At 38.8% G+C, this 72,089-nt stretch overlaps 1 protein-coding gene across 1 annotated transcript; it reads left to right on the forward strand.

Annotated features, from left to right (window-relative positions):
* Positions 1–7,321: 7,321 nt before the first annotated feature.
* TPRG1 (tumor protein p63 regulated 1) lies at positions 7,322–35,037 on the forward strand. The gene is made up of 5 exons (XM_053459526.1): positions 7,322–7,516; positions 9,727–9,818; positions 14,099–14,275; positions 32,910–33,063; positions 34,149–35,037. The coding sequence occupies exons 1-5, from the start codon at positions 7,331–7,333 to the stop codon at positions 34,341–34,343; spliced, it is 804 nt and encodes a 267-aa protein (XP_053315501.1). The 5' UTR covers positions 7,322–7,330; the 3' UTR covers positions 34,344–35,037.
* The last annotated feature ends 37,052 nt before the right edge of the window (positions 35,038–72,089 follow it).

Consider the following 72,089-nt stretch of genomic DNA (forward strand, 5'->3'; position numbering starts at 1 on the left):
ATTCTCATCCCCCGCACACAAAATAGGATTGTGAATACGCCTCCTGCGTGACAGATCTAACGAAAAAAAACAGTTGATCTAACCGGATCTAAGGAATATCTACCAAAATCCATAAAAAAAAATCCAAATTTCAGTTGAGGGGGACCAGCCCATATGTATACCCACCCACGGCACACAAAATAGGATTGTGAATACCGCCTCCTGCGTGATAGATTGAATGAAAAAAACAGTTGATCTAACCGGATCTAACGAATATCTATCAAAATCCATAAAAAAAAAAAAAAATCAAAATTTCAGTTGAGGGGGGCCAACTCGTTTGTATACCCATCCCCCGCACACAAAATAGGATCGTGAATACCGCCTCCTGCGTGATAGATCTAACGAAAAAAACAGTTGATCTAACCGGATCTAACGAATATCTACCAAAATCCCCCCCCAAAAAACCCCTTATATGCCACTCTGCCCCCCAGAAATGCATTATACCCCCTATATGCCACTCTGCCGTCAGATATGGCTTATACCACTTATATGCCACTCTGCCCCCGGATATTCCTTTTAACCCCCTGTATGCCACTCTGCCCCCAGATATGCCCTTTAACCCCCTGTATGCCACTCTGCCCCAGATATTAACTTTTAACCCTGTATATGCCACTCTGCCCCCCAAGATATTAACTTTTAACCTCCTATATGCCTCCCTGATATTAACTTTCAACCCCCTATATGCCACTGTGCCTCTCTGAAAAACTTTCCACCCCCCATATGCCACTGTCTCCCTGATATTCTTTTTAACCCCTGTGATCCTGCACCCACACAGGGTATCAGGTCTTTGCAAACAGCACAGACCTCTAGGGTATTAAAAGGCACAGTCTTTGTGAATTAATGGTAAACCACTGTTTATTGTGTAATCCACCAGTAACAGAAGCATAAATTCCAAAATTCCTACAAACAAAAACCTAGCTCATCTGAGCTCTTACTAACATAGACATCCATTACTACTCAGGGTCTAAACTAAACAAAAGCAGGCCTTGCCAACCTTTTAGAAGTTGCTTTGTTGCATAGCAATCCTTGCTGCTTCCAGCTCTCAAACAAAACTAAAACTTCTGTCCATCAGGCAAGGTTTTATTGTAGTCACTGCAGCTAACTACTTGCAGCTGACCAGCACTTTGGAGTCTGCCTGAACTCCTGGTCTGGATTCTGTTTCACGCCAGGTGTATCTAAACTGTGGGGTGCAGCACAACACATACAACTCCTGGGGCTACATATTATACCACTCTCTGCAAAACCCAGGGGGGATGTACACACCATTAGCAATAACACCCTGCACCTTATCACACCCCATATATGCCACTCTGCCTCCCTGATATTCCTTTTAACCCCTTATATGCCACTCTGCCTCCCTGGTATTCCTTTTAACCCCCTATATGCCACTGTGCCTCCCTAATATTAACATTTAACCCCCTATATGCCACTCTGCCTCCATTATATTCCTTTTAACCCCCTATATGCCACTCTGCCTCCCTGATATTTCTTTAAACCCCCGTATATGCCACTCTGCCTCCCTGATATTCCTTTTAATAATAATATTCCTCAGTCATAGAAGCCCCAGAGGAAGTGCCGGTAGCAGTCTGATAAGAAGATGACCTCGAATATAAGACGATGGTTATTTTTTTAGAGTATTTGCTCTGAAAAAACCTTGTCTTATAATCGAGCAAATATGGTAATATCGCTTTTCAATTATATGTGCTACAAGTCATTTTAGGTAAAACATGTGTCCAGGTTGCATCCACAGGACTTGCTCAGTACCCAGATTACACACATAGGTCTTGTCTCAGCACCTACATTGCATTCACAGGACTTGCAAGCAACCAGATTGCAAACATTGGATTTGCCCCAGCACCCAGATTGCACCCCCCTTTCGCCTATCTCCCCCCTTTCTTATTCACTTACCTTGCTGAAGTCCTGTGGTGGGAGCAAGAGGTCTCTGTCTCACTGCTCCATCACGGTGCCCACTGTTTCACAGCTGAGAACCGAGATATGACATCATATTCAGACACCCAGCATCAAAAACCTGCACCACAACCAAGACAGAGGTCTCGCACTCACCACCACCGCAGTCAGGGGTGCACTGAGGAAGGTGGTGGCTGGGAGCAGAGGGGAGAGAGATAGGGGGCGCTGAGTGGTTGCTAAAACCTTTTTCAGGAACAAGCCACTCTCTCTCCTCCGCTCCCTGCCACCTGGGCGCTGTGCACCCGCCTCGGGGCGACCCTGCAGTGGGATACCCCACTGGTAACATGGCCTTCCTCTGAATATACAACATTGAATACAGCCCTCTGTTCTCTGGCACTCAGCCACTCCCTAATCCATGAAATCACGGTTGACCAAACATATTGGGGAGGAAAATGCGCCAGTATTTAGTGAAAAAAAAATACCTTTGCCATCAAGGGGTTAAATTGCCAACAAAACACTGATTCCTTTTTTAACATATAATTAGACATGCGTTTGTAACAAAAGTTTTCTTTCAAGCATTTTATTTTTGTTTAGATCATGCGCCTGTCTCCTGAGTGCCTCCAGTGTTTGTAAAAGTCCATTTTGCTTTGGAAACAAACAAACCGAAACTACCGGAAGAAAAACTAACCCGTCCACTTTAACTACAGCCTGAATGATGTGATCCCCAGTCACTTCCTATTTGCAGTCTGCAACAAGTGATCACAAGGTCCGGGGTGTTGTTCGAGCAGCCGTGAGAGAGGCAGGGGATCTGGATACATTCTTCACGCGGAAATAAAGGGGCAGGTAAGCTTGTTTATTAACTGCTGCCTTACGTTTAATGAAGACATGTTTCCGTATTCCAGGAAACAATCGATCACAATCAGCATATGATAAAAACAAAGCAGGAAGTGCATTGAAGCAGAGCTCACAGAAAGGAAGAAAGAGCCTCCTCCTAAATCTGAAAACTTCTCGATGTGAATGCCAGGTTTTTAACCTTGTTTTTTCTTACATTTAGTTTAGCTGTACTCCGGTGCTCAGCAATTGTAAGCTCGTTTGAGCAGGATCCGGTTGTTTCTGTAAGTAAAATTGTTATGTTATATACTACTTGTTATGTCTTGTTTACCCATTGCGCAGTGCTGCAGGATATGACGGCATGAAAATGGTTAATATACACAGATGTAGAGCTTCAGACCATAATCAGTCTTTGGGCTTGTCAGAGTCAGGATAGCTTTATGCCTATCCCATGCATATTTAAAGTCCATCGCTGCATTAGCCTCTACCACTTCTGATGTGAGGCTGTTCGATTTATCTGCCACCCTTTCATAAAGTAAAAACCTTTTGAATTGTTACATGAGAATTTACAATGTAGAATTTTTTTAGGCCCCACCCTTGTCCTAAACCTGTGACATTTGTTTCTTTATTTCATCTACAAATATCGTCTTACTGAATACCGTATTTGCTCGATTATAAGACGAGTTTTTTTTCAGAGCAAATGCTTATAATCAGACCTCAATTAGGTCTGACTATGAGACGACTAAGATCCAGATCCCCCGCAGACCTTCCCTGGCTATCAGAGGCACCGGCACCGGTGCGGGGAATTCTCTCTGACAGTCAGGGAAGGTCTGCGCGATGGACGCAGACAACCCCCGCTGATAGCCACACCTCCTTCCGGCTGCAACGTAAGTTGTCTATGCGAATTGCGTACACATCTACACGCTGCCCCGGCTGCATGACAGGGGAGTCAGAAGCACTGGTAAGTTTGGGGTGGGGGGGCAGTGTTAAATGGGGGGCATAAGGCATTTCTGGAGGCAGAGTGTTCTATGAAATGCCTTTTAACCCCCTTAATGCCACTCTGCCTCCAGAAATGCCTTAAACCTCCCTAAATGCCACTCTGCCCCATAATATGCCTTTTAACCCCCTTAATGCCAGAGTGACATATAGGGGTATAAGGCATTTCTGGAGGCAGAGTGGCACATAGGGGGGTCAAAAGGCATATCATGGGGCACAGTGGCATATAGGGGGTATAAGGCATTTCTGGGGCAGATGTGCATAACTTGGGGGGCAGGTTGGAAAATAGAAGGAAATAAAACCAAAATATTTTTCTCAATCATAGCTTTTATTAAAAAAAATAGTTTACATGAATTAACATTTACTGGTAAAACTTTTTTCCTATAGGGTCATCTTATATTCAGGCTTTTTCTTTTTTTCCTAAATTAATATTCAGATTTGGGGGGTCGTCTTATAATCAGGGTCATCTTATAATTGAACAAATACGGTAGTTTTTTTTATTGCAAACCATGCCACACATTCTTCTAGGGACGCTTCTGCAAAATACCATATTGGCTCAGATATAGGCCGCCCCCGTATACAGGCCGCACCCTAAAAGTTTGGTGCTTTTTTAAAGAAAATGTTTTTTTCTTTAAAAAAGCACCAAAAAAACATGCTGCCACTCTGTCTCCCCCCCGAGATATGCTGCCACTGCCCCCCCCAAGATATGCTGCCACTCTGCCCCCCCCCGACTTACCAGAGCAGACTCCCGGGTGTCTTGCGGGGCCGGCGGGGGGACATCTACCCAATATGCGTATACAACTTCCGGTGCCGGGACTCAGCGGATGTGCCGGCACCGGAAGTTGTATACGCGTATTGCGTAGATGTCCCCCGCCGGGCCCGCAAGACACCCGGGAGTCTGCTCTGGTAAGTCTTGGGGGCAGAGGTAAAACACATCGTGCGTACGGTCAACGGCTGCGGCGATGCGGGTAAACAACCTCCGCTGCCAGAAGCTGTTTACCCGCATCGCCACAGCCGGTGACCGTCCGCACGATGCGCTTAGACAACCTCCCGTGCCGGCACCCCCCCCGTGGAAAGTGCTGGCAGGGGAGGCTGTCAGAGTATCAGAGAGTAGGATGCAGGTCCCCTGCACCGCTGCGGGGGATCTGTATCCTAAACCTGCTGCCTGCCTGGCGCCCGGGACTGCATGTCCCGGGCGTCGGGCGCTAGACCCCAAATATAGGCCACACCCCCACTTTAAAGACTTAAAGTGGGGGAAAAAAGTGCGGTCTATATTCGAGCCAATACGGTATATACAGGGTGCCCTATGCATTCTTACTCTTAACCCCTTCAGTCCCCTTAGGACATACCTGTACGTCCTTAATTAAAACCTGCATCAAGAAGCCCATCACGATGTATGGGTAGGTCCTGGCTTTGTTGTATCAACAACCTGGAATCTCCCCTGTTAGCAGAAGCCAGCATTGCCGGCTTTGAACCCACTGATCACGTATACACTTCATTCAAGGAATACCCGATCATGCGATCAGGCGTTCCCTTCTGGTAGGTGTATACTGGTTATTCAGCTGTTGTTTTTCCTTGAAAAGTACCTAATGCATTTTTAATACTGTACTACTTGTTAGTATCTTAAGCTGGTACTTTCCTTTGCATTTTTTAGTGTTTGATGAAATATGTTGAGTGCTGACTAAAAGCAAATACTAAAGTTGAAAAAAAGACCTAAGTGTTTCATATTTGATAACTTCACTGAGTTTGTATATTTATTGTACAGATTTCTTATGGCATCTATGATGGTCTTGGGAGGGAGCATCAACAGAGCCTTAATTTCATTATATGAACTTGACTACTTGTCAACATGCTACGTATTTTCAGGGGTAGCTTTTTCATCCCTAACAAAGCAGCTGTAAATTCAGAAAGATTTGAAACATTGAAGATTGTGTATGTTTTTTCTTTTTTTTTTTTTCTTTTACAAAGTTTGAAACATTTTCTTATCTCTATGGCAACTAATAGAACATCCCTGCTATAGGTGGTCCATTGGCTGCTATAACGATGAGCCCTAACTTCAAACACTGTGGCAGAATCATTTTTAATCATACTGATTTTTCTTCTATTTATAAACAACATGATCGGCGCGACTGGAATTTGACTTCCAGAAGTCTTTATAAGCACAAGCACATTTTGGGGAACGTCTGTACTTTAAATCTCAAACATACGTGTTGCTCTCTCTGTGCTGTTCCTGGCCCTTTATTCTCAAAAACCCAGACTCAGAACAGGACCTTTATACAAAGGGAACACCTTCTGCACACAGGTTATATTTCATGTCGTTATTTTAACGTCTGTCAAACACAGGTGTGGAACGTAGCTGCCCAACCCTTGCCTTGCACTGACTTTTATTTAATATGCATGTTATGGTTCTGGAAGTTGTGATAATACAAGCGCTAGATTTTATTGCTGGATTCAATTTTCATTTTATCTCAGAAGTGGTAATTTGACTGCGGTAGGGGATGTTTTTTTTAGAAACTGTTGAAGACTAGTGATCCTACCATTGTAGAGAAATTTGTTGAGTAACCTAGCAGGCTTTTTATCATCTTTATCTTGCACAGCTACAGTGAAAAGATAGCCTTAAGTGTGCATATTGGCTAATGGCAATAATTGGAATTAGGGTAAATCATCCATCTGTCTCTCCATGAAAAGTCTTTATGTAGAGCAGGGCATGCTTGAAGCACAAGTACATGGTGGTTTTTCGTTAGGATGAGCGGGCAACTGTGTAATTTATCTTTTCATCATATAGTTCAGGTTGACAGGTGCTGTGCACACAATATGTTTGGCTTCCTTTTGTACTTAATGCATCACTGCAACTAAACAAATAATAAAAAACTAAGTTCAGTGTGAGCCCTAGTGGAGCAGGCATGACAGTCTGAAGACATATTAATGTTGATAGTAAGTGGGGATGTTTCCCCACAATTTCAGCTTTCCACAGTAGCTTTTGTGGTATCGTTCTCTTTTACAAAGCTAGATTGCTCAGCAACATGAACTGACTAGCAGTTCTGGACAGTGGTGTACTTTAGTACAGGCATACCCTACTGTAGGTCTACACCCAGGTAGGTGCCCTGACTGCCCCTCCACTTACCTCCATGACTATGGACAATAGTGCTGAGCACTAGGACATGACATCATATACTTATATAGTTTGCCTTAGATGTGGGACGGTTAGAAGGAAGATTTTTGATCTCTCCAACCAGCGCATTAACCTACAGGGCACTCTTCTTTTGTGGCCAAGCGGCTGCCCCAGACCTTCTGGCACCAAAGTACCTCTGTCATATCTCGGGTGTTGCATTTTAATGACTTTTGGCACAAGTGAGTTTGCTCTGGATGCTGTGCTAGCTAGGCACAGTCCTGCATGGTGTAAATGGGATGGTTATAAGGGAGATCTGTCCCTGGTTGTGGTGCAGAGGAGCTGCCTGCCCCCTGGAACCACCCTTTGGCTAAGCATAGTTGGCTAAGGCCAGAATATGCCACCAATTTGAAATGTGCGTTTATTATTTTCTTCCAGATTTGAACTATGGCCCAGACTGTTAAGGGTGAGGATCTTCGTCCTGTGGAGTTGGGAGACCAAGATCTTTCTACAACGGAGGTTAAACTAGACCCACAGAGCACACAAGAGCCGATGGAAAAGGGACAGCTCCAGAACGCTGAATCTGTTTCTTCAAACCAGAATTTCCTGCTAAGAAAGTTCTTTGTTGCCAGGGTAAAGATTATTATCCAGAATGTTATGTCATATAAATGTGTTTGAATATTTATTCACTTCCCCATATGTGGTGGGGAACAAAAATGATATATGCAGTTATAATCAAAACTAATTGGTGATTGCATAATTTATACATTTTCTAAAAGTGGTAGATACAAGAAAAAAATATTTATGGACGTTAGTAGGAACTGTTATAGAAAACACGCATGCAGTTTCACTAGAGATGCATTAAATATTTCATAATAAGTGACAGACTTTTGGCATACTGCAAAACTTGCCTTCTAGACATGTTTGAGATGGGCATTGTCTCAGGTTATTTTTTTTAAAATATCACTTTAACTAACTCAACTAGCCCATCTACTCTAACTAACTTCTACCTGTTCTCTAAGAGCCCCCTTGTGGCTGCCCACTCTGCTTCTCTAGCCACTTGAACTCATTCATCTTTTTTTTTACCCGATTTTCTTTGTATCCCAATCGAATCCCCATCCAACCTTTTTCGATGCTCACACCCTTACCCTAAGGAGGGAAAAACATTCTTAAGACTCTGCTATGGTTACCTGTTTTTCTTCAAAAGTTGGGTCTCATCTCTGGTAGTGTAGATGCTAAGAGGTTCATCCAGGTACAGACTTGTATATCACTGCTTACTTGTGATCCTTGACTAAGTTGGCCATGCGTAAAGCACATTAAAGTAGATGAGAATACATTCAACAAATCACCAGTGTAACCATGCATTATGTTAATGTTTCAGATGACCACCAGGGACATGATAACCCAGAGGTTTTTACTCTTAATTAATGGCTTGTCTAAAGATTTTGGGGGAGCAATGTTACAGATGTCTGTGCCACAACAGCCACTCAGGTGATGTGCCAATCTGTGCAATGCATTTTGGAATCATAAATGAAGCACAAGCTTTGTCTTTCTTTAATTCTTAGTTTCTGTAATAGGATTTAATATAAAATCATCATTCTAATTTTAATTCTGCTAAAAATGTTGGCACTGTAACACATACAGTATTTGTTTTTTTACTTGTTTTAGGACAGAGTTTAATAATGCATGAAAGTAATGAATTTAGAAATCAAAACTTTGGCAGTAAACATCATGACACATTACAAGTAATGCTCAGCCATAAGGTTAAAAGTTAGTAGAATAGAAAATCATTACAGTTTAATTTCAACACAAAGGTGAATGTTGCCCCAACCGTTATGATTCAATATCTTAATCATTGTGGAATATTTTGTGGCTATTTTTTTAAAGCCTAAAGTGCAGTGGTTCTGGTGAAATGTTGTGGTCAGAATGTCCTTAGTACTCTTGAGTAAGAACCAAAGTAGACCTCTAAGTCCCGAGTCTTCGTCCTCTGGGGTGGTATGACCCCAACCCCTTTTCTTTAACTCCCTGGCCAAAAGGAGTAACAGATCTCTTTGACACCTGTCCCCAAGGAGCCACTGACATTTTTAAGCGGATGGAGACCAAAAGAACAGCCCATCCCAGCAAAATAAACAGGTTCAGTGGATCATTGCAACATATGATGGTTTGAAATAAACATTAAATAAAAACTGTGCATGAAATCACACGTGCACATGTAAAAGGTGCCATAATTGAGGATGTAAAAACTGGGGAAAATGGCATTATTTGAATAAACCCTTGGCTGGTATTATAAAAATGAATCATCCACCTGCCACTTAAAAGGCCATGGCTGAATAAAATATATACTGTATGTATATATGTATATATATTGTATGTGTGTGTATGTGTATATATATATATATATATATATATATATATATATAATTATATATAAACATGGTGTACACCTCACCACATAGAAAATGCGGAGCACACCGAAGTTGGGCCTCCTTGGGGTCTTAGAAGCACCTACCTGAGCTTTAAGACCAGAAGATTTTCCCCTTATCACAGGTACTTGCTCTCAGCCAAAAGGCAAAAGTGAATAGTTTTTAGCTAATGCTTAAAGAGGAAGAGGCTAACATTAAAATAGTCTACTTTGTGTGTTGGCAATTTTGTTATGTTATTATATGTGATCAGTCAAAGTTGTGAGGGTTTTTGTTTGGGAAAAAGAGCCTATTGTTGTTTTTAGTTATGTTATATTTTATCTCCTCATTTGTGAAGCATTGTGTTAAGTCAAGAAAAACTTTTTTAAATTGAATTTATGAGAGGGGTGAAAAATACTTTAATTTTGCATGTTATCTTCACAGCCAGGAGCTTTTGACCAAGCTACTGAAGATCTGAAAAACCAAGTGGTGACAAAGGAGAAGGAAACTGTAAACAGCGCCTGGCTTTTAGTTGAGTGAGTATGCTTTTCTCCGCTGTGGTTAAATGAAGCAGTATCACTGCTTATAACATCAGAGATGTTGTTGCAGACTTCAGCGATCATTTCCTTGTCTACACGTGATAGAGACTGGTAAATGCTCTAGCACAATTAGCGTTTTGTGCCAACTCTGCATTGGCACTGGAATCATTTGTTTATAGGTAAATACATCCCCAGTAGGTAGCTGTTGAAGAAACATAATGACAAAAACAGTGAAGCGCCATTGATGACACCTTAATCGGGAATAGAGATACATTCTGTAATTAAGGCACTGAGCAGGTGGCAGGGAACAGCTTGCAGAGGGATATATTGTACACACTATATCTGAGCATGCTTTCCTTTGTTAAAGAGACAGACACATTTAAGAATTCAAAATGAGTTTATGTATTATGGAGGAAATTTCACTCCATACGAGTAATGAAAAGTTTCTGTTATGTTAAGTTTCTGTTATGTCTTAAGCATAATGTACCTTTAGATTTGTATATGTCTCTTGGGGTCACCTACCACTTCTAGTCCATGGACCATCACTCTACATGTCTGGGAATGTATGAATGCTTGGGGACTGAAAGGTTTGGAGGTCTAGGGTAGTAGTCTACTACAGATATCTGCTTGTTTGTGCATGTGGGACCCAAGGTACCAGGTTATCACTTATTTTGGTACTCTAAGATTCTTGCAATGTGTGAATCAGTGGTAAGCAGCCCTGCTAGATCTCCAGAATGGATATCTGGGATCAACACCTAGTTATGTTTGTACTTCCCGAAACCCCACTGTTATATAATCAATATAGTGAGAGTATAGGTTTCCAGTGGTGAGGGATGGCTTAGGGGTCTGCAAGTTAGATGTCACTGGGGTTTAGGAAAGGCCAATGTCATTGAGCTACTCTTGCTAGAAGGCAGTTGGTACCTCATAAAGCATTGGTACTGTGGGAAATCCCTGATAAATGAATTAACAGTCCCTCTTATTAGAGAACTGCACTAGGGTTGGCCTTTCATAATGCATCAAATGAATGGTCCCATGGATTAGGAAATGTAACAAAAAAAGTGAGTAGGATAAAGCAGCAATTAAAAGAACTTCCGTGGAGGTGGGCTGCCTCTCCAAGTACCTTCTCTGTGTATTTTCGACATACAATAGGGGGTGCACAGTTAAAGAGGGAGATAAAATAAAACATAATAGTACAGATAGCAATATGCGACCTTCCAGCCACAGTAGTGTTCAAGGGTGTGTCACAATCTAATAGGTCCACTGGTATATTAAAAAGGAGAAAGACTATCGTCAAATATAGTCAAATTTAATACAGCAAAGGATTAAAATTGCGCAGGATGAAAAGCATAAAAAAGCTGAACACAAAACACCAGGAACACTACCTGCTGAGGAGCATCTGCAAGACACAAAGCACCACCTTGAAGCCAGTGAAATCGATCACCAGGCCTCTGAAACGTAAAATAGACGTCTACTATCTGCACTTTTGGGTTTTATCTCCCTCAGTAACTGTGCCAGGAAATTAAGTAGTTAAGTAGCAGACAGGCTCTGTGTCCAACTGACCAGACCACTTCTCTGCTGCCTATTTGTCGCCATCTGGTGACCAAGGATTAAATATACAGTATACTCACAGTTACATTCTCTGGAACATTTTATAATGTGAATCACAGTGATTTTCAGTATGGCCTAGCTCCCATGACTAGAATAAATATCTTCGGTTGTTTTCTTCAATGGATAAGATTACTTCATCGCTCCAAGGTCCTTCATGAGATTGGGATTATTCATTACAGAGGGAGTTTGCAAGAGAGTCGTGTTTTAAAGGCCAGGCCTGTCAAATCTCTCATGCCATAAGGGGTGAAGTAGCCTATATGGATAATGTATAGTTCAATCATGAAAGGGACAGTTAATTGTCCCTCATACCCCAGAAAAGAAGAACACATGTTAAAGTACTATGTGAGTGCGTTAACAAATAAAGTATTTACCTGACCTAGAAGTTGCAGTCCTGCTGCAGCAGCTGCCCTCCTGCTCTATGGTCCAACAATTCTTGCCACTGATTGGCTGCTTGAAGCACTCAATCACTGACAGGAAGATGCTCCCATTAAAATCATTGGGTTGACTTTTCACACATGTGCACAGGGGTATCAACAGAACTTCACCCACAGGATTCGCCAAGCCAGTGCTGTGGCAGCTGACTGGAGGTGAGTATATCACATGCTACATTCAATTTGGCATTTAGCTACAGGGTGGGGAATGGCGCAAATGTATAAATAGGGATTCTGCAGAATTCCGGATGCATTTGCAAAACGGACAACACAAAAAAATGAAAGGGGCCACAAGGCTATCTTATGCATTAATGTGCATATGATGGCTTTTCTCTCCCTTTAAGGTCACTTTCAGAAAATAACACTGATTTACCTATACATTTATTCTGGAACAACAGATCTCATACAGAACGAACTAGCAAGGAGTTGTCCATCATAATGCATGACATGGTCAAGTAAGTCGAAACTGCATCTCTCCTACAAACTCCACTTTACGTTAAACACACAGTAACATTCAAGAAGCCTTTACCCCAAATAAATGGTAAACAGATAAGTATAACAAAGATGGGAAATAGTGATTTGTAAAGAATACTTTAATTACGATTGCCCGAGAACCTGCTTTGTAGACTATATACTTAGATTCCCCATGAATATTTTAATTGTAATTTTACATGCTATGAATATACAATTCTTTGCTCATTTCAGTTCATCCATTATTCCCTAATTACAAGGGGTGGTGTGTTAGATCCTTTGATTTTGCTGAAAAACTGCCTATTTTTTTCTTGTTTTCATGTTCTCAAGCTCTGTCAGAATCTTTCTAAATGAAGCCCTATAGTCACTAAAACCTGTGAGGTTTTACAGTTTTATTCATAATCCAGATGGGAGATATTTTTTAAACAAATTTTCAGAATGAGTAATCAGTATCACCATAACGTCAGAATAAAAAGCTGTCACAAAATTAGTTTGGTTATATTTGCGAGTTTAGGATTTTGCTGCCATCTTGAGGACGTAGACAGACTCAACATTGCATAATCAGTATATACTAGTATAGTGAAACAACCAGATGGCTTGCTCAATGTTGTTATTGTGAATTTAGCAGAAAAGTAGCCCCCTCTCTGTTTTTTCCTAACCTGACAAGTTTCAACCCAAGTGAAAGCCCAGCGACATGGACCAGTTATATAACAATGGAAAGCACAATGGCTACATAACATGCAGTGCATATGATCTATTCTTGTCCAATACATGCTCATTAATGAGACTCAATTATGGTGGAAAGGTCCTTTTTAATTCTAGACAACCTAGTGGAAATAGTTGGAACTGCATTTACAACATACAAAGCTTTGTGGCTTAGAGTCCTTTAGCCGCAAGCAGCTCCAGTCTAAGGATCACCATCAGACCTAGTGTTACAAAAAGGGGTGACCAAAAGCTCTGGCCATTGAAAATGTGTAGAAGCCGGAGCGAGTTTATACATTTCCCAAGCAAAGTTATTATAGATTTATATGAATAAGCAAGGACCAAAATGGTAAAGTAGAGAAAGAGGAGTCAGGTCTGTTATGATTTGCACTCCTCCATTCCTAATGAGGGGGACTGAACCAGATGTTCACAACTATGAGAAATACGTGTGAAAAACTATATGCAATGTAATGATTTATTTTCTCTTATGTTTAATGTAGCTAAATAAGAGAAGAAAAAACAAACAAAAACTTGGCATTAATCAACAGAGCATAAAACCTGCCTGAAATACCATATGGCAGATTTTGAAATTTCATACTACTGGTTGTAAACCAGTTTTGGTCATTTATTTAAACCACCTGTTGTTTTCCACAATATGCAGCATGCTACAGAACTTTCAGAAACCTTTTAAATTAACAACCCATCTGAAAATGCCTGATGAGTGGGTGGAGGTATCATTTAAGCAGGTTAAATGGCCTAAGAGGTCCCCTCAGAACATGTAGGAGAGGTCAGGCACACATTCCTCTTCAACTTGTATGATTTTAATGCACCTTGTTTATTAATAAACTTGTGATAAAGTATTGTGTTTCTTTGTTTATGTGTAATTATCAATTTTCATAAATTGTACTTAAGATGTCGCACCTCTACATTTCTTTTAAGCTTAGGCCCCTAAAAAGCTACAACCACCCCTTCCTCAGACGCATGTTCATCTCAACAGAAGCGACATCAAATGCAAGTTGTTTATGGAAACTGTACATTATATATAGTTATTCTTTCTCTATTTAGGGTTGATCACTGGAATAATGAGAAGGAGCGGGTTGTTCTCTTAACTGAGAAAAGCCTTTTTATCTGCAAATATGACTTCATCATGCTTTGCTGCCAGCAGATACAGAAGGTCCCTCTGAACTTCATAGACCGGATATGTACAGGACCGTTCTCATTCCCTCCTAAATCTCTTGATAAGTAAGTATTACATTTATTTATAAAGCACCGGCAGATTCCGCAGCGCTGTTAGAGTCAGTAGAACAATTTAGAAACACATACAATAACAAACTGGTGCAAAGGAGAGGAGGGCCCAGCTCTTGCGAGCTTACAATCTAGTCGGGAGGAGTGAGACAATAGGAGAGGACTGTTTGGATGGGGATGAGTTGATCTGGTTCCGATGATGTGTTGAAGCTGTTGATTGTTCAGATGGCTTGATTAAGATGATGGTTGGGAGTACTGGAAAGGAATGTTGTACGCTTCCCTGAACAGGTGGGTTTTCAGAGAGGTTTTGAAAGTTGCGTACGAGGCAGAAAGTCTGACGGAACGGGGAAGGGAATTCCACAGGAGGGGAGCGGCGCGGGTGAAATCCTGAACAAGGGAGTAGGAAGAGGTAACAACAGTAGAAGATAGCCGCAGGTTGTGAGAGGAGCAAAGGGGGCAGGTAGGTAGTATGGAATATTTATGTGGCCTGATAGTCTAGTATTTTGGATGCCTGATCATTGTACAGCATTTTAATGATGCTGTTCTACTTAGACCTGTGAATTAAAGACAAGACTTCTAAGATCCTAATTACTTATGTAAACACAACACATAAACCTTTAACCTGTTATCATTGTAGACCAGTAGAGGTCTCTGGAGTCGCATGAAATGAGCAGATATATTGATGCTATATTCCACTATAACCAAAGACTTACAGAAAGCTGTAGCATTGGTACAAGATCAAATCTACGCACTGAATTTATTCCTCTTTAGCCTTCTACATGCCCCTAGGATGCCAATCCCTAGATATCTGATAAGGCTGACACTTGTAGGGTTTCTTAGTTAAAGGGTATATTTTTTTATTATTTGTATCAGATTAAATGTATTTTTATTCTTATTTTATTTATTTTTCAAAACGGTTCTAGTTTTTGCATTGTATAGTGTTTTTAGACAGCTGCATATTAGCCAATTGGGTGCGTTCTAGCTCTTTTATCATAGCCTTATCTACTAGATAAACTCCTTATCACACTGCCTTGTGTGTGGGGGGCAGATTGACAGAGTGTACAAGCAGGATTTAGCATTAGTGTTGCCATAAAGCATCGGCTCAGTGTGATGTTTGAGCAGAGAATGTCACCCAAAATATCACTGACAACGACGAGAGCCTCCAATTCTGGAAATACACAATGTTTATAGAGCAACTTAACTAAAACCAAGTTTTAATGCTCGGTTTTAATGCTCAGCTGAATTACCGTATACAGCACTTTATTTCATACACAAAGTCCTCCCAAAAGACGTATAGAGTCTTGATCCTGGAAATGATTACTGTTGATTATAATGGATCCACAGGCAGAGAGTCCTTGAGGCTTCACCAGTGGTGGGCTTCAGATTGAATGTAGACAGGTTGGGGTGATCAAGAAATTAATAATCTTTTACCCCTGAGCTATGGTGGAAGAGGTAAAGTCAACCGTAGGCAAAGAGCTAATCTCAAATTAAACAGACATTTGACTTTTCTAGGTTACTGCAATCAATAGCCAAACCGTGACAACTGTGGATACTGTGGGTTCTGTTTTTCTTACTTGGGCGTGGGGGACACACTTTTATCTATTCATTATTATGTATTCCTATACTGTACCACTGGTTTAGTACAGAAACCCCTCCCTGAGCAAGATAATTACACGGAAGATTGTGAATGGATACACGCAGGTATGCCAGTTACCGAGTCCCAGCAAGCCCCTGCCTGTCCCACATTCCTGGCATTGGAAAAAAGTTTTGCTTTTTTTTTTTATTCATGATCCCAGTAATTTCATAGCATAATAGCATAATATATTATTAGAATTGAGAGGATGATACTGTTTCTTTTCTCAGTGTGTTCCCTACAGCACTTTTTTCCCCACTAGTTTACCATACATTTCAATTGTATGTTTTATCAGTGCTCGGTATTATCATTGTACAGCGCTTTGGCATATGATGGCACTATGTAAAAAAATAAGAATAACCATATGATCCTGCTGGTTGTCTTATTTGTTAAAAGACAGTCTGAGCATCTACTCCCTTACACTTGTTTTTATTTATTTATTTATTTATGTTATGTGGCTATGTATACATTTAGATGAAATTTGCCCAAATTATACAGTACTTGGCTGTAACTTAGCAAACAAAACTGCATAGGGCAACATAATCAGATTGTTCCAGGTCCCTGACACCTAGAGCCCCTTCCTCTCTAGACCACTTACCGACTTTGGAAAGGTGGTCCGTTCTTCCGCTACTCCTTCGTTACTTGGCTCAGCCTAGAAGTAAAGAGGGTGGCAGGACATGCAAACCCATTCTCTAGTCTGGAGGGCCAGCAGTGCAAAACAGCACGAGAGAAATAAGAGCATTTACACATGAAGTCATGAAGAGATTAAGATATGGCAGAGGTTTGCTTTTTGTGGGTACTCCATTCGGCGGTATTCAAAACTAGGGTAATTCTAGCGCAGTATGCACGTGAGCTGCCCTATTATGGTTTGTCGTGCCAGTAGATGTACTTGACTTAAAATGAGCATCACAATGTATGAGATGAATAAGTATGAAAGCACAACCATGTTTGTTCTATCTGACTTAGAATTTATAAATATAAACAGATTAGCTGATTTATATGTGATGTTCTGAAGCATAGACTTGCCAGAGGGTAATGGGTGGGTACACTCTGCTGAGGTAGTATAGTGAACATAAAGGAAATCTTTAAAGCAATGTTGTCTGTAAGCATTGTCTTCTTTAATAAAAATATAAAAATAATAACAAAATCAAATGACTTTATGAAGGTATAATTAACACTGCAACTGGAAATACAATATAGACATGTGGATACATGCTGAATGGATGTCAATATGATCAGTATTGTTAACAATATTTGGCCAATGTGATGACATTTTGCTGAACTATGATCCAGTCGGCTGTAGAGCTATTCTGCAGCAGATTCCTGTTTTGCAATAAACAGGTTTTAAGCATTATATTTTTGGATTTTTCTAGATGCACACAGTGATTTAAGATCACTGCTGATGTGTTTGTTTCTTATTATTGGCTTACAATAACAGGACATTATATGCATGGGACTGTTATTACTAGTACACACTTGCTTCTATATGGACATTTATTGTACAGAGGGTGTGTCATTTATTTTTGCACTTAGCTTTTTTCTTTATAACATGGAGACAGATGAAGGTAGTTGTATTTTGTTTTCCCTCTTTGTCCTATATGGAAGTTGGCTTTATAATGTTTAAGTCAATTTGGAGGCAATTGGTGAATTTATTTTTGTTTGTTTTAAAGGTTTAGTGATTTTTGTTTATTTGTTGATTTTCACCTCTGCATATTAAGGTGGTCCAACATAATGTGCACGCAATTATCTCCTGTGCCAATTACCTAAAGTAGCCAAACTCTGTTTCTGATTGTTAGAATAACTGAGGATGATGGGAAATGCAGTCCAACAATAGCTGCAAACGCACAGAATTGCTACTTTATCAATTCTTTACATGGTGATAGGCTTAGTGCTCAAATGAAATGTAGCCGATGTAGAATGGCCTGGTAAGGCATGATGCACCTTGACCTGGTATTTGTATTTAGGGTCTAAGGAGTGGTCAACACCAGTTCACAAGCAAATCTGTGTTCAGGCTTCATTGACCTGTTGCTCATCTTGCTAGCACTGCCAGCTGTCAATGGCAAAATAATAATAATAATAATAAAATTATTGCTGGCATCCCACACTGCCACAGTCCCTGGGGAGAGGTGCTGACCACTATTGGCAATCCAGCACAAGTGCTCACTTTGCCAAGTTTTCCAAGTGATTTATTGATTCTTAATTTTGTCACATTTAACTCTAATTATTGATAGCAAACTTCCTAGTCTTTTGGTTGAAAACCTACATATTGTGTACATACAATGTAACCATCCATGAGAACTAAGTGAAGCAAATATATAGTATGTGGGCATTACAATGTGCTCTTTATTTTTTGGGCGTAAACTATTTATCTTTGTTTCTTTAAGTTGTTTAGCAACAAGCCATCTTTTTTTATCCTGTACTATCTGCTGTTGGGTTTTAATACTGAGAAAATATTATTATGAAATTGTTTTCTTTTTGCAACTTGCCATTTAATTTGGTGGAACATGCTTGTTTGCTTTTTTGAGTTCTATGGTCTGGGTGGCTCACATAATGACTGTTTTGTATGTGCAGTATGTGTAACATGCTTTTCTTATTACAATATTATTTTGTGGTCTGTTTGTATTCCATGTGCCCTGCCTTGGGATTTATTTACACCTTATTAGAGCTGCAGTTTTGTAATCTCCTTAACCAGGATACAAAAAAGTGAAGCGCATATTGATCTGTCAACAGTTCAGGATTGATAGCAACTATTTAGATAAAATTGTTGTCCAGTGTATTGTAAGTAATTCAGAGATACATTGTTTACACCGTGGATCAACAGTTGACGAATATAAAAGTTAGGGGACTTAAAAATGGACCCAGCTTTAGGAGTGAAGAAGCAATACATCCATAAAGATGAATGTACCAAAGCACAAAAGTATGGTGTCAATGGTGAACATGTAGGAGCCATGCCTGTCCTTAGGACCTACCATGGTTTATCTGCAATATAACATGTAATGCTCAGGAAGGGTCTTAAACATGTATTATACCTTACATGACAATACAGCACAGGATTCCCATGTAATGGCCATTAAAAGCATATAATTTAAGACTCTCTGAAATTATGACAACCAAAGCCCAGACAGGATTAATCTTAAGTAGTTCTTAAAAGTTAATTTAAGCAATTTTGAAAGTTCCATCTTGATGTTTATGAGTTCAATAGGTGTATTCACTAACCCATCAGTTTGCATGAGAATTGAACATTTCAAATCGCCAATTTCATTGTGCATTGTAGTGAGATAAATCGGTGAGATCACTTTGGTTGGCATTTAATGGTGCATAGTAAGTCCAGGGGGTTGAAATGTTCCCCGATTGGTGAGTATACTCCAAAGTGCTCACATCTGCATCCCATTTCACTTGGTAATTTTGTTTTCTCTCATGAATATGAGACTAGTCATGTACTGAGGAATCTGCACTTGCAAACTGACATTAAGAATTCTATGCGTTATCTAAAATATGTGGGCGAAAAATAATTCCAGCCCTTGGATATAAATACCGGTAAGTCTATAATGCAAGTAGCATCAAGCTGCGTTTTCAAGTCTCTTAATATAGAGGTGCTATATGTCAAGGTTAGGACCAATTAAAACGACTTGGCAAGTGGTAATTTACACAGCATTTTGTTGTGCCTGCATTATTAAAATGCAGAATAACCAACTGTTTTCTAAAATGACAACTGTACTTAAATAGTAAAGCGAATAAAGGCAATATAGCCCACAGTAAGTGATATTCATGGAAACCTTAAGTCTATACAGGGACCAGAAGAAGTGAGACCATACATCGAAAAAGATGCTAGGCACTCAGTACTGTAACTTACACAGTACTGTCTATTAATGGTATATTGATTTTGGCTTTCTAATATTAATATTCTTTAAGCACAACATACATACAGAAGTATGGTATTTCATAGTGAATTGATCTGTTAGTTATATACAGTAGGATTGTACCCTGTCACATCATACATAATTGTCACATAAATTGAGCTACACATTATAGAGGATGAATCCTAGCACAATAGATATGATACTGTTGAAATATAGCAGCTGCCTTTCCTGGAATAGCTTTTCCATTCATCAAAAACAATAAAAAAAAAATAAAAAAAAATTAAGCATCTCTTTCATATGTCAAAAGACATATATTCTCAGCGATAAAATAAATTTGATTTCAATTCCATATGCAGTAGTGTTTCATAAATTATCTTTATTACATAATGTATGGGTAATTTTAGTAGAATAATAGTGTAATTCTGTAATAGAATTGAGATGAAAGTTGACTTATATTAGTCATTTATGACATTTTATACCAATAGTTAATTCCTGAATGTAAAAGAAAACAACAATATTAATGACAACACTATATGAATAATATTGCATGTAATAAAACAATGTCAGAATAGTGTAATATACTTACCACCTTGGTGACCATAGCCTTAGTAGTAAATTTATTAATACAGGAGTGAGCAGAAATACCAGGAATCCCCTGTCATCAGAAACAATAAGGGAATAATCATTAAGGGCACATAAGGTGCACAAACTAATCACGTTAACTAATATCAAACTAGCTGTGTCCACCATTTTAATATGGAGGGTTAGATAAGTGACAAAGTATATTTAAGTCTTTGATAGTTTTCCAGTTTTCAAAATCCCTGAAGGCTGTCTTTTGAACGACTGTGCCCTATATAATGAGATCAGATTAGGCCAGAGGGCCATAGAAGATATATATAGTTGATATGAAGGCCTTCCATTCCAAGACATTTAAGTATACAAACTTGTAACATAAAGGATTTACGAGATTGACATGTCTTAACCCAATAATCAACTCAGCGTGGGGGGGTAGAAATCAGATTTCGTAAATCAGACATCCAGTAGAAGTTTTGCCACAGTCTGACTATATCATTAACAAAACAACAATGTTGCATTTGCATACCGTGAATATGGCGGGTCGGTATGCATCCTCATATATTTAGAAAACATGGATGGTTTCTCATACATCTCTGTAGAATACATTTTCCATAAGGCACCCTGGGTGCAGAGCTACAGGCTGTAGGCCAGTAATCAATAAACTGATGACAGGTAAGTGTATACGGTGTATGATGCATGCTGTGTACCCTGACTTAGGGATGCAGTTTATGTATTTAATGGTAGTTAAGAGGGATGTGAATGTGAGTGTCACATGAGATCATGTTCCGAATGCCGCTGCTGGGATTTCAAGTACCAAATTCCTTGGATTGTTTAATTGACCATGCCTCGGTGGCAAGGCTCCAAGAATGGCCCATGTTTCGTCGGGGTGTGGCAGGTCGAGTAATGCCCAGTGTGGTCTGATGATAGGGCCATCAAGAACAGGATTGCTAAGCATGTACTAACATTCCACACAGAGCAGCAGAAATACCTTTAGTGTTTGTATCTTTCTACTTGTCATGGTTTCGATCTTTAAGCAGTAGTAGTTATTTTAATGTCTAATAAACTTTCTAACTTTCTTAGAAATCCCATTATAAATATACCATAGATGGATGCATCTTTGTTTCCTATCCTCTTCATATGCATAATAATTTCTCTCTATAAGGGGGTATCTGCTCTATCTATAAAGGGTTAGAATACACTGTATCACCTTTAGCCACAATTTCCAGCTTCACAGATGTAAAATCGCCTTTTTTTTCATATCCCCAAGACTATTATAGTGATTAAAATTACACAGAGAGTGGTAGATAAGTGGAACGGCCTCTCTGCAGAAGTTGTAAAGGTTAATACAGTAAACATGTATGATATATGGCTATCCTGAATATGAGAGAAGACCATGGACCAATTAAGGCTTGCGTCTTATACAGCAGTAAAAAAAGGGGCAAACTAGAAGGGCCCAATGGTTCCTACCTGATGTCAAATTCTATGTTTTAAAAAGCAAAAGTCATGATCTGTCAGTGGCTGAATAAATACATTTAGTTATGCTAAAAACTGTGACGGAGATTGCCCCCCCCCCTTAGCACTCACACACAATTACCCTTATCAATGTGCAGTCATTTCATTTTACAATACGATAGATATAACCAGTTACCATTTTAAAAATAAATAAATACATCTGCGATATCTGAGCCAATGTATATGTACGGTTCATACAGCTCCTGCAGATGTCCATTACGTGAAATGTAATTGCCAGACTATATTGCTTTCTTAGCAGGGGTTAGTTGTATGGCGGTAGTGGTTTGGCAGGCGATTAGAGGAAATAGCAGGGTCCTGGGATATGTCTACTGTGATCCTCAATGTGCCGCTTATCCTAAGTGAGTCTGTTGCCTGCTTGGCAGGTATTTGAAGCACGCGGATACCTGAACGGGAGAAGCAGTGTGCTGAATCATCATTCTTACTGCAGCACGTGTGGTGCAAATGTTTAACTCTATGGGCAACAGTGAGAAACCCTCATAAACATGAAATGCAGCTGAGCCGTCAATCATGTGCATTTTAGGATGACTGTACTTGAATAGATAGTTATTTATACAGTGTTTATAACCTACACTATGACCAATAGTGAATACGATATTCCGTATCCATATACATCATACAGTAAATCTGTATTACGGCTAGGTTAGTGCCTGGACTGTCTCTATCTACTGTACGAACACCATCGAGGAGCATCATTAAAATTCCACTTATTTTTAGTTTTAGATAGTTTTATTGGCCATTTATTTCGCCAAAGGCTGGAAGACACCAGATGCCCTCTTTTAAAACTCCACAGCGGGTGGTGATTTTAATTGATATTGGTATCACCAGCACAATAGCACTGAGGATTATACTGTGCCATGGAGGAGTTGTTGGCTCTGATGTTATCGGGTAATGAAATTCATTATTCAAAATATGTTAAATAGGAGGATATATGTAACTTAGAAACGCCAACGGAACCTGGTTGATTTAAGCATATTTGAGAGAAAAGCTCTCCTATGCACTATAACTCATGTGTGGCTAGCTGTTGGTTCGAAAGTGCTACTGATATAAAGTGCAAGCATTCTATGACAAGCCATTTGCGACATTCAAAAGTGCCTGGAAAAACATTTTTTATTTGAGATAAACTTCTGTGATGTAGTTTCCCTTAAAGTAATAGTGCAACTTTTTATAATCTATTGGGTATATCTGTTGTCCGTATTTGATTAGTTGTACAATCCACTTCTGTTAGGTGCGGAGTAGTAAGTGTGGTTTGTGGTAGGACCATTCTAGCTATTATTACAAGTTTAAGCGCTAATGGTTTTTAAGCCTTAAGTTAGGTTTCAAAAGAAACAAATGCAAAATAATAAATATAATGAACTCCTAGCAAGAAGATATGAGTGAGGCTGGTAGCATTATAAAGATCTGGTACCTCTGAGGGTTTATACCTGATCATTGTGTCTCTACCTGAATAATCATATTAATTCTAATTTTCATGTAATGTAACCACAGTTGTAGAGATTTCCCTTATAATCTACACTGATTTCATCATCCGGTTTGGGCTTTAATTAACATTATACCCTAGCCATGTTCTGTATGGAGTTCCAGGTGGCTCAGATCCTAACAGAATCTCCGAGACAGGCAGTGAAAAGGTTTAATATTGTGAGGGTCCTCAGGGTCAACTCATTTAGAAAGTTCAGACATGGTGATAAATGTTTAACAAATCCATGTGTTTTCAGCAAGAAAAAAAGGGAGGTGTGTAGTCCTCAAAAAGCAATTGCTTAGCAACAAGCTTAGTTAATAATATCCAATGTAGCGATAAATGTGTCTGATATTGCAGATTTAACGTCATAAAGAATTTTGAAAGAACCTGAAGTAAGACTGCCCGCTGTGTAACATGTTGGGACTGGTTGAAGAATGACATATTCCCTTTGGAATTATGCGGGGTTCTTTATTAAAAGAAAAAAAATGGAAGCTACGGTATTTACACACCCCGGTTAAAACCAATACCGCACTTTACTTAAAATCCACACAGACTTAATAGTTCATAAAGCAAACAAACGCTCTTTAACATTTTCCCTTCTCTCTTGTTTTACTTTGGCAGTTGTTGGACTAGTAAAAGAGGTACATTTTAGTCAGGAAGAAATTATTTGACAACTAGCTCCATATTGCAATGCAGGGCCAATCTTTAATATTGATTGGACCTTGGGCAAGCATTTGCTTTGGTCCTCCGCTCCAACACCAAAAAACAAGGACACATGAAAACATAGCTTTTTCAGGTATAGATTAAATGAAAAAGACTTACAAGCCCTGTATTTGCAGGTATTACTAAATGAGACATGAAACTTGGCATTGAGGGTGTAGGTGAAATAATGCATGGAAACCCTAAATTTAAGACATAGATCACAGGTCTAAAACCCCAAAGGCCAGCCCTGGCACCCAGATAGCACATATAGGACTTGTCCCAGTACCGGATTGCCTCCACAGAACCTGTTCGGCATCCGGGTTGGATGCACAGGACTTGACATCTTTGCCCCAATCAGCCTCCCTGTTCCATCTTTGCCCCAAACAGCCTGCCTGCGCCATATTTGCCCCCTCACTTACATATCCATTCTATCACACATACTAATTTATTCACACATGCTTATTCCTACAACCCCCCCACCCATACTTGCATACTTCCACACAGGCCCACAGCATACCTCTACGTTGCTTGCATACTCTTGCAAAGAACTTCTCTTTTACCACACAGGGGAAGCAAGAACGAAGCAAAGTCATGTGACATAACGTCCCTTTGGCGGTGCAAGAGAGTTTGCTCGCAACGCAGAAGCAGCTGGCTCGTACGGAAGGGATTGCCGAGGCCCTGCGACCAGGCCGTAGAGTAGCGGGTCCAGTAACAGTTAAAGTGTCAGAGTCAACTTTTATTTCCAGTTCTGTGCTCTTCATAGTGCAGTCCAGAGAGTGAACGGGAGATCTCTGCTAGATGAGCACAGATCTCCTTTGTGGGCAAACATACCCATCCACGTGTTGCTCTTTAGGATGGAAAGTGCCTGTATTTTCCTCTTTTCTAAGAGCTCAGAATGCTTGGTGGGTATGAGTGTTCTTTAGCCCTAAAAGTCACAAAAATTGGTTCATATTGTTCTAAATACTACCATACTCAATTATTTAAAACCTGCCCTTTCTCTAATGATGCATAGACCAAGTGGTGTGTCGCCCTAACATTAAAATATTGAATATTAAATGCTTTATTTCTGTCATGCTAAATGCTTCTATCTCAGCCAGATTGTGGGGTTAACATCTGATTTTCTTTTATCACATACCCATATACTGTATATATACAGTACAGTTCAAAGGTTTGGGGTAACAATGTCTAGCAGTAACATAACAGCAAAATGTTTTTCTAATAATCAATTAGCCTTCTAAACTTGGACTAGCTAACACAATGTGACATTAGAACACAGGAGTGGTGATTGCTGATAAATATCCTCTGTACGCCTATGAAGATCTAAAAAATTGGGCGTTATCAGCTGCAATAGTCATTTAAAACATTTAAAGTTACTTTAATAGAAAAATGTGTGTTTCTTTCATTTCTAAGCGACCTCAAACTTTTGAATAGTGTATATGTGTAAAGTGAAAATTAAGCATTTACCACCAATTAAAGCCAACCATGCATTTCAGAGTTACACCACTAGAGGTCTTAGTGTCTTGAGAAAATGCAGCACGATTCCATCTAATTATACATAGTTGTCAACAGGTAGTCTCAAACGACATTTTAAAAAGATATTAGAATTTCTAAAAAGATTTCATTTTCATAAAACAATGATATATCATCAAATTCCTCAATTAGAACAGTTGCTGATATAGGTAAAACATGTACACATGGCTTTATAATGATAGCACATTGAAATCAATGTGTGCTTTTCCTGTAATGAAAAGCAGCCTTGGGAAATAGTGATTTTCTGAATGGTGCAAAGGTTGCTGTGAAGTTGACCTTTTCACCAGTTTGATCACAATTATATGAATATTGCTTCATTAGAAACCTACAGGTGTATTATAGACATGGGTGCCAAAAAAACCAACATTTTATTTGCAATTCAAGATATCTCATAATTCTTTGAAATATTTGAGAACGTGGCCTTCCTAGAACCATAGGGCAAGTGTCTGAGCCTTTAAATAATAAGACATATGAGTGAAATATTAGAGGAAGCACTGATTTATAGGATTACAAGTGTGTTACAAGCTTCTGTGATCTCCTATGGCGTTCTTCATCCTGTCAGTGATAGCCAATCTAGAGGATTATACCCTGGTCAAGCGCCAGTTTTAAACCAGGCTTTCAAACACTATGTACTGTTCCTGGAGAATGAACAGTGTGTCCATAGCCTCATATTTCTAGAGAAATAGGCAGCCAAGAGTATGTTTACTGTATATTGCGGAATCTGTTCACATACTTGGAGGCCTAGCGTAAAACACTGAGGCATTGCTGAGAGCTGGGTTGAGGGGACCCTGCCATTATTCACATATATGATTATATTATGGGGCAAAAATCACCAAAATAAGGTACCCTACACATGCCCAGCAATAAACAGTGGATAGATATTGAAATATTATGGTATATACAGGATACATAAGAGGAAAAAAATTAGCCACACAGAATATCCAAAGGAGTATAGCGAGATTGGGTTCGTTGTGTTTTGATCACAAGTATTATGTGCAGTGAGAGAATGAGGCGAGTGGAAAATGTCCCTTTAGCTTCCAGAGGTTTTTTGAGAAAAAAAAACGAACTATACAGACTCGTATACAGGTACAAACTTCAGATTCCATTTATCCAATGTGATGAAAAAAATATGAGGTTATGTGATTTCTTCATATGTTACCAGCTATGCTCGTTGTTTTACACATCTGCACAGACAAATGTTTCCTATTAAACATGGAATTAGCTGTACCATATACATTGTTACTCTAAGACTTGTAGACCAATTTTTGTAAGACAGACTTGATATGAGAAAAAATTTGTCCACAGGGTGGTTATCAGTATGGGTTTTAGGGACCACAAAACACAAACGTGGCAAAACCTTTTTTTTTTTTTTTTTAATGGACATTAATGTCCTAAATAACAGACCAGGCTGAATTCCTTCATGAATTTACAAGTGGGGAAATATAATTTAAAAGGGACATTTGGTTATCATATGCATTGTAGTGTTCCATTTATTTGTAGATTTGTGCGGAGGACTGAACCCATGTACTGATTTACTGATGTACGGTATTAAAATATGTATACAGGCGATATGGCAGATTTTGATTAAATGGTGCAATAACCATGGCAGCGGAGGTTGTTAAATATTCTGGAATTTAAGAAAAGGAAAATTGAGAAGTAGCAATTTTACCTGCTACCTCAATAGGGAACATTAAGGCCAGTGATTTCACCATCGACCCATCTACCAGTGTTTAAAGTGGCTTGCCTGTGTAATTGTCATTTTGTCCAAATAGAGCATGGTTTAACTCTGACATATTTGCATAGGACAAAGCTGATAGCTAGAAATTTCAGTCTTTTTTTCCACACTTGAGTCTTTTCAATGTAAAGCAGTTTGCTAAAAGGCATTCTGACGTTCCATATTTTCAAATGAATCTATCAACCTTTAGGCAGGTCCTTCGATTTAGTAATTCCAGCCATGCTGGTTAAAGCTAACAAACAGTTAAGGGGAAGTAGGTTAAGGCTCAAAAACATGCTGGTGAAAAGCCAGGTGAGCAAAGATCACATAAAGGAGCACCTGCCTACAGGTTTGTAAGAGCCTTGGGGGCATGGATAGACTCGAGACACTGTGCAATGTCTGACACAGTGCCAGCGTTTTTTCCCTCTTGTCATGGAAAACATTTCATTTGAGGTCATTCAGCCAACAAAATACCACTTAATACCCTCTGTGATGCCAGCTCTGTCACTTTCTTTGTTTTCTCAAAGTAAACAAAGGAGTCACATTTCTAGAGGTGAGATGGGGGGCCTTCTCTTATAACAATGAAGGAGGCTTTCAGGAGATCGCTAAGTAAAGGCAGGCCGCGTACCTCCCTTTTTCTGCGTGCATACCTTCCCTACACACCCAACATTTACTGCAAGAGACTCTCCTTGTAAATCTCTCCTCTCCTTGGGGCTATGCTTTTATTTTGTGTAATTCTGTGAAAAGACTCCATAAAGGTGCAGCTATAATTAGGTTAAATATATGTGTGCATACACAGTACATGTAAGTAATTTTTTTCTTTAAGCAAGCAGCCCATGAAGTGTGATTGAAGGTACCAGAATAGGAAAGACGTAGGAAAGACGTAGTACTCCCCTTTAAAAGAGAGGGAGAAAAAAAATCGATTAGAGTATTAAGTTGGTGTCCCCTGGATCTTACCTGAATTACTCCCAGTATATGTGAAGTGTATTTCAATCATTGTGATAGTCGTCCAAAAAGATTATATGGTATTCTAGAATTGCATGCCTAATCACTAATAGTAATGACATTGGAATGGAATTTATTCTTGTATCCCACAAGACAGCCTCCTAGTCCCACCTTGCTCACAGCACTGTTGTGTGTATTCACCAAGGGGAGAGTTGACAAGTATTATTTTGCAGCTTCTTGACTGCACTATATATTACAAAGATCCAAGCCCTGTGAGCTGTATGAAAATATTGTTTGGCCCTGTGTAATCCACAGTAAGATTTCTTCAAAGTATCCTTGCCAATTAAATCATACATTATGCAGGACCAGCTGGAGAAACTTGCCAGTTTTTGGCCCTTGGTGAGAAATAGTGCTAACCTTCCTGCCAACTCTTCCTTTGTGGAACAAACCATTTTATTCCTAGTTAAATGCCCAAACCTTTGGCAGAAACTATTCTTTTATCAAGTAAAATTTTGCTCCATTTATATTTTTGCCACAGGCTCAGTAGAAATTGAAAACACTTCTTGTGATTAAAGATTCAGAGGAAAGAATTAAAGTAAGTGCTAAAGAGTCTTTAGCACTTACACTCTTACCGAAATTATACAAAAACATCTGTAGCCATGTGTGCTTATGACTGATGTGGCAGTTATGGGCTTAGATCAATGACCTGTTCCTGCAATGAGGCCTCAGCTTGTAAACTACACCAGGACCTCTCAGCTTCAACACGGCCACCCACTCTAGCCAGACAAGCACCTAGTCAACATCAATAAAAAATGACCTTCCAGATAAACTGAGCCCCTGAACATGAAGAAATAAATGCAGCAACTTACTGACAGTGGAAACCATTCCCAAATGCACATTAATAGGATTTTATCAGCTGTTTTCAAGCAGTAATTGAAAAATGCTAATAAGTAAAGGACCTGTAGGTATTCTCTACTATTGTCTAAGCACTAGCTCCAGATTGTGTGACCCTGAAAATCAGACCCCTCATCCTAACAATGGAATAAATTAAAAGTAAAATAAAAATAATCTCTTCTACCAAGTATGAAAATGTTAAGCCTAATTATTTCAGTGATGATTTCCATCTGGTATTGAAGGGGTTGCAAAAAATGCATACCTTTTTATTTAAGGACAGATGGGCAAACACTGAATAGTTTGAACATAAGTAAATTTGTATAAAAGAGCACTTGTACACAAAGCTGTTAACAGTCCATTGTGCCTTATGTTTAGTGGACTAGGGCCAAGCAGTTCCATTAAACACACATACCGACGTTTCACTGAACTGGGTTTGTGTTTCCAGATACAAAGAAAACCCCCAAATACTGAAATAAAACTGTTCTCTTATAAAAGCGTGCACTGAAATCTGTGTGTGTATGCGTGTGTGTTTTTTCTCCTCCATCAAGATATATAATCTTTTAAAGAGGATTACATACAAAAATTATTAGGTTTCAACTTTCATTTATAAATGCAAATTTTTCCTTTTGGTACAATAGTTAATTTGTGCCAAGTGTCTTAAAATCCAGTATAGAGTGTCTGGGTAGATGAGGTAAGGGAAGAATGTGATATTTGGTACTATTAATAAAACCACAAAATAGAGTTTAAGTTGGTCAGAAACCTAGCATAATTGTCAACTACTGGACATAATGAGAATTCCCTGAGAGGGTCTTACTTGTATAAAGAATGTTCTAACAAAGACTTTACAGGATATCTGAAAATGTGTGTTTATGTGTTCCAGGCATATAACTCTTAAATGATTTAAACCAGGGGCGTAACTAGAAGCCTCAGGGCCCGGGTGCGAGAATCTGTTATGGGCCCCCCCCACCCCCCAAAAAACATGATTTTTACACAACAATTTTTTTTCCAACAAATTACATATTGAATCATATTTGTCAAATTTTTCAACTTTTTACAATAACAGAATACCACATTACAATCCCAGGAACCAAAAGTGTTAAAAGGCCAAAATAAGTAGCAGGGAATGGACAGAATATTAACTCCTCACCATCCATGTATGCTAGATAAAGATTACATCAGAGCTCGGCAGATGTATGAGATAGAATCTTTTGTGATGGGATTGGAAGTACATCGATACACTAAAAAAGTCATGTCACATCTGAAGCCACAATTTAGTGCCACTAATAATTTTTAATAAAATATGCAGATTGAATATTTTGTCCACTGAAGTGACTACAAATTCAGAAAGGGCGTTTTATCTCTGGGTAAAAAAAATTGCCTAACATTAGGGTGCAGTCTTTCCTCCTTCTGACCCTGACCATGGTACTCTCCCCCTTAATCATCCCCAGAGTCCCCTTGTCCCTCATTCACTAAACCATACCTCTTACTCCCTGTAGTTCGTGTATAGATCAACTGAATAAGACATAAAAACCCTGTATTTACAGGTATACATAAATAAGGCTTAAAAACAAATATAGATCACCCTATCACGTGATATGTGTTCAAATTAAAAAGTGAAAATTAAAAATAATAAACAAGACTCCCCTAGCAATGCACTGCAGCAACCCGACAAAACACTCCTCAGGATGTTCAAGACCAGACGTAATCAAAGAAAAAGGGACGCATATACATAGGGCATAATCAAAGAAAAAGGAGCGCATGTACATAGGGCATAATCAAAGAAAAAGGGGCGCATGTACATAGGGTGTAATCAAAGAAAAAGGGGCGCATGTACATAGGGTGTAATCAAAGAAAAAGGGGCGCATGTACATAGGGCCCCTTTTGTACATGCGCCTCTTTTTCTTTGAATACATAAATAATGTATGGAAGCATAGCATAGCGGATATAGATCAACAGAATAACACACAAACCCAGCATTGCAGATATAGATCAAATAGAATTCACATAAAAACTCTGCATTAAAGGTATATTTAAAACCCGCTAAATTATAGGCATAGATCACAGGTCGCACACCCCAAAGCCAGCCCTGGCGTCCATACTGCCCACATAGAACCAGACCAGCACCCAGATAACACACGTAGGGTTTGCCATCTTTGTCCCCAAACAGCCCATCCTGTGCCTGGATGTGTTTATATATGTGTCTAGACAAATATATCTATATAAAAAGAAGTCTAGTAATCTCCATTTTTTAAAATAATTAAAAAAAAACTATGCAGTTTGTCCCCCTCCACAGACACACAGATAGATTTCTTTTTATATTTATAATTTAATTAATAATTGAATAATAATTTAATGACATATACACACATACAATTTTTTATTTTTTTTAAATACATTATTTTACTGACCTACCTACTTCTACTTTGGGGCCCTGATAGATGCAGACCGCTGTATTATTTTTAAACAGAATGTCAGTGAGTGACAACATCTGGTGCTCCAGCAGTCTGTGTGAGGGGGCGGAGCTTTCACCCCTCATGCTGCTCTCATTACGTTGCTCCTGCAGTCTGAGCATGAGGGGGCGGAGCTTTCACCCCTCACACTGCTCTAATCACTAGGTGGCCGTTGCCAGCTCCGTGGCACGGCTTGCCTTATTAAAAAAAAAAAAAAAAAAAAAACGTAAAAAGGTTTCGGGCGGCCCCTTGGCTTGGGCCCCCCTTCCACCGGGTCCCGATTTCGGGCGGCCCCTTGGCTTGGGCCCCCCTGCCGCCGGGGCCCGATTTCGTGCGGCCCCTTGGCTTGGGCCCCCCTGCCGCCGGGGCCCGGTCGCAGTCGCGACCCCTGCGACCCCGGTAGGTACGCCACTGATTTAAACATACTTTGGATATAGTAATAAAGACTTCAAATAAATACCAACGTGTTTTGATACAGTCGTGTGAAAAAGAAAGTACACCCTCTTTGAATTCTATGGTTTTACATATCAACACATTATAACGATCAACTATTCCTTAGCAGGTCTAAACATTAGGTAACTACAACCTCAGATGAACAACAACACATAACAACGTCATGATTTATTCAACAAAAATAAAGCATAAATGGAAAAGCAATGTGTGCTTGATAGCCTTTTTCTAATTGTGCTGTCATGATTTTTAACATGCTGAGGCCTGTAGAGTCTGAGATGTAACTCTTGGGTTTTTTGCCATTCCTCTGAGCATTGTACGGTCTGACCTTGGGGTGAATTTGCTGGAACCTCCACTCCTGGGAAGATTGGCAACTGTCTTGAATAATCTTTCTCACTGTAGAATGATGTACTTCAAATAGTTCAGAAATCTCCTTATAACTCTTCCCTGATTGATGGGCACCAGAAGCTTGTGGGGACTAAATATCAGTCAATGCTGTGCTCCAATGGAACATCAGCATCGAAAGAGTTAAAAAAGAAAATTAAATTTTTTTAAAAATTAATTAAAAAAAAAACCCCAGCACTGACCTGAAAGTCCAGGGTGCTTCCAGGTCAAATGCTGTGAGTTTAGTAAGTGGGCTGATGATGATCAGATCACTCCTGACCAACTTAGTTTAAAAAAAATCCTGGCTCCTAACTTTTTTACCTGGCGCCTAGATTCACAACAAAGCCCTGCGTTATACTGAAGAAGGTACTCTACATTTGTAGTTACTACAATAAATATACACTATGTTTCTGACTGTACACAGGGTCAGATACAAAGAAATGTATTTGTGCATAAATAAAAGTGGTAATTTGTGGATATTGAGCAATGATCTCATTTCCCTAGGAGAGAAGGAGAGGGACTCAGAATTTATTGGGACAAACTGCGTGAGCCATCCTTCCTGTCTCGCTGGAATCCTTTATCTGGAGATCTTCCCTACACTACCTTCACAGAGCACCCTTTGAAAAACTGCTCAGAACAATTCTCAAATATTTGCCTGGTGAGTAACCCTTAAGAGAACTCTCTACTTTTCAACCTTACCTAGGGCTCTGCAATTAACAGCTGATTACTGGGCCTTACAGTCAGTTTTTAATCTACAGTTGAGGAGGGTGGCATTTGGTCCTGCTCATTCCGCAGCTTCCTCCTTAGTGATTTAGTGTGACATTTAACAGAAAACGGGTTTGAGGCAATGTAGGCTGCTGGGATGACTGCAACAGTCTCAGATTATTATGTAGGATATTTTACTACAGTCTGAAAGAATACTGAGCTACTTCTGATCACTAAACTGTTGGAGCCAATGCCTACTCATGTTCCAAAATGTCTTCAAGTAAGCTGGTTTAAGACAATTTTGGACTGAAATTATATGGGAATGTGGATCATTGTAGATAAATACAAACATGGAGACAGGTTTTTTTTTTTTGCAACCTATTGATGTTGTCCCATCGCCTTTATGGAGCATTGTTGGGATGTATAAAAGCAAAACTATTTCTTGTCATTTCTAATCATAGCAAAGCCTTCTGAATTTCACTGGGGTGTGGGTGGGAATAAAGGATTTCCAGTCTCACTTTTATTTGTATATGTACTGCATGAAAATTTGACAAGGACAGTAAAGCTGAGTAGGTAGGTGGAAGAGGGGGCCATGATTGCTGTGTAATTAAATCACAAATATGGCCACTACAGAATGGCATTTGTACAGCTATGACAGGTGCTCTGTGGAATTCAGATCCGTAGGCTGCAGTGCGCACCCTCTGCACTATGTAGGAGGGAGACATTTTTTGCCTGAAACATGAACACCACAGCTTTAGTTAAATCTCACAAATAGAAACCAGCACATATTTTAAAAAACGCTTTAGGTCAAGAGTTTGATCTTGACGTCTAATCAAAAGCAACTACAGTGGACTTCTTTATAAGAGTTCTCCATGAAGGGTCATAATTATACCAGGTGTATAGAAATTATGTCACTAAATGTGTACAGCGTCTCGTCAACATCCTTGTCCATTATTGTTTTCCTGTCGGTTGCCACAACCCTTGCTGCTAAGATCCATATATTAGACATATTTATGTATACTTTTCTTTTCTCTCCAGTTGTCAAGCTTTAATAATCACCTTGTCGATGCCGTCCAAGCAGCACATAAGGCGGACCCAGTTCCAGGCAGAGCTAATGGAGCACTGATCCTAAACCAACCTCTTCTAATTGAGACCTATGTCGGTGTCTTGTCGTTTATTGGAAACCGGAACAAGCTTGGTTACTCATTGGCAAGAGGCAGCGTGGGATTTTAAGTAATTATGCTACCGTGATACATTCGCCAAGCGCAGTGCCAGTTACCGTTATATTTTGTTTTCTAATCACTGAGAGCCAACAGAGAGCTTTCTAGCCAGTGTCAAACTACTATTCCCATGATGCTTGGCAAGCCTAACCACAAATTTAGCAGGGCCCAAGCAACATGGAAACTGAAGTTCCACAGCAATAAGATGAAGTCCCTGCCCTACCCTTGAGAACAGTCATCACCTTTTATTTCATAATGACTCATAATGGATTATGAGATGTACCTGTAGGCTATCTCTGCTACGGACCATTTACAGCTACTTAATGTCATCAAAAAATGCAATTACTCTTCCAGTCTATTATAAGAAAGCAGCTACAACATAATACACAGTTCAGTGTACTGGTACCATAAATACATGACACTGGAAAACACAATGACAACTTTGCCATTCTCATAAAGTTTTGTTTTTTTCATGTTAGAGCTGTATGGAGAAAGCTACTCAATGCACATGATGCACAAGAGAGAATTGTTATTGTTGATTGATGTTTTTATGCTTGAAACTTGGTGTCTGAACCGAGAAATGAGCTGTTAGAGATGAAATCAGTTTTTGGGTCGACTTCCTCTGTGACTATCTGCATTAATCAGCATCTGCTCAAAACATATTCAACCACTGAGAATAATAAAATATACATCTTTAAAATTGGAAATCTTGTAATGTATTGACTTTAATATATTCTATCACTTTTATAAGTAAACTATAATTGTTGCTCTTTTTCTCTTAAACATACACATTCAAGAGAACGCAAACATATATACTTACACAATCATTCTAACACGCAAAAGGAGCAATATTCGCATTGATACCTAATTGTTTCAGACCGGCATGTTCAAACTATGCCCCCCCTTGTGCTTTAAATTATAATTTTTTATATAGACGGAAACGGTAAAGTCATAAAATGAAATTGTACACAAGCTGATCTACGTCTCCTACTGTTTGGAGGAAATAAGGTTACATCTTCAGTAAACAAGGATTGTGTAACATGTTATGGATGTAAGGAGTCAGACCAGGATCCCATGATGCAAGTAACAGGAATATAAAATATTGCATATGTCTTCCACTTTATCTCCTCCCTCATACTTCCTTAATGTAGAAATATTTGAGTAATAAAGATTACTGCAGATAATGTTGATTAATGGTGATTGACGCAACCCTAACTTTATTATGGTTATTTCACAGGAAAAGATAGTCACAGCCCTGCCCTGAGGAGGTGGTGGGCCCCTATACACGTAAAGCTCCATCACTTTTGGCACAGTTTGCATGGATGATTCATTCCGGATTATGAAATGTTATAGATTTGTAGCTGGCTTTGCAGCGGCAGTTCTATGGGCAAACACTGTTTATCCATTGCTTGTGAAATACACATTTTGGGCTTTGGGTGGTGGTGGGGGTGCAGGTTTCAAATACTTTTTAGGTGAAAAATGCAGATCTCAAGTGCTATACAGTTGGAATTCAGCCAATGTAATTTAACCGATTTTATGGAAGATTACATGGTCAGATTTACATCAGGTATTTGTCTCTGAAATATAGCAAAACACTATATTAGTAAAAACAGTTTTTTTATGCTATGAAAAATCTAGAATATTATTTATAATGGTTATTAGCATTAATCAGGGCCTCTCTAGACAGGGCTCCTCTAGACATCCTAGGCCAATTGTGTGTTTGCAATCCCTTTATGTATGCCCTTCCTTGCTAATTGAAGAAAGAATCTCATGGCAGTGCCCACTACCATCATGGTACCATAGGCAGCCATTTATTTGCCTATGTGGCTAGCTGTGACATTAATTGATAAAACAACCAGCTTATCTTTCTCTAAATTTTTTAACGTACAATCCAAAAGGCTATACTGTAAGAAGGCATAATGGGTAGATAATGTCGGGAGGGAAGAGAAAAGATTTCCTCATGAACCATGTTCTCCATGCATCCAAAGAATACAGATTCAAGAAGCAATAAATAGCAATGTTATGTAGGCTTTCTAGAAACTGAAAAAATGATTTTTATGCATGAATATGGGAAACTCTGTTAGAGAATACCGGGTTAAAAAGGGTACTTTCTGGCCTGGTACTGGACTGCATTCATATGATAATAGGCTGGCCAACTCCAATCTCTAGAGAGATGTTCTAATGATGAGTAATAACATTTGAAAGGTAAAAACGAAATCAAGTAAATGGACTGGTCATTTGGCAATGTCCCCAGTCATATAAATGTATTCATTTTACACTAGTGAAGCAAAATGTAGTAAGGTAAATAAGTCCTCTTGCCGGCAAGAGTACTTTCTAAAATCTAAGGATGCAGTAGCACATAGTTGCTAGTATACACTAATTTTAAGATTCAGTTCCTGATATTGTCATTAATTATTGTTATGCACAGGGGTGTCAGGCCTTCGTAAAGAGTGAATTCAAGTAATGAAAGAAAGGTCAGAGTTCAAAAGAACCCTAAGGGCAGTAGCCTAAGTAAAATGGTGTGATTGTAATACTTATGTCTATGAGGGGCAGAGGAAATTTTTTGGGGAAAAAAAAGATTAGGTCAGGGGAGGGCTGGCAAAATTCAGCCCATAGGCAAGTCCTGTAATATAGAAGTCCAAACCACATTTGACAGATGATGCACTTGATGTACACCATTCAGTCCTGTCCAAAACACAATTATGAATAATGCATAGAAAACAGAAATTATCCATTCCAAGTTCTTTTTATGCTAGAAATGTTGGATTCTATTTCTGAAATTTCAGATTATCTCTAATCAGCAACAAGGCTGCTCTGGGAGGAAAAAAAACTAACATTTAAATATACATTACATTGTTTCAAATCAGCGCACTTAAAAAAATCAACCCTTCATTATATAAAGAAGGTGGAAGAGATTTTCAAAATCTAGAGGTAACTCCGTGATTTAATCAATTATGCATAAAACAATAATTAGCGTGCATGTATATATTTCACTGAATGCATTTATTTATCAAGCACGTGTTTGAACATACAAGATTACAAGGTAAGTGTTTTATTGCATTACTGAAGAAAGTGTGTTCTAATTAAGTGGATATTTTATCCACCCACTCATTTATTTTTATTTAATTATTTAAAGGCTTTTTCATAACATAAGGGCTTTAGCTTATTTTCTGGTTGTTCAACAATTCCTTTTTCCCATGTTGAGTTTGCCTGCTCAAACTATTGAATGTGTAAGGACCTGTAAGTCTTTCCTTTGAAACCAATATGTAAAAGTGTAAGCCTTTTTTTAAACTTTTTACTTAGGATTACTGTTACAGGATCACAGTTGAAAAATAAATTACAGTTACAGTAATACCCCAGTAGTAAAATATGATTATTGTGGCATTAGCATAGCTAAGGGCAGTTGCTCAAACATCACCAAGATAAAGAAAAGTAGCCAATGACACATCATATTTGGTCTAAAATTAAAGACCACTTTTACTACACAGAAGCTGAGAGGATAACAAAACGTATCATTTTTTCTACTAGATTTATTCGAAATACTAAGTTAAATTGCAAACATATACTACTCTTTTGTTTCTTTTTTGTTGTTGTTTTTTTTCTTTTCTTACCTCAAAGTATGGTAACCAGATTCAATCATTATTATGGAGAAGTAAGTTGTTAATTGGCCATAAATGGTTAAAATCAAAGATCAGGGTGCCGTATGTTATTGCAGCCCAGAAATGAGTTTTTCTTTCATAGCTCTTAATTCACCAAGCCCACAGATTGACATCAAAGGCACTGACATCATGGAGAGGATTAGCGTGGCTAATATGCAAGGGAAGCTTCTACTTTATTGGAATTTCTTTGTGCGCATCAGTTAGATAATTGACATGATTCATTTCAAAGAGGCTTCCTTACAGACAAGCACCTCGCCATTGCTATTTTGAGCAAGCTTTTTATATGCTCCCTCCATGTCTAATGATTTGCGTTTTAATGAGCGCAAACTGAGCACGGCACAATACACGCAAGGGATAAATTTCCGTATCATGATATCTTAATGATTCACACCAGCTGTGTTTTAAACATCCAAACAATGAGTACATTCTAAAATAGAACCTACTAGCGAGCAATACGCAGAGTTCTCGCTGTGCCAGATATGAAATCCTGGGAATGCAAGTGAGGATTGCAGGCCTTTCACGCCTCATGCCGAATAAGCACTACATTTAAATCTTACACGCACATTCTTCCACTTTCACTCTTTGCTGCCCATTGCTGCCAACACTTTCAATTTCACTGCAAAATGTTACATTTAAAAAAAGTATTCATGTAATGTAAAATTATTTTGGTAAAAAGTGATATTGTGGAATCACTTTTCAGGTTAGGTATACTAAAGGAATCTAATCTACGCATGCATTTTACAGGGCAGGAGAAGCTCAATGAAGTTGAATTTAAGGTGTTGGAACCACATCTCTCCTGCAAACTCCTTTTAGTGAACAAACCCCACTGACTTCCATAAACACAGATCCAAGTTCCTACCTGCACCGTATCTCTTTTGCTGTAGCTTCTTGGCTGGTGGATGTTGACTCAGTAATGTTTAGCCTTGCAGCTTCCACTTATGGGCCATGCGACTACAAAAGGAGCTTAGCCGCAAGCTTACTCTGCCATCACTGATCATACCGCAGAAATGGAGTCTGACTCTCTGTAAATACCCCTGCAGTAGGAGAGGGGTCCTATTCACCTAGTGGGACCCCTCTGGACACCCACAACACCAAGCACAACAGTACAACCATATTCCTGCTTTGCAGTGCAGGCAAATACATCAATTACACTGTACCAAGTAAGCATCAAGTGGTGGGTCCCTCGCCACCAGGGACCCTGGGCCAATTGCCCCTTTTGCTCCATTGTTGATCTGCCCCTATGCCTACCGAAAGCTGTATACATTTGACTGCTATGTTTCCTAGACCATTGCAGGCTAGGGGAAATTTTCAGTCTGTTGCATCAATATCCATATGTGCCTGTATCTACGTGTCCCAGTTATTTTGGTGACCAATACTTTTAAAATTGTAAACTTACAGATATATTGAAACAGAAGTCATACCATTCCAGAGGGATTTGGACAAAATTTTAGCCTGGGCAGTTAAATTTAGTTTATATCGTACGCATTCTATATGAAGAAGGATCTAAAGCAGTGAGCAGTCTTCAGTAGCTGCTACAAAAGCAAGCAAGCTGTTGTGCTATATAAATGGACAGAATGAGAATGGAATATATCATCTATGGTTATAAAAAAAAATTGGAAATTGTCTTTGTTAAGTTACTGGCACTTACGTTTAAAAAAAAGCTAATACCCCAAAAATATTTGTTCTGTGCATAATTTAATTAAACTTAAATTACCGGTACATTTGTCTGTGTGCGTTGTTACCACTGTAACATATAATTATATCAAAACCAAGCTTGTGCAACAATAAAAAAATACCATCCTTAGGGTAAATGTTATAATCTCTGCCTCCTTTTCATCCAATTTCATGCATCTTAAACTACTCTCTGATACTTTAATCCACTTATGTACATTTTAGCCTCAAAGTTTTATTTTTACATGCACTCATCTGATGAATCACCTTGCCCTAAATGTCATGATCCATTGTCACTTGCATTTTTACTATGATGCTTAGTAGAGATCCTCAGTTCTGAGTCAGTGTTAGAAAAAAAATGAGGGCATAGGAGTGCCATTAAGCCATTAAGATGGATCATACAGTCCATAAAGGCAAGCAGTAATGAGAAGAAGTCTAAATGTCTCCATTTACCTTTCAGGCACGTTGCCTTCTGAGCAAGAGGTGATTAGAAGGAAAAAATCAGTGTAACAAAAGTAGTACAAAGTATGACTTGTTATGGTAAAGATAGGTATATTTGGTGATACCCTTTCATTACCCTTATTCAATAACTGTATGTAATTCAGAGTTTTTAGAACCTCATTGAGATCTTACATTTTAATGTGATTTCTTGTTCACAACTGTGCTTCTCAGCTACACAAAGAGGCACATCAAAATATTGCGTTTGCATGTATCTGCAACTTTCATAATGCAATATCACACCAAAGATCTAATCCACATTTAGACACAGACTTGATACAAAGTTCACAGAATGACCATTTTTCTTGACCAACAATACATTATTCTGAACACACAGTATGTTGATATTTTCTTGTATATGTCTACAATAGCTAAAAGGTCTCCTGTCATTTTTTTATTCCCTCTCATCACTTATCTTTTCCAGTCCCATGTGACCATTTCCTGTTCATGCCATCTACAGTACTGGGATTCTTGCCAGCCCCATATTGCTGTACATCTCTTGATGGCAGGCAAGCCTGAGGCTTAGTCACCCTATGGTCACTTTTATTTCCTACAGAATTCTGTATTTAAAACTGCATCCAGGTAGTATTGTTGTGATTGCACCTTGTTGAGCCAGGTCTCACTTTTTATGTGCCTAGAAAGCATATAGGATCCCTCGTTGGAAACATAAAAACATAATAACCGTTATGAATATCGTACTCGAAACTTATAATCATGCACTGTTATATGAGAACTCTTAACTTTTAAACCTTCTTGTGACAGACAAGTGAATTAGCAACACAAACTACAGAAACGATGGTGACACCCAAGCAAGGCAATCTTATCCCTGCTAGATATCACATTGTCCCTCACATCTGCTGCAAGGCATCAGGGCCTGTTTTAGAGAAGAAGAGGAGGGGGCTAAACAGGGTACATTGCCCATAGTTTAAAATGTATGCCTGGACCTGGTACCAGTCTATGCTGCCTATTACTTATTGTGATTTGAATAAGCTAAGACTCAGTCATGGGAATATGAGTCGATTCTGTGGTTCTGAAAATTGTACATCTGAGCTTTTTAACAAAATCCTTATAATTAAGCATTTATAACCTACACACAATCGATCAACTACTTTGGGATTGTCATTTGCATATCATAAAGCATGATGAAGTACAGGATTCAACAAATCAAGAAGCTTCTGGTGTTCCACTATAATGATCAGTTCCATAATATAATTTTAAGCAAGTTCTTGTCAATTTGATATTTGCAATGTGGACAACTACTAAGTATTATTGCTTTGGGGGTTTATATTCATGATTCATTCTATCCCCCACTATTTGTACAAATCAGTAATGAGTTTGTAAAAAAGTATGATATGGAAGTAAAATGTTACCTAAAAACGTCATTACAATGAGTAAGTTGTTTACTTTGGCTTCACTATCATTTTGTCTATAAAACGCAGAAGTAGATTATCTTGCATTTGGTGGTAACTCCATAAGCAAAAGGTTTCTTTGCATACTGCTGGCACTGAACTGGTTTCAGCTCAAATCACAGTCATTGTGAGAAGCCCTAAGATTCAGGCAGTGTGTTCCAAGTGCCACTTGATAGATATTGGATCTTATACGATAACGTACCAGTGTTCTGTTAAATATGTGTCAAGAGTTCCATCCAAGTATTTTGTAGCCCTGGATTAGTTTGTTAATCCCCAATGAAACATTCATCTATACACATTTTACATGTCACATGCACACACTTTGCATTAATTATCTTTGTATAACCGGGATGATGCAAGTATGTGCTTCAGTTTTCAGAATGTTCATAAAGAACAATGATTCAAGCATATAGCTGATAATTGGATAGTTGTATAGTAAGGCAACCTGCACATGTTAGAATGCTTTTCTATTTTATTCAAGATGCTCTAAAACCAGGGGGGGCTTAATCACTAACGCAGCAGTGTGGAGGTATCTGGCATTTCAACTCTGGACTTAAGTATGCATTATAGGGGCCAATAATTGGACAACAGTGTGGATAGGAGGTTTCTCCAGATAAGTGCATATGAAAGGGCCAACCACAGTTAAGCTCCTTCTGTAAGAAGGTCTCAGCCACTGCCCAATTACTCCCTATATAAAATGTGTAATGCATGCATAAGAACTTAGGTATGGACTTAATATGCTAAGGACCGACCTATGTCTTGGTTATAGTTTGAGGCAGGCATTTCATGACATCAGGGGCAAAAATGAATAGGTTACATAAACCTCTATCTACGAGAGAGTGATGCTTGAGTCAGAGGGGGAACCAGAGTATCTTAAAGACATCAATGACATTAAAGATAACTTGGCTATGTTTGTGGTAAAGACTATACACACACACACACACACACTGGTCAAGGCTGTAAAGCAAGTTGCTGAGGTTAAAGATAAAGCGGAGTCAGAGGAAATCCTGGCCATTACTTCACAGAGAGGGAAATTCCAGTATATGCCAGAAGGCCACCCGTTAGTAGGGAATGCAAGTCTACATCACAGCCAAAATAAGGAAGAGATCTAGGGCCTGGTTGGCCAATTATAAGGAAAGGCCACATGCTCCATTTCAGATCATACGCACTGCCAAGCCTTTAAGTGACAGAGCAACAATACTCAAAGCATTAAGACTTGATAGTAGTTTGAAGATGGCTGGAAATTGTAGCATTGATTTCCTCCCCTTCTGGTGCTGAAAAGTTTTAATTACATCCTTGCTTTACTGCCAAAAGTAAAAGAAATGCTTCCAGTGCTGGATCTAAAGCTGTTCAACAACTACTTACAAAAACAGAATTTCAGAATAAAGTCTCACCATTCCACAATATCAGTTCTCAGACAACATGGCATTAGTGGATCTACCAAGATGATTTTCTCATTGTTTCTTCTCACAACTGGTTGCAAGACCATCTGTAAAGGGTGCTTCAAGACCATGGATGGCCCACATATTTTTTCTTCTGTCAACTGGAAAAAGTCTTAGCTTCAGGCCAGTCAGAGCATTTAGTTTCATAGGCTTCTGGAAAACCCTAAAGCTAACTGAATGGGAACTGTATTAAGATATATTTCTAAGTAGTCAAGAGAGTCTAAACTAAAACAAAAAATTAAAATCTTGCTTTGGTTCACTAAACAGAAGAAACCATCTGGTAATACAGTGATATGTTAGTTCAATCTAAATTACATATTTTGTCTAGTAACCTATTTTGTGGATTTATTGGTATGCAGGGCCAAGCATGGCATGTATCATTGCTAAAAGGCCTTACTGGCCAAGAAGGGGCTGATTCAATGAACTATTAAAACTGTCAATTAATCATGAGATTGCCAGACTGGATCATCTGTTGCAAAGGCAGCTCTTGTTTCCACGATCAATCTGTCCTCATTTTTCATCTTAGGAGATGAACACAAGAGGGAAAAGGCTGGATCAAGAAGTAGAAGAAACCATCTATTGATAGTAACAGGAGTCTGGAAGATCTATGATGGTTGGTGGGGCAAGAATAGCCAATTCTAGCCTCTTACTCTAATCTGAAATTCCAAGTTCTATAAACTCACCAGAAAAGATTTCTTCCTATTGTTTGTGCCAACCTATCTACTGCTTACTTTGTCTATATATTAAGAAAGTTTATGACACCATAAATTCCAGGAGTTTTGCTTGATATAAGCAGCTGGCACTGCAATGTAGTTCATTCGCCCCAAAGGCAACTCATCACTTGTAAAGAGATGTCTAGACAGTCCAGTATAACTACATCAACTACATCCCTAGCTTGATCCTCCTCCAAACCCTTTATTGCCACACTCTGATTCTCTGTTTATACATGGTATGTCACACTCCTGCTACCCCAATCTACCCCTGAATTTCTGATTACAATGCTCTGAAAATGCTTTGTACATCACTTCTTTTACTCGGACCCCTTATTGCCAAATTCTAACCCCTTGTCAGTGAGAGTGCTGGAACCTTCTGTCCCTCTAACACAAACATTCATGCTGGTACACATTTACACATGCACATTCATGCTCAGACATACTGACACATACACATTCATGCTCAGACATAACTACACATACACTTTAACACTCAGACATACTTACACATACACATACTAATACATACATTCATGGTTAAACAGTTACACATACATGCTCGCACACATAAACTTGCACTCCAACATACATACATACATACATACATTCATACATACTCCCACCCTTTCTTTCTTCAAGCAGCATCCTTTTTAACACAAGATCAAGTAACTTTGTGCTACATTACTCCTTTGCATTCTTGCCTCACCAGGCCAGTCCACTATGGTTCACATAGGGCTGGTCCGACCAGGACTGGTCCATTCCAGGTCAGACCGGCCTTTGTGAACAATTTTGGACCAGTCCCCTGTTGATACCTGAAACACTTTGCTCCCCCTTGTTTTCAGATGTCCCGGCCATTGACTTCCATATGGGACTTTCACTACAATTAAATCATCCTCAAACGAGGCCTTTGTCTCAGTCCTTCTAAACTAACAGATAGTAAACTTGCAAGTGCAAGTCCTCTTTTCTATCTGTATCAGTATTGTTATTGTTCAGTTTAATGTTACTGTTAAACCTGTATTCTCCCATAACCATAACAGATAATAGATGATACTTTACAGACACCTAGTATGTTATTTATTACTAAACCGAGGCCACATTAAAATAATATAGAAATATATATAAAACATATACAAAACATTTTATATTAAATTTGAACATGGTGAAACATACAGAAAATAGATATATAGAGGAAATAAAATTATATCTACTTTACGCTAATGATACCAATGCGAACATGAGATTTGAAATACTTATGGGTTATGTATTATAAATTAAGTAATACAAGTGCAGCAGGAGAATTGTATTATGGGCATTGAATCAGAACTGCTCTTCTAAGAAAGTATGACCACCCCCAAGACAAAACAAATACAGCCTATTTCAGCAAATCTCCTTTTTCTTTATATAAAAAAGTCAATAGCCTTATGCAGCCCAAACAACTTAACCCCTTAAGTACCAAGAGATTTTTTCTGCCATTTTTCCCATATCTTGGTTTAATCAAGATTCTTCTTTTCTGTGTTTGATGTATCCACACAAATAAGACATCCTTTATCACCCATGGCAACAAGGGCTTTGTTTTATTGTCCCTTTAATTCTGGATGTTACACTGCATTTTCAAGTTACGTTTTATTTATTGTTTCCCTATATGTGTTTTTTTGGGGGAATACAAACTAAAAATCATAAAACAAATTCCTAGTCTAGTTCTAGTTCTAATTTAATTTGATTAAATATATGATCTAAGAAAAAACTAATATTGTGACACAGATAAAAACCCATGTGTTTATGAGGCTCTTATATGGATACATATATTATTTGTATCAATCGAATATGATCTCTGTTCAAATATTGTGCAACGTATATTGGCAAGAAAACCTGTATCAGCTGTCACTTTTCCGGTGTGCATGGAAACAATCATTGTATTTAGCAGAGCTGTACAGCCAGTGTCACACCGGGTCACAGGTAATCTGACCAGTGATTTTGCCTTTCTTATTTCGGTGTAAACATGTCACACCTGTCCCAGATATGTACACCACCCTCTGAATGTTTCCACCAATGCTTACATTTGCAAAAATTCCCCTCTTGATTGCTGCCCTGCATCTGTTGCTGTCACAGCTGTGGCTGTCCTGTTCTGTCTACACGTCCTTAAGCCTAAGATCGAAATACTATGTTTTTATTTATTTGCCTTCCAGTTGTCACTGTTGTGTCTGGGTCGTTGAATAATATAGTGAGAAACACACAGTCATTGTCTAAAGAGTTAAGTTTAACACCTCTGAAGCATCAGAACGCGAGGACTGATAAATGTCTATAATCATTTCCTAGTATTGACTAGTCTAGTCCCCAATTTTTTAATTTTTTATTTTTTTTAATGTATGTTGGAAATTTTTTGCATTGAAAATAATACTCGTCTGATTCAACACATGCTCAATTATAGTTCCATTGAAGTCATTAAAGCAGCAGATAGTTGCATATACACTCGCAAAACTTCATTGTTCAGCATACATGCGAATGGTTGCACCTTCCCAATGATTATAATGGGAGTTCTATTGCATGTGCAAGAACCATACTCAGGTAAGCTCCCTGAATTTAGTAAAGGCAGTGAGATTTTTAGACTTAAGCAACCATGTTTGAACTTATCATGCACTGATATATGAAACACTTGTTTTTTTCTTTATCAGGGACGCAAAGGATTGTCCAGCGCCCATTCTTCTATTAAAGGTGGGCCTGGGCATATAGTAATCCTTTTCCAGAACCACAGGGTATATCCATTGAAAGACTATTTTATATTGGCTGTGGTGTAGCACACTCCCTCCCCATTATGTTTATTTGCTATGGTTTGATACTTATAATCTTTGCATGCAACACCAAAGAGCGGTTGAAATCCAGAGAAGCTTTTTTAGGACTTTATTTCATTTTCTTCACTCTGTCTGGGCAACCATTTTATTTAAAAAGCTCACTTGGCAATAATGTGTTATATGGCCCCACTGAGCACCCTCCTCCAACAAGATGATGGCCCAGTGTTTAGTGTCACAATAAGCTGACCTACCTCCCAGAAATCTGACTGCCCCGGTGGCAATTGTCCCATGCGAAAGCCCACCCCTAGGACTCCTCTCCATGCATGTATTCTAATTATTATGTAAACAGCAGTGTTTAGGAATTAATTACTAAGAGCGTCTAAATCAGTTATATGAAACACATAAAAACAAAGTGTCTATTTTAAACAAAAATAAATAAAATTATACAACAAACATCATGTGCGTCACTGGTAACAATAATTAAGCAGCAAATTTGAGCAGTATGAAAAGGTCCGCTAGCCCACCAAAATGCCCTGATATAATAAAAATATGTGATTTCACAAATGCTTTGGCCATAAGAGAATCATGTAATATTAACCTATATAATACAAGCTAAGAAGTTATCAAATGAGTCTCTATCCTCAGAGGCTTTTCAGTAGTGCATGGGAAAAATGTTTACCCATATTCAGTTATGTCAGTTAAGGTCGAGTGAACTTAATGTCACAGAAAACTTTTTGACATCAGCAAGCAGATATTCACATCACAGCCTTACTCTATTAAAGCATTGGATGGACATTACTGCAAATGTTTTACGATATTGTCAGTAACTACTATTAGTATATAAATTGCTGTTTCCCAGAGCAGATTTTTGTACATGTGTGAAATTCATACTCAATTTTGTGCACTTATTTTAACTGAATACGGGACCAGTTTTGCACAAAAATAAACCTGTGATAGGACACTTGTAAGCTCGTTTGAGCAGGGCCCTCCTAACCTGTTGTTATGTTACATACTACTTATGTCCTGTCTACCATTGTACAGCCCCACGGAATTTGATGGCGCTATACAAAACAATAAATAATAATAATAATATGCCTCATAGTAAGAAATTACATAAGTTGGCAGCAGCTTAGTGCAAGTTTGAAAGAGCTATCCAGTGCCGAAGATGATTTGGAAACTTAAAAAATGGGCATGCCAGTGCTTCTGACACACGTAAATCACACCGGCCCAATCATTTAATTAAAATGTATTCAGATTCACTGCAATAAAACTAGCTGCTCTGCCAACAATATCTTTATGATGATATACTGTCTTTCCCATTAATGAACACTGTGTGTCTCTGGCCATGGGAACCAGTTCACACTTCTAAACAAATAGAATAATGGAAAACAAGAATGAGAACAGTTTAAACACACCCTGTATTATGTGTTTTCAGACAGGAGACATGTCATCACTCACAGAGCATCACTTATTGTGTCTGTGGTTGTGTATTTCTCATACTTGTTAAATCTAATGTACACATCAAGAACAAGTGTGCAGGTGTACGTATTACATATTGTCCGCAATAAACAGTTATGTTTATGGGTACTAATGAGGCTTGAAATCTATAAATATATTAGTTTACATTAGCTAAAGGAAATATGTATTTTTATCCAACGACCATGGTTATCTTTGTGATGCTGCATAATCACACTTTCCTACAATTTTTATTATTGCATTTTATTGTTGCATGTACAGTCTTGTGAAAAAGTACATCCTCTTTGAATTCTATGTTTTTAAATATCAGAACATAACAATCATCTGTTTCTTAGCAGGTCTAAAAATTAGGCAAGTACAACCTCAGATGAACACCACCACATGACACCCTGTCGTGATTTATTCATCAAAAATAAAGTCAAAATGGAGAAGCCATGTGTGAAAAACTAAGTGCACCTTTTGATTCAATAGCTTGTAGAACCACCTTTAGCAGCAATAACTTGAAGTAATCGTTTATTGTCTCTCACATATTTTTGGAGGAATTTCGGCCCACTCTTCTTTGCAACGTTGCGTCAGTTAATTGAGGTTTGCCGGCATTTGTTTATGCATAAAAATCTTATTTTTGTTGAATAATGGCACGGTGTAATATGGCATGTGTTGCTGTTCATCTGAGGCTGTACCTACCTATTTTTTAGACCTGCTAAGGAACAGATGATTGTTATTATGTCCTGATATGTAAAACCATAGAATTCAAAGAAGTTGCTTGATCACCACCCAGGGTCATGTTAAAAGATCAACAAATACAGCAATAAGTTGAATACATACACACCAACATACAGTATATTCAGAGTGGAAAATACTTAGTTTAATACAGTATATGATCCAAGAATATATATATATATATATATATATATATATGTGTAGTATATCCAATCAAAATCAGCTTCTGGGTGGAACGGGAGATTCAATCTGAGCTATAGTTTAATATATCTGTTAACCATGATCCCTATGATTTTATTGCCTGTGTGTCTGTATCCGGTCTATAAAGTTGTATGAATGGATTGTGTACACTAAAAATATATATGAAAGTTTATTTTTTCCCCATATTATTCTTAGAAGATTTTTGCCCACAATTCACATTTCTTAATATGAATTTACTTATAAAGAGCCATCATATTCCATAGAACAGAACAGTGTGTAAACAAGACACAACAAGTAATGCACTACATAAAAATTTTGACTTACAGAAACTAGAGGTGAGGATACTACCATCAAATCTAGAAGTAAAATCTAGAAGGATACGGGGTATATGACAAATATGTTCAAATGTATGAGGTGGACCAGTCGCTATATCTTAGGGCAAACACGGTTTAAATAAATGATGCTACGACGGACGCACAGACTGACTAAAGGGTAAGAGGGTATGGTGGAAGAATAAGTTCATCACCTGAACCAGTTCACCTGTTTATGCTTAAAACGACACATGGACGCTTCTTATATCTTAGCCTTGCCTTCTATTGACAACATCTTATACAACATATGCTCAAATTTTCATTGTATAGTTACTTTTTAATCAGAGAGATTATCACAACATCTTCTACTTTCAGGAGGATATCACCTACTGATTAGGAAATTAAAGTGTTCTGGATACAACAGGGAATAAAGAAAAAAAAACAATTTAGGAGAACACACAGTCTAATTTAGATTTAGAGCAGCTGTGTGTCAAACATCGAGCGTCAGATTACTACGAGGACCGTGCCAGGCAGCTCAAAATACCCACTATCTACGCAACACACAGACACCAAGAATACACATGCAATTGTATCCCTGATATGCCACTCAAGTTATGTCTTTCTTCTTTAGTAAAATAATGTTAATTAAACAAAAAGTAAAAAACAAATTGTAAGAAGAAAAAAAACACGAAACGACAACTAAACCATTTCCCTGTAAATATTCTAGTACAGTACCTAGAATTTTAATGGTGCTGTTTTAATTTTGATCTTTATATTATGTTACGCAAATAAGCCATATCATATTTTTCAATATTCTTTTCTCTTTAGGTTTAATCACATAAAAACAGAAATGTTTAAAGATGTTTTTTTTCCAGTTTTTTTCCAGTTTTGTAAGGCAAACATTTCATTATTTGTGGGAAGGTTTTGGGCATTTAACAGTAGCAGGATTAATAATTTTACTGTTACATTTACAAATTGGTTTAAATTCAGTAGATTTCATTTTGTAAATCAGCAGTAAAACATTAGGAAGTCAAACGCATTTGATAAAATGACCAGTATGCAAAGAAAATAAAATTAGAAGGTATCTACCAGGAATGATTATCTTAACAATTGTTTGTTGTTGATCCTGGATTTAGAAACTTAAGTTCAGTCCCAAGTCTTGTGTTGAATAATAAGAGGTGTCAATTCCTTCAGGTCAGATCTCAGAAACATGAACCAGCATTATATTTGGCATTGCAACTTACAGAAGGGCTCTCTGTGAAGGACAAGGCACTTTGCACAAGTCATCAAAGCACTTAGAACACCTGTCTTTGTCTCTCCAACATGCACTCTATGACCAGATATTATTGGGGCAGTTAGGGATGGGTAATTTAAATCAGGTGAACGTTGCTCATGAATAGCCTTTAAGAACATAAGTTATGAAGTCAGAAAGTGTAATGCTCTTTCTATGGAATGTGATGCGGAAGATAGATCTCCTTAATGGATTGGCCTCATTAGTTTGCTGTGACCTACGCAGGTGTAGTGCGATTAGAGGGGACAGAGGTAGCATACAAATGCTGTGCCTCTACACTTCACTATGCTGAATGCTTGACTTCTGAGTATTGGCTGTTCTGAAAAGGCAACAGGCCCTCTGATGATAATAATTAACGTATTTATCGGCGTATAACACGCACTTTTTTAACTAAAATTTGAAGCTGAAATCCTACCTGCGTGTTATACGCCGATAAATCCTAGAGCCAGTGGCGGAACTACCGGGGTCGCAACTGCGACCGGGCCCTGGAGTTCTGCCAGTCAGGGGGGCCCAAGGGGTGCCGAGCGGTTGCTGAAGACGACCGCTCGGCAACTCTCGGGCCCCCCTGACTGACAGAAATCCAGGACTCCTCTGCTGGTGGTCGCTGGTGGCCGCCGCCGCCTGCCTGCCTGCCGCAGCCGCCGCCTGCCTCAGCGCTTCAACTCCTGTGTCGGAAGCGTGAGGCGTTTGTCTCGGGTGCCGGCGCTTCACGCTGGGCGCCGGCATATGACGTCAGACGCTGGCGCTCAGCAGTGAAGCGCCGGCACCCGAGACAAACGCCTCACGCTTCCAACACAGGAGTTGAAGGTAAGTGACCGGGGGGGGTTAGGGAGAGAGAGGGGAGATCCTGAGAAGGGGGGTTAGGGAGGGAGAGGGGAGATCCTGAGAAGGGGGATTAGGGAATGAGAGGAGATCCTGAGAAGGGAGGTTAGGGAGGGAGAGGGGAGATCCTGAGAAGGGGGGTTAGGGAGTGTGTGTCTGAGTGTGTGTGTCTGAGTGTGTGTGTCTGAGTGTGTGTGTCTGAGTGTGTGTGTCTGAGTGTGTCTGAGTGTGTCTGAGTGTGTTTGTGTGTGTCTCTGAGTCTGTTTGTGTCTGTGTCTAAGTGTGTGTCTTAGTGTGTGTGTCTTACTGTGTGTGTCTTACTGTGTGTGTGTCTTACTGTGTATGTCTTAGTGTGTGTGTCTGAGTGAGTGTGTCTTACTGTGTGTGTGTCTGAGACTGTGTGTGTCTTAGCGTGTGTGTCTGAGTGTGTGTGTGTCTGAGTGTGTGTGTGTCTGAGTGTGTGTGTCTTACTGTGTGTGTGTCTGAGTGTGTGTGTCTTACTGTGTGTGTGTGGTTTCCCAGATAGCAGTGATTCTGATGAAGTTTTTTTTGTTCAAAGAGGTGCTTTTTCTTTCATATTTGCCTTATAAGTGGTATAAATGTTATAATAAATGCTATAATGTAATAAATATTATTCCAACATTAAGTTCATAGCTTCCAAGTTAAAATTATTTTTTCTTACTCAAATTTCCTTGTTAAAATGGGGGTGCGTGTTATACGCCAGTGCGTGTTATACGCCGTTAAATACGGTATACGGTATTCTCTGTGAGTTCTGCTTGGCTTTTTGCAGTTGCATTTAGCTTGGACACACAAGCGAATCCTGAGCTGGGGCGAATCTCCTAAGTGACATCTCTAAGTGAGGAGTTACAAGCAAAGAAGGAGAGTATATTCATTACTATTGCAAGGGGAGCACTGTGTTTGTTTGTGGAGTGTTCAGTGTAAAGTTTTGTTGAAAAAAGAAAAACAAAAAAAAGGGGTTAAGGGCTATTTCAGGTGTGTTGCTAATTAAGTAACCTTCTCTGTGAGTTCTGCTTGGCTTTTTGCAGTTGCATTTAGCTTGGACACACAAGCGAATCCTGAGCTGGGGCGAATCTCCTAAGTGACATCTCTAAGTGAGGAGTTACAAGCAAAGAAGGAGTTAAAAAGCAAAAAGGATGGTAAAGTATACATCCTTGTTATTCCATATATATTTATATATATATTGCACCTTACTGTCTGTTTTTGCCAGTTATTTGAGCTATCCCCATTGCCAAGATGTCCTCCATGTTTGACAATGCGGTCAGGTGTACATCTTGCTCAATGTATGCAATCCTTGATCAGCGCTTCGAGGGTGCATATTGCTGTGCGAGATGTGTGCAGGTTGCTCATTTGGAAGCACAAATCCTGAGTCTAGAGGAGCAACTTGCAACACTGAGATCTATTGACAACTTGGAGAGGAGTCTGCTGCTCACTGAGCAAGCTCTCTCGCGGGTAGAGGTGGGGGAGGATAGCGGGATGGAGGTACAGGACAGTCAGGCAGCTAGCTGGGTTACAGTTAGAAGGCGGGGTAGGGGGAAAAGCGCCAGGGAGGCTAGTCCTGATCTAGCACACCCCAACAAGTTTGCCCGGTTGGCAGATGAGGGGGATGTTAGTTCAGAGTTAGCAATACTGCAGCAAGTCACTGCCTCTGACCTCCAGAGCGGTGTCTGCTCCAGTAAGGAGGGAAGGACGAGCACAGGGCAGGCCAGACAGGTGCTGGTAGTAGGGGACTCTATTATTAGGGGGACAGACAGGGCAATCTGTCACAAAGACCGGGATCGCCGAACAGTGTGTTGTCTGCCTGGCGCTCGAGTTCGGCACATCGCGGATCGGGTTGACAGATTACTGGGAGGGGCTGGAGAAGACCCAGCTGTCATGGTGCACATTGGCACCAATGACAAAGTAAGAGGTAGGCGGAGTGTCCTTAAAAATGATTTCAGGGACTTAGGTACCAAGCTCAAGGCAAGGACCTCCAAGGTAGTATTTTCTGAAATATTACCTGTACCACGTGCCACACCAGAGAGGCAGCGGGAGATTAGGGAGCTAAACAAGTGGCTCAGAAGCTGGTGTAGGAAGGAGGGGTTTGGGTTCATGGAGAACTGGGCCGACTTCTCTGTCGGATACAGGCTCTACGGTAGGGACGGGCTGCACCTCAATGGGGAGGGTGCAGCTGTACTCGGGGAGAAGATGGCCAGAAGGGTGGAGGAGTGTTTAAACTAGGGAAAGGGGGGGAGGGAAACTACAATATAGAAGGGGAAGATAGTATAGATAGAGAGCTGGGGCATATAAATGTACCTGGGGGTGGAGCGGAGGGAGGGGTTAGAATAGTTAATAGGGATAGGCTTGATAGGAGAAAAAACCATACACCTCTAAATTGTATGCTTACTAATGCCAGAAGTCTGACCAATAAAACTGGCGAACTGGAGTTAATAATGTCTGCAGAAAATTATGACATAGTGGGTATAACAGAGACATGGTTGAATGATAGCTATGACTGGGCGGTTAACATACAGGGTTATAGTCTATTCAGGAAGGATCGAAGAAAACGAAAAGGGGGAGGAGTTTGCCTTTATGTAAAGTCCAGCCTAAAGGCCACACTGCGGGAGAATATATGTGAGGGAAATGATGATGTGGAGTCATTATGGGTAGAAATATATGGAAAGAAAAATAATAAAATACTGATCGGGGTTTGCTATAAGCCACCAAATATAATTGAAGCAGCAGAAGATCAATTATTAAAGCAAATAAACAAGGCAGCAAATCACAATGAGGTGGTTATTATGGGGGACTTTAACTATCCCGACATAAACTGGGAAACCGAGACCTGTGAATCTCATAAAGGAAACCGCTTTCTGACTATAAGTAAAGATAATTATCTGTCCCAAATGGTACAGGACCCAACCAGAGGGGGCGCTCTACTGGACTTAATATTAACCAACAGACCTGACAGAGTAACTAATGTGCAGGTCAGAGGGCACCTAGGAAATAGTGATCACAATATAATACATTATAACTTGTCGTTCAATAAGGGAACTCTTAGAGGAGCCACAAGAACTATGAACTTTAGGAAGGCAAAGTTTGATCAACTAAGAGAAGCCCTCAACACTGTAAATTGGGAAAATGTCCTCAAAAACAAAAGCACAGATACTAAATGGGAGATTTTTCAAAATATCTTAAATTCTCACTGTGAAAAGTACATACCGTATGGGAATAAAAGTGTCAGGAGCAAGAGAAAACCAATGTGGATAAATAAAAATGTAAAGGTGGCAATAAATGGCAAAAAAAGGCATTTAAGCTACTAAAACAGGAAGGCAGTGAGGAAGCACTAAGAAGCTATCGGGAAAAAAATAAAATATGTAAAAATCAGATAAAAGCAGCAAAAGTGGCGACAGAAAGACTCATTGCCAAAGAGAGTAAAACAAACCCCAAAATGTTCTTTAACTATATAAATAGTAAAAAGGTTAAAAATGAAAGCGTTGGCCCTTTAAAAAGTAATGAGGGAGACGTTATAGACGGGGATCAGGAAAAAGCGAATCTATTAAATATATTCTTCTCTGCTGTATTCACAGAGGAAAATGAAATGCCAGGTAATGTACAGCAGGGTGAGATAAATGCCCCAGTACATGTCGCCTGTCTAACCCAGGAAGAAGTGCAGTGCCGCCTAAAAAAAATCAAAATCGACAAATCACCAGGTCCAGATGGCATTCACCCCCGAGTTCTAAGGGAGTTAAGTAATGTAATAGACAGACCCCTATTTCTAATATTCAAGGACTCTATAGTGACCGGGTCTGTTCCCCAGGACTGGCGCATAGCAAATGTTGTGCCAATATTCAAAAAGGGGACAAAAAGTGACCCGGGGAATTATAGGCCTGTTAGTTTAACTTCTGTTGTATGTAAACTGTTTGAGGGCTTCCTAAGAGATGCTATTTTGGAGTATCTCAATGAAAATAAATGTATGACTCCATATCAGCATGGGTTTACAAGGGATCGGTCCTGTCAAACTAACCTGATCAGCTTTTATGAGGAGGTGAGCTCAAGACTGGATCGGGGAGAATCGCTGGATGTCGTATATCTTGATTTTTCCAAAGCATTCGATACGGTGCCACATAAAAGGCTGGTACATAAAATGAGAATGCTTGGGCTGGGGGAGAATGTGTGTATGTGGGTAAGTAACTGGCTCAGTGATAGGAGACAGAGGGTGGTTATTAATGGTACATACTCTGAGTGGGTGACTGTTACTAGTGGGGTACCACAGGGGTCAGTTTTGGGTCCTATTCTTTTTAATATATTTATTAATGACCTTGTAGAGGGATTGTATAGTAAAGTATCAATCTTTGCAGACGATACTAAGCTCTGTAGCGTGGTTAACACAATAGAGGACAGTGCACGATTACAAATGGATCTGCATAGGTTGGAGGCTTGGGCTGGGATGTGGCAGATGAGGTTCAACACGGATAAATGTAAGGTTATGCACATGGGGAAGAAAAATCCAGGCTGGGAATATGTATTAAATGGGAAAACACTGGGGACGACTGACATGGAAAAGGACTTAGGAGTCTTGGTTAACAGTAAATTTACCTGTAGCGACCAGTGTCGGGCAGCTGCTGCTAAGGCAAATAAAATCATGGGGTGCATCAAAAGGGGCATGGATGCCCATGACAAGGAAATAATTCTACCATTGTACAAGTCACTAGTCAGACCACACATGGAATACTGTGTACAGTACTGGGCACCAGTGTACAAGAAAGATATAGTGGAACTGGAGAGGGTTCAAAGACGGGCAACCAGAGTAATAAGGGGAATGGAAGGACTGCAGTACCCAGAAAGATTATCAGAATTAGGGTTATTTAGTTTGGAGAAAAGACGGCTTAGGGGGGACTTAATAACTATGTATAAATATATAAGGGGGCAGTACAGAGATCACTCCCAGGACCTATTTATACCCAGGACTGTATCTATAACAAGGGGACATCCTCTACGGCTGGAGGAAAGAAGGTTTCTACACCAGCACAGACGGGGGTTCTTTACAGTAAGAGCGGTGAGACTATGGAACTCTCTGCCAGAGGAAGTGGTAATGGTAAACTCAATAAAAGAGTTTAAAAGGAGCCTGGACGTGTTTCTTGAAAGCAATAATATCACAAGTTATGGATAGTAGATTAATAGGGACAGAACGTTGATCCAGGGATTTATTCTGATTGCCATATTTGGAGTCGGGAAGGAATTTTCCCCCTGGTATGGGGCAATTGGCATCTGCTTCATAAGGGTTTTTTGCCTTCCTCTGGATCAACACGGTAGGGACACAATATGTATATAGGTTGAACTTGATGGACTTTGGTCTTTTTTCAACCTTATGAACTATGTTACTATGTTACTATGTTAGAAATATATTGGACATACTGACGTTCAAAAGTTCGGCATAACCTAGCTGTTTTCATGGAAAAACAAGGACGTTTTTAGCTGTGCTAACATTATTGCAAATGGATTTTCTAATGGATTAGTGAACACAATGCCCCACATTTAAATTAACAATGTATGCACTGCATTTCTGATTAATTTTAGGTTATTTTATTATTTTAATTGAGACAATAAGGTTTTCTTTCAAAAACAAGGAAATCCCCTAGTGACCCCAAACTTTTGAATGGTAGTTTATATATATATAAACACACACACACACACACACACATACATACACACATATATACAGTCACCTATTTTACTGTTATGGAACTGCATGGCTGGCATTAAATACACATTTAGAATGGTTTGCTCTCTAGATGGAGCTGTTCTATTGCTGTCCATAGAGGTAAAATGATGTTTGCTAACCGCCTGGTGACCCCCTAAGCAGGATGTGGATGTCCTATTGAAAGGAGAGAACTGTCTGTATTCCAATATCTTGTCTAGTTTATGATTAAGGTGCAGACTGTGTTGCTGCATACCCTTTTCACTTTTTAACTCTCTGATGTTTTGACAAACAAGTAACAGAGGAATTTAAGAACAGACAAATTTGACCCAAGGAGATGTTTCTGAAGCAGCTGAGGCTACTGTTTCACCAAATGCCAGCATTTAACTTATTTTGCACTTTGAAGGAACAAAGTGTGTGTCATATATATATATATATATATATATAAAATAAATGAAAATAAATAAAATACAATTATACTACTTATAATTTAGATGTTGGAACTCAAAATGGGATATCAAAAAATCCTCTCTGCTTCCCTTGTGACCCAGATTTCTAAGATCCTTGACTTATATTTATGTACTCACCACACTGAAAAGCAAATGTCTTTCACTCATCTCCTATGTCTTTTAGAAGTTTGTGTAAAATATGTATATATATATATATATATATATATATATATATATAGTTACAACAATCATCTGTTCCTTAGCAGTTCTAAAAATTAGGTAAATACAACCTTTAGATAAACAACATATGTCATGTTACACCGTTTCATGATTTATTCAACAAAAATAAAGCCAAAATAGAGAAGTCATGTGTGAAAAACTAAGTAGACCTTATGATTCAAAAGCACGTCGATGTGACACTAGTGCGCATAACCAATACCTGCTTTCCTTTATGAAGATTTATTGATCAGTGAAGCAAACTTCATCCAGATACTCAAACCTGTCAAACCTGACGTGTCTGGTACCCCACAACATTTCAGGTGTCCAAGGCAGAAAACATTCAATGGCAGGCACATGGTAAGATTGATGTCTGTGAGATTTGTTAGCTCAGTACAGGTAGTCTAGGGAGATCCTTATGCTCAATAAGCAGGACAGTTGGACAGCTTGGCTGGACAATGAACAAGAATCAGGACGGTCTGACAATTAGATGATTGTCAGGTATGAAGCTCCTAGGTATGCACATAGGTATAGGGGTAAAGGGTTGTGACTGGAGTCTAGAAAAGGAGTGGGCATTGTAAAATGCTGCTTCCTTCCCCTAAATTGAAACACACTTATGCCAAAGGCATGGTAATCAGCGCTGACATCTATATTCCACATACTACAGGGCAGCACTTTACTGGCACTGATCAGCAATATGTGAATATAACACGTGTCCTGGAAAACATAATGGATGTGGTCAACCTATTTCCTTAGTGAGTTACCTTATAGTTATCAATCGTTCAAAATCCATGCATCCAACCACAATCCCCAGACAAAATCCACAAATGAGTTGCTCACAATTTTGTCAAAATAGGTAATACAGCTCCACTCCGTTGAATAGACAACTGAAAATTAAAATTTTGGTCACAAACAGCCAATGTCCCATACCTAAAAACTCTCCTGATTTTGTCTGAAAGCTCCAGAAGGGTTTACTGGGCTTCAGGGTCAGTGGTTAATTTACAGGCAAGAGAATGGAGTTTTGTCCCTTTTACTTTCCATCTAGGACCTGACCCAATTCCATGCCTTCCACTTACTTGTGAGCAACCCTCAACACTTAACATGGACAACTACCTCTCCTACCTCCTATAAGGAGACAGAAAGGGGTATTTCCTTAAAGCCAACTTTTACTTACATATTTATACTACTGTGACCTATTTATATATTGAGTAAGGCATTTTATTTTCACAATGTAATTTAGAAACCTGTTCTGCTCTTTCTGTACACATTATTGTAACTTGTATGGTTGTAGAACAGTCTGATACAATTATAGCCAGAACACATTCTGAGCTTCTAGAGAAGAGGGAAGTCAGGAGCATATGGGTTCAATAAGGGGAAGGGACATCTAAGAGGAATGTATTTTTTTACACCATAGAGACAATTGTTAGACAGTGGTCATACACACACTACCAGCCATTATGATAATACAGAATTCTGTAAGACTTTCTCTCACTGCCTTTTAATATCTTTAGTATAATATTTATTGGTTAATATACTTTAATATATCTGTCATATTAGTTAATATGTTCAACGCCTGCCAAACTTCTTTACACTAGACACCAATAATTTACTTTTAACCTGATCTGGTCATGGGTCAGCAGGTGTCTTGTCAGGGATGTATAATTTCATTTAAGTAAAAGGGTGATTTGCATCCAACATACCGATACAATATCTTGCTGACTCTATATTGTGACTTATTAACACTTTCATTGAATGTGTCCTTGAACATGTCAGTGTAGTCATAGAATATTTATAGACACATGAAAGGGGTTTTCCAAGAGTACTTACACGATTCCCTAGATTGCTGCAGTGATTTATAATCTTCTCCTCAAAGTTCTCTAATATTCTTTTCCAGTGCATTCTCTGTTCTGCAAAAACATGGTGTTTTATTTTTTTTAATTCCAAACCGTTTCTGGTGCCTGGGTTCCCTAATGAGGTGTGTACAATACAATGCATTTTTATGTCCACTTAAAAAAAATGTATGGAGAGCATGACCTGCCTTAACATTCAGGACAAAATTTTCTTGTGATTTGCATAATATTCACACTCAGGCAAGTTTTAATGCTGTTAGCTACTAAATTGCTTAACCCACATTTACAGTTGCATAGAATCTGATGGCAGATAAGAACCGCTGACTCATGTAGCCTGCAGTCTACTAGCAGGGAGATGGAGGTGGTTTTGCTAATCTATAGGTCTCTGGTCAGCAGGGATGGCGCTACCTTTAGGCAAGGTAAGCACCAGCCTACGACACTGACCTATGTGGGGGGCTGGATGCCCCTCCTCTAGTGTGGAGTGGAGGTCCGTAGGAGCTCTCAATACAAGTGAATCGGGCCATCCTTAGGCTGCCGAAAAAAAGAAAAAGAAATCTGAGAGATAGCAGGAACATTAGGAGTGGCCAAATTAATGTTTTGGTACATTCTGAGAAAGGAAAAGAACACATTGGTGACACAGACTGCAACACAAAAAGCCCTGGACGTTCACCGAAGACAAGGGTTGTCGATGATCGTAGGATCCTTTCCATGGTAAAGAACAAACCCCTTTATAAGATCCAGCTAAGTGAAGAACACTCTCCAGGAGGTAGGCATATCATTATCCAGGACTAACATAAAGAGAAGACTTCACGAAAGCAAATACAGAAGGTTCACCACAAGGTTCAAACCATTCATAAGCCTCAAAAATAGAAAGGCTAACTTTTTGACTAGACATTGCCAAAAAATATGTAAAAAAAAAGCCAGCTCAGCTCTGGAACAGTATTCTGTGGACAGAACAAGCTAAGATCAGTAAAGAACTCTACAATAAAGTCTATGTTTCACAACCCCATCATTGTTAATTATTAAGCAGTACAGCTGCTATCACACTTGCCCTTTTCTCTGTCTCAGCTCTAGGTCTGTATATAACTGCTCAGTCATATAATTGAGCAACATACATTATACCATTTGTTAAATTACTCAATATGACATATTTTTCTAATCAAAAATGTTTCATATGTCCCATACATAAAATAGGCCAATTAATACTAATCTGCATGAAGGAAGGATGCAATAAAGGGAACTAAAGTCATATTTCTTTTCAGGTGCTAATGGAAATTCTTTATAATTAACTTACACGCCGTAACGGTGCATTTGTTCTTTTGTAATACTGGTGCTCCTGTCTGCCATCATATCTTTTATTTTATTGGACACAACATGACATCCAAATGTATTTTCATCCCTTTTCTCTCTCTGCTAATCCTCCTCCATTTTCATATTTATTTACATGTGAGTCTGAGTCAAGTGCTCTTTTGGGTTGATGTCCTCACCTCTAGTGATGTCTGTTAAGGGAGAGTTTACGCCATCTTTCAAGCATCCTGCCATATGAGTTTAAATCTGTTCACACTTACTCTAATTTCCACGTCCATTGCTTTCAAGATCATGATTTCTTCCCTTATATGTTAAGGGTAGTGGTATCATGTGTTGGAACCTTTATAGTGGTCGCTGATTCTCCTCTAGGTTCTAAAAGTTATTTTCCCTGTAACTACAAAGATATCTCTTTTCTGTATAATACTTTCCTATGCAAGAGAAACAGACATACAGTCACATTTGGAGTGGCCAGTGTTAATATTGTTGTAACATAAAACAAGAGATTATTTAAACCAAATTGTAAAAATACTAATTTACAAATAATGTATATATATGTGTATATATATATATATATATATAAACAGAATTTGTGACTTATATATGTACACTTCACAAAAATATTGAAAATAATATAAAATGCATTTATAATGAAACATACTATCAAACTTACTGAAACATCAACCAATGTATTCTAATGGACTTATTAAACTTTATTAGATATACAAATCACTAATGTATAAACCATTCATTTTAAAGCCTATGCCATAGTTTCTGTGGAGCTTAATAGCCATCTTCACCAACTACCTCCTCATCGCTAAAACAAAAGGCCATTTCTCATTACTTTTGGACCTCTCTGCAGCCTTTGATACAGTGTACCATCATGCTAACAGAGCTCGTTCTGGTTCAAATCTTACCTTTCTGACAGTACATTCAGTGTCTCCTTCACTCTTTCCTACCACTGTCTACTCTTCTCCATCTATACTTGGACAACTGATATTTTCATTTGGTTTCCAATACCACCTATATGCAAATGACACCCTAATCTGTTCTCTCCTGACCTGTCACCCTCTCTAACTTGCATCACTGAATGTCTTTCTGGAATTGCATCATGGACGACGCATCACCTGTGGCTCAATATCGCCAAGACTGAGTTTATGATAATCCTGCTATCCACTATTCCTGACATCTCTACCGTTGTTGACAACGCCACTATTCAATGAACAGACCAAGTTTACTGTCTTGGTGTCACACTTGACTCTCCTCTCTCCTTCATCCCTCACATCCAGTCCCTCACCAAATCCTGCCACCTTCGCCTAAAAAACATCCAACAACCAAAATATTAATGCACTCCCTTGTAATAGATTAATAATTCCCTGTCACAGTTCCTCATCTGTCGCTCCTCTGTGCCAGTCAATCAAATGGCTCTCCATACCCTTCATAATAAAATTCAAACTCCTGATCTACAGAGCCCTTTACAGCTCTGCACCCCCTTATATCGCTACCCTACTGTACAAATTCACCTATTCTCTAACCACCCTCTTTGTTCCTCTCATGACCATTCCGCATCCAGGATTTCCCCCATACTGTACGCCTTCTCTTCTTCTATTTCCTTCCTCATATGCAAATTTCAAAAGCTGTCTGAAAACCCTCTTTTTTGAGAACCATGCAACATTTCCTCAAAACACTCTCAGCCAGCATTCTGTCTAAGCTATCTGAACAACCTCAATAGCTCATGCTGATCCAACTCATCTCCTTCCAAACAGTCCTCTCCTACTGTTTCACTTCCCACTTAACTGACTAGATGTAAGCATGCATGAGCAGGGCCCTCTTCTCCTTTTTTGCCAGTTTTTTATTGTTCGTGATTTAAAATGTATTCTACTGACTCTGATTGCAAAGTGCTACGGAATCTGCTGACGCTATATAAATAAATGTAATGTAATAATCTGATGCAATAATGTATCCAGTTACTGATTGAATGTGTCATAGATCTCATTGTAGAAACTGGAATAATCGTACTTCTAATTCAGGTAAGCCTATGCGCCCTACTTTGGACTACTGTAGCGCATGATTTTTCTAAATAATTAAAAAATCAATAAATAACTTTAGTTGTTTACAGTTTTAGTACTTTAATAAATATATACAGTATGTTAAAAATGGCATAAATATGGATCCTAAGAAAATCTGGTTAAGAGAAGTGGCCACAAGCCATATCTGTTTAACATTTTTCTTATACAGTAGAAAGCTGAAAGAATCTAATGCAATATTGGGTCTGTATGAGCACACAAAAAAAACAGTGCAAACAGCGGTATGTATAAGTGCACTAAAAACATACAAACAGGGGCGTGTATCAGCGTACTAATAAAACATTATGTCTGGCTCAAAACATAACCAATGAATAACAAATGCTGCTGACAGCTATTAATCTTATTTTTCTTTTTTGAATAGCTTTTTTGGCTTTATTAAATCATTTAAACAAAAAAACTATAAAATGGCCAACAACTTCACAATTCGTAACCCTAGACAATATTGATAAATTATATTAAAAAGGTACCAAGTCACAAAAGTACATGACTTTCATTGTTCTAAAATACCTGCCTTAAAAAATTTTTTTGCAAGGTAATTCACATTATCAAATATCAAATATAAAAACAAAAAATATGCAATAAATAAAATGAGGAGTCGAGGAAATATTTCATTACTTAATAGCAAGCACAGGGTGATGTAATATAGAAAGAACTCAATAGACTTTGCTAGTTTATTAGAGAATAGCTTTATTTTAGGAACAAAGAAAATATTCTACTTTCAAGATCACATTGGTCTGCAACACATAATGAAATTTGCCACATGTAACAATAAAAAAAAAACCATTTAAGCAAATATGCTGAGTTTGTTGCTTTTATCAAAGGTATGAAATGCCAATTATACATTGCTCACGATAAAACAGGAAAAGTAAAAACAGACCTTTATCACTGAAAAAAAGATTGTATGAGCATCTGTTTAAAAACAATAGCAATAGGGTATGCGAATGATATAGAATGCATCAAACAATTATTAACCAATCCTGACAATCGTCACACATGTAATTCGCTTGCAAAAATGAATATAACAGAAAGGTGGGAGCATTCAAATCCATTTCTTATGTTGGCCCCTCTTTATTCTTATCTCAAAAACAGACACACTCGTTTGTGCTTTTATTTAAGTTCTGCGGAAATTATTTTAATAATAGTAAGTGGCGCATAAGAACCCAGCACAGAGCCCAGATGTGGATGCCAAGCCAATGGCACTACATAACACAATACTATGATGCAGTCATACCAAGGAAACAATATGAGTTCCTAGAAAAGAGGAACATTAGGGAAGCAAAGAGATGGTGGGATTTGGGTCCCAAAGAGGGACCTAATGTATGCTCTACCTTCATAGTATGCCTTAATGTATATTATCTGTTAAAGGAAATTAGGGCATACATCTTATTAGTCTATAAGTATATTGTCATCGGATCTCTATTATAGTGCATGTGTCTCATGCACAAAGGCAGAACAGAGACTGAATGTCATAGCATCTTCCCACACAAACTCCTTCAAGTGCATGCCACTAGGTTTTGAAGGTCATGAGTGGTGAGGATTATCTCATTTGTATACAGTTTCTGGTGGTGAGCTGTATAAATTGGAATACTCCCCCTAACTTGAGGAGCAGCCTCATCACTGGATTCTAACGCTCTGTTGGTGAAAGAGTGTAGCATGTATGACAAAGTACCTCAATTTTGGGAGCATGACACTGTGCCTGTAGAATGCAGTGAAAGCAAAACAAATGGATTAGCAGTGCAGTCTTTATACTTGGGTCTGGCAGCTGTTTGTTTGATTGATGGATGACATCATCACTCAAGAACTTTATTGCCCTCCCCTTCCTCTCGTCTTTCATCCACTAAAATAATATCATATTCCCTGAATGCCCTCAACTGAAGTAACAGACTTGACAAAATAGCTAATTAAGCAGTTATCCTCACTCGGGGAATAATAAAGAGGCGTCTGGTCCTCAATCTCTCTATTCCCCTTTCAGAAAATTTAAGAACAATAAAAACAATATGAAATATTAATAAAGTAATACATAGCACAGATAATGTAAACTTAATGATGTTTTACATTTATTCACCTGACTGAAAAATCTGCACATTTTTTAAACACTATTTAGAAAAAGTAATTTATGTTTTAAAACGGAGTTAGCAGGAATATTGGTTGCTAGCAGCATATTCTGTACTAGGCTGATAGGTATCAAGGCCATTTTTCCACATTATTTCATTGGGCAGTCAGGCTCCCTGATGGGCTTCAGCTCAAAGGGTTAGTTAGGGAGATTGCAAAGGCCAGCACAAACCTGTAGTATCTCTTCTCCCTTGCTGTATAACCACAGTGCAGCCCTCAGTTCATTCTAATTACTGATCTAAGCTCACCAGCCCAACCACCCTAACCGAAACAAAAAGCTCTTAATGCACACATTTATTCAAAATTAATTGGTAGACTATTGGTATTTAAGGTCTACTACCATATATCTAATAAGTGGCTCTATATATTTTGTTTAAAAACGGATGCAATATATATAAATAAGGCTTAATATATAAAATAAGGAAGACAGGAAGCTGTATTATATTCTTTTAATGTGAAGCACATAAAAAAGGCAAACAGTGGGACTTTGTGGTGGTTGAAGATTCAAGGGTATAAACTACTGTTTTATGGGGAAAAATATTCACAGGTCATACAAGATCAATCCAATAAAGCTATTTTAAACACCAAACAGGCACATATTTCAGGTAAACAAAAGAATGGTTGCTATGCTGTCTCATCTGTCACCATAATTTAGGCCTTTATGCTTTCCATTATTCTAAAAGTAAGCTACATATCAAAATAATCTTCACAACATTTGTTTGTTTTCATGAGAAAACAAACCAAAAAAGCAAAAGAAATAAAGCAAACATTACAATTTTAGCACATTAAAGGATGAGGTTCTGAAAAAGTTTCAGAGAGTGTGAAGAATTTGCGGGGCTAATCTTTTTGATGAAGGGATTAGGTACAGATACAGTGTCAAACGAAATTTAATGTGTCAGATGTGTGAGGTAACACTCTGTTTATATAAGGCAAGTCAGACCACTAAAGCCATGCACTTAGTGCCTGGGAAATTAGGGGCTTTTTGGGCTACTGGATGTCACAGACCATCATTCTAAATCTTGGCTTATATTAGGTAAAATACAAGTTACCTCGATGTGTACATTAGTAATGTAGTACCACCAAAAAAACTCTTAACCAAAATCCAATTTTTCACTTAACTCATTTGTAAAGGGGCTAACAAGCTTATCTAGGTAGCAGCCAAATTTACTGGAAAAGACTTGGGGCCAGTCTTGTTTAGTAGTTATGTTGGGCCAGCCAGCTCTGGATCACATAGTAGTAAGATGGCAAAGTGCATTGTATGTGAGCAGTGGTGAAGCCAGGTAGGCTGGTATATATTGCGAGTGTGTACGTGTGTTTTACCTTTGCCACTGGCTAAAAGGTACACGTACCTGGCTGAAGATGCAAGAGAAGTAGTAAATTAGCATTATATGCCTTCTAATTCATTAGGAATAAAAAATCCAGATATTACGATGGGTGTGTGAATGCAAAAAATCACAGCAGATAATAAAGGATAACAGAGGAGCCACAAACTGGCCATATAACATGTGTAACTATATTCCAATTGGAGCCAAAAGTGGTCAATATAGATCCAGAAAAAAAGGTTATTCATGGTCACTCACGAACGTTTATAATGCATTATAAAAGTGATTTAGATAAATTGTCTTTAGTAGTTGGTTTTGAAATCAATAATAGAAAATCTTTTTGCCTAGGCCTCTTAGTTCCAGTGAAGGATAATGTTAATGGTAACTTTGTGGCACCATTTTGGGGAAAGTTATTTTCTCTTCCAGCATGGCTGTCGCTCTGTGCACAAAGCAAGATCCATAAAGATGTGTCTTGAAAAGCTTGGTGTGGAGGACCTTGGGTGGCCTGCACAGAGCACTGGACACCTTATATATAATTTGGAATCTTGATTACAAGCCAGGCCTTCTCGTCAGACATCAGTGCCTGACTGATGCTCTTTTGGCTAAATAGGCCCAAATTCCCACAGAACACTCCAATATATAGCCGCAAAGGAGCTGCCAACTCCATATTAATGCCAATGGTTTTGGAATGGGATGTCCAACTAGCTTGTATATGTGTGATGGTTAGGTGTCCACATACGTTTGGTCATGTAGTGTAGCATAACAAAAAAGGAACAAATTAAAACACAGAGCGTAATCCACGAGGAAAGTCTTCCTAGAGCCCTTTTTATTTGAAGCCACCCTTGTGGCTGTATGTGTAGTCGTAAGTAACACACAGAACAAAACTTTAGGCGGTGGCCCATAATCATTCAATCAGTGTAGGCCAGAGGGCAATGCCCCCTATTTCCCTTGCCAGCCCTCTCTGATTTCCAGCAGACTTCTCTCTCAGTGTCAACTATGGGTTGAAAGGGACAGACTGCATGGATCTGTATTGCAGAGGGCATGGGACCATTTGGACATATACCGGTATTTAGAACTAGGGTGTTTATACTATAAAATAGCATTGCCAATTAATAGAATATTCAGAGTTGGTTTTGGCAAGTAAATCATCTATTAATCAGATCCGAAGCATTAATACCACAATACACAAACTTTACAAATGTAACTTCAATATTACATCAGATTTGACAAACAGTGGGTAGTTATTTAATTCTCTTCTAGACCAATAAAAATGCATTACACAACCTTCAACAAACATTTATTCCTGTAATTAATCATTTTTTCTCACAATATATCACAGTGGGTATTATTTCACCTTACTACAGCTCCATGCACATTATGATTTCATGTTCGTATAAAAAGTATGGCCTTTACTTCTAGTGTCTTATTTCAGAGATGTTTCAGAAATTCATGACATCATCCTTGATGCTGTGAGTATATACTTATAAGATATTTGTAACCTTAGGGTGCTACTTAATGCCCTGTGCAGGTTGACTGCTGGGCTAAGAAATCCTAAACCAATAAACAGCAGGTGATACACTTCACAATTGTTTATTGAGGCCAGTTTTCAAAAGTTGTGGTGCTATATGGGATCTTTTGAATAGGAACTGCCAAGAAACATAGCCTTTTCTTACATGAGCAGCTTTGAGTTTGTTCAATAAAATGTATTATGTGCATGTTGTTTGCAAAGTTTGAGTCTGAGTTCATGTGAAGTTCAGATCTGCAGCTGAGGTCATTTATTTCAACTGCCTTTATGTTGATGCAGTTATTTTCTGTTTTTCAATGATATTATACTATAACTGGACAGCCATGGAAATGTTACGCTACTTAAAGAACTAGTATGTTGGATAGTGGCATGGATGGATTTTGCATGCCTCCCATGTGTGCTTCTTTTACACAGAGAGTCCTTCTTGGGAATCAAAATCCCCCTGCCCCTATTTCTTCCCCTGATGTTCCTGTTTTCAACATTTGGTGACAGAGTCACAATAATTTGTGAGAAGCAGCTGAAATGATTTACAAAATAAAATGTTTTATGTTATTGTGTAAATTATGGCCATTTTTCCAAACATTCACTGAGTTACATAAATAGCGCTATCATCAGATCACAGTCACAAAATAGTCTTGGCAAAGGTCTGCCCTCTGGCTACACCTTCGACCACATTGCCTAAAACAAACATTTCCCTCTTTGGCTCTATTATGGAAGGTATGATTTGGTGAACACCGGGACCTATTTGCCAAACCATGAGTTAATGAGATGAAATAGTTTATTGCCTTTTAATCTGTAGAGTGTATGGGCCCACAAATTTAACGCAATCTAATGCAATATCAAACTTTCTAAATGTTCACTTTTAGTGCCCCTTTAGGTCCCAAATCCATCTGTCACTCTTTCCTCTGCTCCTGTCCCTCCTTTTACAAGCTAAGAATGTTAGCTGGATAGGATGTATCAGGGTTCTGGAGCCCTAAGAGTCAATACTGTGCATAGAAAAACAGAAATATTCGGAAATAAAATGCATTATTCTTCTAAATGCGTTTCTCAATTTTCAAAATAGGTATTAGTAGGTTTCTAGGTAGAATATTAAACACAAATAGGGAAAATGTTAAACTGTACTCAGGAGCACTCTTGGAAGACTAAGTCATATGATCACTCACATATATTTAGCTTTAGGCTTTCCCAGTTGTGAAAAGCATGTTTCACTTCCCTCGCTGTATTGTAAATAGAAAATAAACACAATGGAACACAGAATTTTGCAGTTAATATCCCTAACTCCAGAAAATACTCAGTAAACATGGGAAGAACTGTAGCAAACACTGGGCTAACACCAGAATAACAATGACTTGTTGGTGTCTTATTGTTGTTGGACTTCAACTCCAGTTACTCTGTCACACAAAGCAGTGAAGCTGCAGAGCAATAGAAGTTGTAATGCAACAACAGACTGCCCATCCCTGGTGTACAGAATCTCCTAACCGCCAAAATCTCTCCGGTAGGTGATGTTTTAACAAAACATAAAAAAAGCCAGTTCTTTAATTCGTTCAAGAAAGGAAGAAAAGAAAGCTCCAATCAGTGACCTTTCTTTAAGTATAGTAAACATCAGAATGGCTTTGGGAGTGGCAAAAAACAGACAGTTTTTATAAAGACAGAGCTCTAAGGAATTTTAATATGCACGCAAGGATTTCTTTAATTACACATAGCCTGAAGACTGAGTACCGAATGAAAACATACAGACAAAAGACTCAGGTATTAAAAAATACATATTTATTTTAATTTGACTCACTTTTTTAACCATGAAGGCATTCCATCTTCCAGTGAAAATGCACATCTCATGATGAGTCAAGAAAGCATTGCTTCTTTACAGGTCTCTTTTGTAGTGAAATATAAAGAATTATATCTTGATGTCCATGGAATCAACCGTCTTCAGTGATTTGTGCCACTAATTCTCACTTTTTTCCCCACTGATATACTGCCAATGTGTTATAGTCTTCTGCCATTCCTCTGATCTTATCCTTTCCCTTTCTATGACTTTTTTTATATTATGTAATTCGTGCTGTCTGTATATCTGAAACATGAGCCTAAACACTGTCATATTGACCAAAGTTGCAGATTGGCAGCAAATATCCATTTGCTGGTGCTCTGTGTGTAGCACTATTACAATGGCAGAGTGAAAACTAACAGACAAAAGATTGACACATATTGAAACATACTGGTACAGGAAAAACGCCTACTCTAGGCCTAATCTTTTAGTAGGTTTAAGGGAATGAGGCTGTTGAGGGACATGTGGAAGTCAGTTGTGCGGAAATCTCAAAGTTGCATAGAACCCATGGATAGGATGAGAGCTTCACTGAAGACAAGATTTAAGGCTTCTCTGTGTAAGGGAGTGGCCTGTAAGTTTGGGTATGAGTGTCCAGATGTTTTAATATTAATATCGGGGTGTGTAAGTGTGAATGTCTACTGTAGGTGGGTGTGTTAGTGTATAGGTGTGTGTGTGCATAAGTGTGAGTGGTTGGGTTTAGTGTGAATCTCTGGGTGTGTGTAGCAGTGTTATGGTAAGTGTCTCTTCTGAGGTCAAGCTCTGGATCCGCTGTTTTACAGGGTTTGGGCTAGGTCCCTTGGTCCCAGTGAAGGGTAATGTTAATGCTTCTGCATACAAAGACATTGTAGACAATTGTATGCTTCCAACTTTGTGGCACCATTTTGGGGAAGGCTCTTTCCTGTTTCAGCACGACTGTATACCTGTTCAAAAAGCAAGGTCCGTAAAGACATGGTTTGATGAGTGGTGTGGTGGAACTTGGGTGGCCTGCACAGAGCACTCACCTTAGCCCATCAAACACCTCATAGATGACTTTAAATGCCAATTGTGAGACAGGCCTTCCTGTCCAACATCAGTGCCTTTTGTCTGAATGGGCACAATTCCCCACAGAAACACTCCAAAATCTCATGGAAAGCCTTCCCAGAAGATTGGAGGCTGTTATATATTTATATATATATATATATAGTAAATTTCTGAATATATGCTAATTAAATATAGAATATAAAAGATGTCTTCTCTTCATCTTCCACTTTTTAATGTGTGACAAGAGACTTTGCATTTTGGTGATTCTAATACATAAAGAGCCTAAACTACAAAAACAAACAAACAAGCAGCTTCTGTCTAAAAAAAATAATATTAGCAAAAGTAAAGCCTAAAGATTTATAAAACTTTAAAACACACCTAAAATGACGAATATTTACTTAGACAGGAGGTAGTGGATTAATATTGATTTAACTAGGTGCCTTCTGGTGATTGCCAGGTAGGCAGTTAATGTTGATTTAGCCTAATCCATCAGAGCATAATCCAATGTGATCTAAATATCGCTGGTTAATGTTCGTAAAACTCACACCCTGCTGGCAGTCAATATGCAGGGTTTATTATAATTCGTAGTTGATAATACAGTAGAGAAACAAAATATGTTTGTGTGTTTTAAGGTCAGGAGTGTGAAAGGATCTGCAAAAACGCAGGAGTATTGCGCCATACAGAACGGTCTCTGCACACATAAAAGGCTTGTCTCCTGGGAGTTGTGAAAAGAGGGAGGGGTTTAGGGAGGAGGCCCAATCAAAGTGCATGTTCTGATAGGATCTTCACATTGCCACAGTGATCTGCCATTTGTTCGATTAGAGGCTGTGCTGCTTAGTGTTGGATGTGCCATTGTGTGAGATCATTGGCTGTGGGGTGATGCTGTTTTATTACAGATAAAAATTACATCCAATGGTCAGGGTATAGTGACTAGAAAGTGGGAGTTAAGGAAGTAGATGGTAATGTCAGGTTTGTTGAGTAGAAAAGGTTTGGTCTGCCCGCTAGAAGAGACATAACCACAGTGGGTTTACATAAAGCAGCCTTACATAACCCTGTGATAATAGCAACAGGCAAGCTGCTCTAAGGACAAGCTATCTACAAGGTAAGTGTGTGTGATGGAGAGTGAGTGTTCAGATTGGTGTGTTTCAGCCCTCCCCTGAGTACCATAAGGGAAAGGAGATGCACTCATACAACTATACAACTCAGATATATACTTCCAAAAACACAACTCGCAAGAATCATAGACAGGCCCTCACGCAACACTCAAAGACACATTAACATAAGAACGCACAAACACTCACCAAAGCACACAGGAGGTTGACAAGTATACATGTACCACAAAGTTCCACAG

Source organism: Spea bombifrons, chromosome 3 (assembly GCF_027358695.1).
Source record: "Spea bombifrons isolate aSpeBom1 chromosome 3, aSpeBom1.2.pri, whole genome shotgun sequence".
Classification (NCBI taxonomy): Eukaryota; Metazoa; Chordata; class Amphibia; order Anura; family Pelobatidae; genus Spea; species Spea bombifrons.

What these genes read in the sequence shown, in the direction of transcription:
- TPRG1 (XM_053459526.1), top strand. Translation starts at nt 7,331, where the DNA reads ATGGCCCAGACTGTTAAGGGTGAGGATCTTCGTCCTGTGGAGTTGGGA. An exon ending in CCTCCTAAATCTCTTGATAA is followed by an intron (nt 14,276 to 32,909) that starts GTAAGTATTACA and finishes TCATTTCCCTAG; the next exon opens with GAGAGAAGGAGAGGGACTCA. An exon ending in AATTCTCAAATATTTGCCTG is followed by an intron (nt 33,064 to 34,148) that starts GTGAGTAACCCT and finishes TTTTCTCTCCAG; the next exon opens with TTGTCAAGCTTTAATAATCA.